General features: G+C 60.4%; 1 protein-coding gene and 1 long non-coding RNA gene across 7 annotated transcripts; both read left to right on the forward strand.

The window, feature by feature from the left end:
* The first annotated feature begins 14,216 nt into the window (after nucleotides 1-14,216).
* SIK1 (salt inducible kinase 1) lies at nucleotides 14,217-25,932 on the forward strand. Its single transcript, XM_027041502.2, has 14 exons — nucleotides 14,217-14,389; nucleotides 15,329-15,499; nucleotides 15,925-16,041; nucleotides 18,433-18,496; nucleotides 18,674-18,835; nucleotides 18,999-19,123; nucleotides 19,225-19,348; nucleotides 19,835-20,058; nucleotides 20,352-20,501; nucleotides 20,973-21,095; nucleotides 21,213-21,429; nucleotides 22,029-22,307; nucleotides 22,866-23,100; nucleotides 23,514-25,932. Exons 2-14 carry the CDS (start codon nucleotides 15,344-15,346, stop codon nucleotides 23,872-23,874), a joined length of 2,337 nt encoding a protein of 778 aa, XP_026897303.1. The 5' UTR covers nucleotides 14,217-14,389; nucleotides 15,329-15,343; the 3' UTR covers nucleotides 23,875-25,932.
* An 8,887-nt stretch (nucleotides 25,933-34,819) lies between these two features.
* LOC106985691 (uncharacterized) lies at nucleotides 34,820-49,685 on the forward strand. 6 transcript variants are annotated; one of them, XR_003414703.2, is made up of 5 exons: nucleotides 34,820-40,707; nucleotides 40,861-41,792; nucleotides 47,479-47,698; nucleotides 47,795-48,188; nucleotides 49,473-49,685. It is a non-coding gene; the product is annotated as an uncharacterized LOC106985691 (long non-coding RNA). The 6 variants fall into 6 exon arrangements; XR_003414702.2 differs by having other exon boundaries at nucleotides 34,820-39,494; nucleotides 39,738-41,792; XR_008297489.1 differs by having other exon boundaries at nucleotides 34,821-35,208; nucleotides 35,327-41,792.
* The last annotated feature ends 2,094 nt before the right edge of the window (nucleotides 49,686-51,779 follow it).

Below are 51,779 nucleotides of genomic sequence, written 5' to 3' on the forward strand. Positions count from 1 at the left end.
ACTGAATGTGGAGACAAGGAGCAGGATCGGCTCCACTCGGGCCGCAGACCGGCCTGGCGGGGTATTTGCACCGGGGGACGCGGCTGTCACAGCAGGCCTTTCTAAGAAAGCGGGAGCACGGCCTTGCGGCTGGGCTGGGCTGGGCCGGGCCTGGGGTGCGGGCTGCGTGCTCCTGCGGGGGATCCAGCCCCAGCCCCAGGGGTCTGCCCCTCCTCCCCTCAGCAGCCATGGGCCCTGGGGCGGGTGGGGGGGGGGGTTGGCGACACAGCAGAGGGGCTGAGAAGTCCCCGTTTGTCCACTGTCTTCTTCCCATGCTCCCCGAGGCCCCCGACTCCGAGCAGAGATGTTGATTTTCTTCCCCTTCACTTCAAACAAGACACAACACAGTCGTCCAGTAGGCACGAGAGCAAGTTCCCAGCCACTGTCCTACAGAAGTCCCCACCGCTCAGGCTGTCATCACAGGCCACGTGTCCCTCCCGGATGCGTGTGTGGAAGCCCAGGCCCCTGGCACCTCAGAGCAGGACTGCATTCGGAGATGGGGTCTTTCCAGCAGTGATGAGGCTAAAATATGACTGTTGGGGTGGGCCTGGCCCCGTATGACTGTGTCCTCTGAGAGGGGAGACCGCAGGAGGACACGGGGCAGACGGTGTCCACGCGCCCAGGGGAGAGGCCTCGGGAGGAGCTGGATCCCAGTCTCCGGCCCCAGGGAACTGGGAAAGCAGGTGCCGTCGCAGCCGCCGGGTCGGCTGTGCTGTGTTTCGGCCGCCGAGACACGGATGCATCCGCGTGGCACGGATTACAGAGAATTTCGCTCCTGGGAGGTGATCCCCCCCAGCACTCCAGTGGGGTGCGGCAGGCTGGCACGTCACCCCCACAACGAGGGGCTCCGGTCCCACTGCGCGCCGGGGGGCAGGAAATCGCCCTTTGACCTTCCTTCGAGGGGCGTCACTATGGGGCCAGGCCGGGGAGGCTGGTGGCCTTGGTGAGGCAGAGTCCTCCCCACTGTGCTCCCGGCTCAGCTCTGCCGCAGCTCCCCACCTACCACGGGCCTGACGCACACCCCTCCCGACGTCCACGTGATTACTTCGGGGAGCCCTGCTCTGTGCTGACAGTGCTGTGTTGCCCTGGCCTCGGCAGATTGTCCACAACAAGGAAGCATCTAGAAGCAACGGTCCCTCTGCGCCTTGTTATTTGTCCTCAGAGTGTCCAATGTGCCCGTCACTGCCTAGAGCCCCATGCTTTGGCCTTCAATGCAACACGTGCCAGTCTGGGACCATCCCAGCCCCCTTCGTCTCCACGGGCACCTAGCATGTTGCTGGATGCCTGATCTGCAGTGACTTGTGTCCAGGATAGCTGCATTTAAAAGAGAATTCAAGGGGCGTCTGGGTGACTCAGTCGGTTAAGCGTCTGACTTCAGCTTGGGTCATGATCTCACGGTTCGTGGGTTCCAGCCCCATGTCGGGCTCTGTGCTGACAGCTGGGAGCCTGGAGCCTGCTTGGGATTCTGTGTCTCCCTCTCTCTCTGTCCCTCCTGCACTCATGCTCTCTCTCTCTCTCTCTCTCTCTCAAAACTGAATGAACATTAAAAAAAAATTTTTTTTTAAAGAGTATTCAATGGTCAGGTCATGTTTAAGGGAATCCTTTTGGGAAGCATTATGCAAAGAAAATAAATCCTCAGTAACTTGCATTTCATTTAAATTTGTATTTGAGGGGAGCCTGGGTGGCTCAGTCGGCTCAGGCCATGCATGACCTCATGGTTTGTGAGTTCGAGCCCCATGTCGGGCTCTGCCCTGATAACACGGAGCCTGCTGGGGATTCTCTCCTTCCCCCTCTCCTCCTCCCCTACTCGTGTTCTCTCTCTGTCTCTCTCTCTCTCTCAAAGTAAATAAATAAACATAGATTTGGATTTGAAAATGTCGGGTTCCCTGAAGGTGGATTCCCCAGGAAGCTCCCGGACGGTCACAGCAGGGAAGGGGCAGGCATGCTGCTGGGATTTTCCCAGGGTTCCCAGCTCCCCGCCTCCCTGCGGAGGCTCAGGTGGGGACGGCCCACACTGAGTTCCCACAAGGTCGCAGCTGTGGCTAAGAGCCCTTTTCAAGGGCAGGTGGGTAACATCATCACCAGCAGCGTTCTAAGAAATTCCACACTTCTCTCCTGATTAAATCAGCCGAGGGCTGCAGCTGAAGTTATTTCCAACCGAATCTAAATAAGGTGGAGATTCTTGGGCTCCGCGCCGAGAGGGGGAAGGAGCCCACGGAGGGCCACCTCACAGGGGCCGGAAGCCTTCCCTACGGTGTGGCCGAACCGGAGGCCAAGGCTGGGGCTGAGGGACCCGCCTCCCTCTCCCTTTCTCGGAGGCGTTTCTTTACTGTGGCTGAGCCAACACACGCCTAGCGACGTCTGCTCCCCCATCCCTGGCTCCGAACCCGAACCCACTGGCCCTGGGAGGAAACGGAGTGGCCTGGGCGTCGGGCCCCTTTGCTGGGGGCAAAGTCAAGGGCTCTCGGTTTGGGGTCCCCGAAAGGCGGACCTGAGGCCAGGATTTGGGTGGGGGTGGTTCATCTGGAGACAATCCCAGGGATCCCAGGGAGCAGGGGGCACGGTGGCTGAGGGGGTATGGCCGTGCGGGCACAGGCTGCCGGCCGGTGTGCAGACCGCACCTCCACATGGTGCCTCTGCGGCCGGCTGCGGCCACGGCGCTGCGGCCCAGCCCCCTCGGCAGAACTGTCCTCCTGGAGCTCAGACAGACCGAGCACGCCCTCAGGCAGGGCGGAAGGACAAGGGTCAGAGACGGTGACCTCATTGCCCCCCGTGGGGGCATGGCGGCGGCCTGCCTGGCGTTCAGGAGGGCGCGCTGAGCACCTCCAGAACTGGGCCGCGGCCAGAGACAGGCCCATCCCTGAGCCAGACGCCCCTTCAGCAGCAGCGGCCGGAGCCTGTTGGTGTCAGGTGGCGAGGTGGGGGAGGACGCAACCTCGTTCCGGGGAGGAGGGGGGGTCTGGGAGCCTGGACACAGGGCAGCGGGGACCCACCGGGCTTCCGCGTCCCCGTCTAAGCAGACACTCCCGTTGGCCCCGTGTGGCGGCAGCTGGCTCTCCTGGGCCAGTCTGGAAGAAACTGGGGCTTTTACAGTCAGTCTGGAAGAAACTGGGGCTTCTGAATGGCACGCGCCTCAGGGGGCCCGGGACTGAGGTTGAGGCTCTTTCTCAGGGGCCTTCAGAGGGGTCTCTTTCCGGGGAGAGGCCTGGAGGAAACCCTGGCCCCTCCTTGCCGGCTCTCACCCAGCCTCCGGCGCCGGCCCCCTCCCACCTCCGCCTGGGCCCCGCTCCCTGGGCTCGGCCCTCCTGTCAAGGCTGCCCAGCCTCTCCCTCCTGGACGCTCACATCCCTCGGGTGATGGTGTTGAGGATGCCTCTGGGCCTGGGCCTGTCTGCCCTGCTCCTCCGCGAGCCTTCTGGCCCTGCGAGGCCAAGACCCTAACCGTGAGGGCGGCCGGGCCCAGCCCCAGCCCGGGGACCTCCCTGCGGCCAGGGGACCGAGCCGGCAGGCCCATCCTAACAGGCCTCAGGCCCCTCCCCCGGTCCCTGCAGTCACTTCCCTGGGCTGTTCTGTCAGCCCTGAAGACCCCTCCTTCCCGGGCAGAAGGCTGGGAAAGGGGCACCGCCCCTAGCAGAGCTGGCCCGCACCCTGAGGGGCTGGCTCTCCAGGGACGCGTCCTTCCGGGCAGCAAGGTGGGCCACAAGTGCCCCATGAGCCTGCCCCACGCCCCGCTGCTCTCCCTGCCGCAGGCCCGGCCCCAGGGCACTCCTTCCCGGCAGCCGTGCAGAAGCCCCTTATCAGGAGCCCCGGCCGCGCTCTGTTACCCTTGAATTTAAGCTCACGGCAAGGACGACGTGGCCTGGGAGCCTGGGAGCCTGATGGTGGGGGTGGGGAAGCACAGTGTGCACCGGGCCGTCCTCCCTGGCACTTTAGAACCTACCCCTTGGAAAGGTTGGAAAGGAGCAGAGGGAGGGCGTGGGGGAGGGGAGGGCAGGGGGCCGGCTGGGGGGAGGGTGCCTTGGAGCTGGACCTCCGGACCCCTGGATCCAGGGCCTGCCTGGGATTTGCCTGTGGGAGGGTCAGGCCGCCCGTTCTATCTGCCTGTAGTCCACAGCCCGGTCACGAGGTTAACGAGCTCCAAGTACGCTCCTTATCACGTCGCCGAGAGCGAGCGAGGGCCCAGAGCCCTGCACCTGCACCGTCGGTCCTCGGCGCCCTTTCTTTTACTGCGTGACCTCAGTAACTGTTACAGGTGCGGCCACGCTTTTATTAGGTGAGTGGCGGTTCCTTCCCTCTAGCCTTCGCCCGTGACGTCTGTGCCCAGATAAGCTTTCAAATGCTTAGTCGTTCACGGAAGTCCTAGCCACGCTTTTTTTCCTCTTTTTCTGTTGGATGGCATCATTTACACCCGGGGAATGTGGCCTAACCAACCCCCCTCATGTAATGTCATCACACAAGGACACTGTAGGGCAAGGGCGCCCGAGCAGTGACACAACCCAAAAGGCAGCACTGGCCTCCAGGAAGAGACTCACAAAGACGAGCTTGAGAAAAATATGTGGAACAAAGATGCAAAGGATTAACATCCTCAATATGTAAAGAGTTCTCAGAACAAATAAGGAGCATTTGCCTTACTCGGGGACTTGCTTTGATTTCCTCCCCCGAAGGCATCCGTGGCTCCTTCCTGGGGTAACACCTCAGGAACCACCCCTCTCCCACCTTCAGCCCGTGAGACTCAGTGGGCTGACCTACACTTCCCCTCCAGAGGTCAGACGTGTGGCCCAGTCCAGGCCGATGAAGGGGGACCCTGGGCTGCAAGCCAGAACCGCAGAGCAGGAGGCAGGCTCTCCCATGGTGTTGGCCATCACTGCTACAAGACGGAATGTGCTGATGGAAAACAAGAAGGGCCACACAGGGCAGCTGAGCTGGGAGATGGAGTTGGCAAGATGTAAGAGAATAGAGAAACTTCTTACGAGCTCCTGGATCTAACTCAGCCTGAAGCCTGACCTGAAAGCACGAACTTTCCTTTTTAGCTTAAAGCCATTTGGGTTGCATTTCTGTTTTTCGCAACCAAGGGAGTCTGGGCTAAAACCCACTGATAGAAAACAGGGCAGGAAAGAAGGCCTGATAGTCACGAGGAATACGAATGGCGCATAAACATAAAAGCAAGAACCTATCTTAGTAAGGATATTGAAAATCACACATTAAATTGCACGCACACTGTTATGGACACCTACACCACAGCCCTTCAAGCCACACACACCCACACACACCTGTCCACATAGCTTGTGTCCAGATGCTGTGGTCCCGAGAGGAGCGTGTTATCCAGGGTGGAGGGAAGGGCCTCGGTCCGTCTGTGCTATTTGAGACTTGCACAGGTGCAGGGTGAGCCAAAGCCCCGCCTCCAGCCTGGCCGCCTCCCGTACATGGAGGTCCTTCAGCAGGTGCGCTGGGACCCAGCCTCCGTCTGCTCAGCGGGGCCTGCCTCCCTGGTTCTGGGCCCTTCCAGCCTCAACGCAGGGTCTCCGGAGCAGGACACAGGTGACGGGGGAGAGGTAGCAGGGGACAGCAGTGGCTCCCGCTGTAGGAACACTGTGGCTCTGGGGAGACTCACTCTGGATGGGTAAGGGTAAGGAGGGAAGGGTAAGGTGGAGAAGACCAAGGCGCGGTGTCCCCCAGCTGCTCTGGGCTCCTGGGAACAGCCCTTGCGGGCGTCAGCTCAGAGTGGCAGGTGGGGTCTGAGGCACACCTCCCTGGTGGCCGGTAGGAGCCTGAGGGCACACGTTCTGGGCCTGCCTCGGCACCACAGGCGGCCTCTGGTCTGTAAGGAAGGGGGTGGAGGGCTGTTGGGTGGTCCTGTGGTGCTTTAGGGTCTTGCTGGACCCTTGGACGTGGCTTTTTTTTTAATTTTTTTTTTTTGTTGTTGTGATAAAAGATACATAAAATTTACCACCTTAACCATTTTTAAGTGCGCAGTTCAGTTGCATTAAGTAATTCCCAATGCCGGGGCGCCTGGGTGGCTCAGTTGGTTGAGCATCCGACTTCGGCTCAGGTCATGATCTCTCAGTCCGTGAGTTCGGGCCCCATGTCGGGCTCTGTGCTGACAGCTCAGAGCCCAGAGCCTGCTTCGGATTCTGTGTCTCCCCCTCTCTCTCTCCCCTCCCCTGCTCGAGCTCTGTCTCTCTCTCTCTCTCAAAAATAAATAAACATTAGAAATTTTTCAAAAAACAATCATTCACATTGCTTGGCAACCTTCAGCGCCATCCATCTCCAGAACTTTCCATCTTCCCAACCAGAAACTCTGTCCCCGCGAAACACCGACTCCCAGGCCCCCTGCCACCACTGTGCTCCTTTCTGCCTCTACGAATCTGACCGCATGGAATCGGTAGAATATTTGCCCTCTGGTGACTGGCCCGTGTCACTCAGCATGACCTCCTCGAAGAAAGAAAGCTTACTCTGTGCAGGTGTAGAAGTCTTTAGACACCTGTTCTAGCCTCACCCCTATACATGAGGGGTATGTATGTAAATGAGCCAGTACAGAAACAACTCAAGGTTGAGGCCCAGCCCTCTGGTTGCCCCGGGAAGCTGGCTTTCAGGGCACGGAGGGTCCACGCTCTTCAGAGGTGAGGTCAGCAGGCTTAGAGGTTGTCGCCTTTGACCCAAGGGCTAAGGACACCAGCCAGGAGAGTCAACCCCCTTCAGACTAGGACTGAGTGTCAGCTGGGACCAGAGAGGGGCTCCTGGAATGGAGGCCTGAGACGGAGCACATCCAGGGGACCCTGCCCCAGGCAGGTACCCTCAGACACACTGGACAGGTGGGGTGGGGTAGAGTGAGCTACGTCGGCCTGAATGACCCAGCTTCACCGTCAACATTTCAAAACACGGGCTATGGGGCGTGTGGCACAGCCTCCCGAATCACCAGGAGGAAGGGGGTCCTGAGAGCCGCTGAAGCCCATCCTGCGGCCTGTAGGAATCCAGCCAAGGACTTCTGTTTCTAGAACCTGAATGTCTGCCTGCTCACCCTTCCTCCCCTTCCCGCATCTGGTTTGGGGGCAGAGGGTGAGAGAGCGCCTGTCCTAGATGCCTTGCAATGGCTGGAGCTGGGGGTGCTGTGGAGTGTCCCCGGGGACCACTCTGGGGGGATGCTGGCTCAGGCCTGGGAGGGGCAGGGTCCCAGCACTGACTCTGGGGCCCAGGAGCTTGGGGTAGCACCCCGGAGGGGTGGAGGGACTGGCAAGGGGGAGGGGAGGCAGTCGCTGTCCGGGTTCTCTCTCTGAGTGGCTCAGCTTTAGGTGGGGGGACCCGGAGCAGGGCACTCCCAGAGGAGAGAGACGGGGAGCAGTCAAGGTCGGGGTAAATTCACGTCAGGGGCCGGAGGCCACGGAAAAGCAAGACCCGTCACTGCACACTCCTGTTTCTGGCTCACAGCCCCCATGCCCCTGCCCAGCTGCCTCACAGTCCACGTGTCTGCCCTGCTCAGCTGTGCCTCCCCCAGCCATACGCTCTGTCTCTCCCTCACCACACAGTCCCCCCCGGCCCCACTATCCCGCTACCCCACAGCCCCCACAGTCCTATGGCCCCAAGATCAGGTGTCTCTTGCTGCCAGCTTCTCTGGAATATCCCACTACTGAGCTTGCCCTATTATTTTAAATTGTCCGTCTTGGGCCTTTCCTGCACTTGGGGCTCTCCAAAGCCTCTCAGGTACCCTTCACATCAACTCGAGGGCCCTGGGACCACACACCATCAAGGGGGGACAGCGGGAGCTGGGCTGCGGGCCGGCCCCGGAGCGGACGGGCCAGCTTCCTCCCGCTGCTCAGCTGCCACTAACCAGTCCCCGGCCCCGGGATCTGGTTGGACCTTCTTCCCGGTCTGGCTGGTCCCGAGAGGCTCTGCCCACCTGCAAACTCTCTATGTTCTGAGTAGCTGTGGCCTGAGCTGTCTTGTTTTCTCCCCGACCAAATTTTTGTCCTTTCTGGTCTCTCAGGGACCACCACGGAGACGTGAGCAGGACCGCGGGGTGCCAACGCCCCAGACTTTGTCCGGCTCCGTTCCACGTCCCGTCTCTGCACGGCTCATTAGCTGTCCCGCCGTACTGGGGAGACGTCGCTGCGGGTGCGTGGTCTGGGGACTAGCTTTCGGTCATTTTTATTAGCTGATGGCTGTGACGTCTCTGCCTCCTCGTGACGTAAGTCTGTGTGTTTTCTTTTTAAACAAACAACGCAACAACAACACCGGAAACCATGGAAACCAGGTCAGAGGGGATAAAAACACCTTTGCAGGCTATGAAAAGGCCTGATGCAGAGCTGGCCTCCTCCTGGGCAATCAGAGGCCTCCGTGTCACCTTGGCAATGGGGGGACGAGGTGCTCCTGAGCTCTGCTGCGGTGGCCTGTGCCTGAGGGTCCCCAGGCGTGTCTGCAGGCCCTGAGGCTCCCGAAATTCTGCCCTTGGCCTCCAGGGACCACCCCCCACCCCCGGGCTGCGCCGTCCTGAGCTGTCTGGGCCAGGTGTCCAGCCTTGACCCTGGATGCCTCTCCAACAGCCACATCACCCCCAAGCCAGCCCCCCCGGGGAATGTCAGAGGAAAGCTTCATAGCACAGGAACCACGATGTCCGCGTGGAGGGGAGGACAACAAGGGGTTAAATCGGGGACGACACGGCCACTTCCACAGCGGAATTCCGGGCAGACGCTAAAACCACCGCTCTGATGGCTCCGTAATGCCTGGTAGGACGCTTGCCGTCCGCGGCTGGTGAAGAAGGCTGGCGAAACAGGGTCTCCGCACGGTTTTCATCAAAAGACTGGACGGAAAAAGATCACACTGCCGGTAGCATGGCCAAGGTTTTCTGTTTTCATCTTTCCGGACTTGCGCATTTTCTAAATTTCCTATCGATTGTGTGCCCAGAAGACACCGCTGAACGCGCTGGGATCCATCCCGAGGCCGCACAGAGACCCAGTGTCCGGGCCTCTGTGTCACTGCCTGTCCCTCCTCCCACGGCTCACACCCGGAATGGGGGAGTCGTCTGCCACCGCCCCAGGGTCTGGGCTGGGCAAACGACTTACACTTCCTGTGCTGCCCAGCGGACCCCTGCTGCCCTCACCCCCTCCTTCCCCCGTGGGGAAGCCACACCCAGGATGGGTCCGCTCTACGCAAACATCCCAACCTCCTCTCCCCTCATCCTGGCTGCTTTCCCTGCTGTCACTCCTCGCCTGGCAATGCCCCAACCCTGGTTGAGCCCAGATACCCACTTATGCCACAACGGTCCTCACCCGAGCACCTCCAGGGAAAAGTCACAAGGCCACCTGTGCAATAATTTGCAGACGGGCGTTTGACGATGCTGAGCATGTCCACCCACGTTTGCCCCTCCAGCCTCGGAGCTGGCCTGGATCCCCCTCTCCGGCTTCTCCTCAGCTGCCTCCGCCGGCCTCCTGCTCTGTGTCCCCACCTTCTCTCGGGAAGACAGAAGGAGCCCCCCGTGGGATGCCTGCCAAACCCCTCTGCCCATCACCTTATCGCCTTATCCTGTTGCCTGTCTTCTTAACGAGGCATCTGCCCTGGAGAGAAGGCACCTTGTCTGTCCCCTTCCCGCTGTGCTCACGTGCCCAATATGCGTGGCACATGGCAGGTGCTCCGTGACTCTGGGTGGACGCCTGAGGGGGGACCCCCCAGGCACCGCACGCCTCGCCACCTCCCCGCCCTCTCAGACCCGCCCCCCGCCCCCCGTTCGGTCGCTGCCAGCGCGTCCGTCACTGTCCATGGTGCCCGGGCACACCCCTGCACAGTTCTGACCAAGAGTAGAAACTCACATCGTTTCTGAATGAGTGAAGAGCCGTAAAGAAGACAGTATAGCGTGCTGGATGACAGTCAGATGAGAATCACTGCTTAGAAGTCCAACATCTCCCAGCAGGGGTCCGGGAGCTCTGTGCAGCCCCTGCGGAAAGCCCAGAATGAGGGGTGTGACCACACTGTGGCTCCTGGGCCCGGTGCCTGGTCTGTACGAGGTCAGGGCACCCCAGAGGCCTCTGCTCTACAACACGGAGGAGTGGGAACTTTTCTCCCCACTTGCTTGGGACCGCCAGTAAGACGGCGGGAACTGAGGCATTTACAGGTGTGGCTTCCTTCCACCTGAGGACAGCTGGTTTATTCTGGGAACGCGACCAGGACATGTGACCGCCCCCCACCAAGTTTCTGGATGTTGCTTTTCTTAAACGAACCCGCGATAGGTACATTTCAGGTCCTTGCTGCTCCCTTGCCCAGTCCTGCAGCCCCTCCCACCCCAGTCTCCTTAAGACAGCTGTCTACAGAACGCCCATCAGGAGACAGACATCCAAAGGCCTGCTGGGTCCTCGGGTGTGGCACCAACCACAGCCTTGCTTTCTATCAGGCAGCCCCATTAGCCCCATTAGCCCCAGTATCAGTGAGGACTCACTGGTGGGAGACAGAAATGGGAACCAGAGTCCTAGAATGTTGGATTCAAGAGCTGGTCTGCTAATAGGAAGTTTTTGCTGGTGTGTGTGTATGTGTGTAAGCCCAGTGTGTTGGAATTCTGCCCTGCCTGTCCCATGGCTTCCTCTCTGGGACCTCTCGGGACACATATCCCAGTCCCAGAGTCCCCAGGACCCAGGATTCCTCCTCTCCCAGCCTGTGGAGGGACTCACCTGAGCACCAACGAGGCAGTCACGGACCCAGAGGAACCGTGGCGTAGAAGGTGATTCCTTTGGAGCCGAGGTGTCCACGGAGGAGGGTGAGTGCTTTCTTCCCACCTGCTGAGCCCAAGGCCAGGGGCACTGATTCCCTGAGGCAGTGAGGGAGCGTCTATTCCTGTGTCCATGTCAAGTTCTGCAAATGTAACAGACGGCAGAAGGGACCGGGGCCAACGCTGAGGCCCGAGAATGCTGCTGGCAGCCAATCTTATTTTTTGATATGTGAAATCATTGGCCCGACCCCTTAAATAAACCACATAAAACCAAACAAGACAGCCAGGAGGACAGAGAAGGACCTTGAGTATCTAGGAGGAGAGTGTCCAGGAAGAAAGTCACCTCGCCTTCCTATGGCGACAAGGGGAAAGCCACCTTACAAGGGGCGCTGCTGTCCCCACCACCTTTAGTCTGGAGGGAACGGGTTTAGAACACCAGCCAGGAAAGTGTGAATATCGAAGGGACCCACTTGCTGCCGACGGGGTCTCCTGTCTCAAGACCTGAGGAGAGGAAGGTGAACTCCAGAAAGACTGCCATGAGATCACAGGCTTAAGAAATTCCAAATGGAAAAGAAAACTGACTTCCTGATTCTCCCGAATCTGCGAAGATCTACAAAACAGACACTATCCTTGCAGACGCTGAGAGCGTTTCTTCCGTTACGGCGAGTGGGGGAGTCCTCCCATTGTTTGCTTACCTCTCCTGGAGCACACACGGTGTATCCCCCCCTCATGACGCACACAGAGCATGCAAGACGAGAAATCTGAAAAGAAGTCAAGGATTCTGGAAGGAATTATGGCCTCTGTGTGCCAAGGATGCAAAGAATAATCGAAGATCCTTGGAAGCAGAGACGCGTCAACGGCAAGTTCCCAGGGGTGCCAGCCAGAGTCCCACTGGGAGAGGTGCCGGCCGTTCTGGGGTCAGACTTTGCCTCTGTCCTGCCTGCATTCTCTGCAGAGCAGACTTTCCACCCAAGGGTTGGGGCGGAGGGGTGGCCACGGCCCACGCGGGGCTGTTCAGAAGGCTGGAAGCTCAGGAAGGACTGGGTCGAAGGGACAAGTGCACCTGGGTCCAGGGACCTTCTCGGGGAAGGCAGCTTTGGTGCTTTTGGTTGCACGTTTTTATTCAGCGATGACACAATGTTTCCAAACAGCCAGCCAGGTGTTTGCAAACACCTATGACCTTTCAAAAGACTTGGCTAGACCTGGGACGGGAGGGGGTGGAGGGGCCCCGGTTTGCTGGGCGTCCCTTTGGATGAGCCTGAGGAACGTTCTGGGGTCACAGAATGAGGGGCCGCAGGTGAGTGCATTCAGATCCCCGGTTTCTGATCTCTGCATCTTGCTCTCCTAGGAGATTAGTGGGACCCCCAGAAGGGAAGAAAAGCAGTTGTGAACTATTCAGCTGGAAGAAAGTAAAAATACTCCTCCAAATTCTCGGCGGATATAGCTGGGACAGATAATCAAGGCACTTCTGAAAGACTAAGGAAAATTCTGGAATTGTTGGTGTCCCCGAAAGGCCTTTCAAAACAAACTGACCCACAAAGAACCGCCCAGGGAGGGGTGATTGGGAAATATTCGGTCTGGCTGGTGGCTGTGCATCAGGAGAAGCACATCCGAGTCCTACATGGTGCCCTCACCAGTCCAGCCACCTCTCCAGGCCACGCATGGAAGCCTCTGGAAGAAGGCTTCTAAGTTCTGCATCCATCTTACTTAAGCTTTGCTCCCCACCCCCTCCTATGAAATAGTGTTTTCCTTTAACACAAGGGAAAATGATTCTAGGCTAGACGTAAAATTCAAATCCCAAACCACTGCCTTCCTAATGCCTAATGTTCAAAAAATGTCATTCACCCATAGCCTCTGTCTTCCCTAGAGAACGTGTTATTTTCTGATGAGGCACAAGGGGACATGAAGTGAACAGCAATACCAACGGCAATTGTCACCCACTGCCGCTGTCATCCTGTCCGGCCTCCTCTCTAACAGGGAATAGGCTGCCGGGCACCAGTCCGGGGGGATGGGGGGACACAGGACTGTCCCAGGCAGCTCTGGGGAAACAGGCAGCAGACGAAAGTAACTAAGTCCACAGGACCTGCCCTGTCCACTGCCGCCAAGGAGGAAGTCCTGGCCTGAGCTGACCCCATCCGTTGCCCCCCACCCCTCCACGGCCCCAGGAGCAGAGTCCTCCCCTTGTCTGAATGCAGAGCATCGGGGACTTGTCGGAGAACCATCACCACCTCACTGAAGGCGTTGCTAACTGGGCTCCCCATAGCTGGTCCCAAGAGCTTGAAGACCTCAGTGGGCAGAACCCATTCCCACCGACACCTCTGGCCCCCCGAGAAACCGGCCTTCTGGGCCTTTCCACCTCTCTCCATCCCCCTGGGTGCCTTCGTCAAAGCAGAGCCCGTGGATTCCCTTACAAAGGTCCCCAAGCCTCCTCTGGTCTGTCACCAGCTGCTGACCCGCAGATCTGAGGGAGAACGGGCGGGCTGAACCACGCCACTGGGGCGCCTTGCGGGGGCGGAGGGCAAAGCCAGGACGAGAAGCCGACCCATCCCACCCGGGGCTCCCCGTGCCAGAAGATGCTGCCCAGGTTTCCTGTGTTTAAGTTTCTCACTCGCTAAACAATAGATTTGTGCAGAACAAAGGTAACCGGAGTTGGGCTGCCCCCAGGTCTTGCGTGTCTGCAGCTGCCGAGTCCCAGAGGGTCCCTGGGGGTGCTGGCGCTTCGCTGGGATGCGGGGGGGGGGGGGGCAATTCGGGGAGTGGGAGCTGGCGGGCTGTCACCTGGCATCCCGTGTGGCCCTAGTCTGCGAGTCTGCGAGCTTTCCCGAGCCCCACCTGCTACTTCTCCTAATAGAGGTGCCAAGTCCGAGGACTTTCGACAGAAATCGGGGCCCTGTACCCCGATAACGGGGACCCCGGACTACGGGTCCAAAGAGGACGCAGCAACCGCGGTGCTGCACTTCCGGGGGGGTGGGAAATGCCCCAGAACCAAGCCTTTGGGAAGAGCGCGAGAAGTGGGGGCGCCGCGCCAGGGCGGCTGCGCGCGCTAGCAGGCGGAGAACTGCACCCCGGGACTGGAGGCCGAGCCGCCCGCAGCGCCCGAGGCGCCCGGTAGGGGGCGCGCGCCGGCGGGAACGCGAGCGCGGGCGGGACGGCGGGCCTCGGCGGGCCTCGGGCGGCCGGCGCCCCTGACGTCACCGCCCCGCGGTCGCCAGGGCGACGGCCCCATCAGCGCGCGCGTCAGAGCCGCCAGTCTCTTGGCAACCGCCCGATCTCCCGCTCTCCCTTCGCCTGGCGCTCGGCCGCGCGTCGCTCTGGCGTCAAAGCGACGTCAATGGAGATGTATCAATCCGGCGGCGGCGGCGGCGGGGGCGGGGCCGGCGGGGCGGGGCGGGGCCGGCGCGGCAGGGCCGGGGGCGGGTCGGAGGCGGGGCCGGGGCGGGGCCGGGGCGGAGCCCGCGGCGGGCGGCGCGTGCCGCCCGAGCGCGCCGCGCGGCCTCAGAGCTGACATGCGGCGCGGCCCGGGCGGCGGCGGCGGCGGCGGCGGCGGCCCGAGAAGCAGGCGCTCGAGAAGCAGGCGCCCGAGCAGCGCGAGCGACCGAGCGGGCGGCGGGGGCCGCGGGGAGAGCGGCGGCCCGGCCTCGGCACTCGGAGGGCGGCGGAGGTGAGGCGGCGGCGAGGCCGGGGTGGCCGCCGCTGGGCTCGCGGCGGCCGGGCCGGGGCTCCGGAGCTCCCGGGCTCTGGTTTCCGACTGCCGCTCCGGGCTCCGGGGCCCGAAGGCGCGCGCGTGGGGGTCTCGGAGCGGGACGCCGCTCGCCCCGCCGCCGCCGGGCTCCCCTTTGTTGTGGGGCGGGCGGCGTGAGAGCGGGTCCACCGGCCCCACGGAACTGGGGCTCCGGGGGTTGGGATGGAGCGGACCGCGGGCGGCGGGGTGGGAGCGCGTCCCGGCGCCCTGCGGGGCTGGGGGTCCGGGGATCGGCACGCAGCCGGCCGCAGGCGGCGTGAGAGCGGGTTACACACCCTGCCGGACTGGGGGCCCGGGGTCGGTGTAGAGCGGATCCGGGGCGGCGGGGTGGGAGCCGGGCCCCGCGCCCCGCTGGGCTGCAGGTCGGGGGTCGGGATGGAGCGGGCGGCGGGGGAACGGGTTATACACCCCGCGGGGCTGAAGGGATCTGGGGGTCGGGATGGAGTGTCCCCAGGGCGGCGGGTGGGAGCGGGTCCAGGCGCCCTGCGGGGCTGGGGGGTCGGGGGTCGGGATGGAGCAGAGGACCGGCAGGGGGCGGTGAGGGTGGGAGCGGGCCCACGCGCCCCGCGGGGCTGGGGGGTCGGGGGGTCGGGATGGAGTCGACCGCGGATCGCAGGGTGGAGGGGGTCCACACGCCCGAAGGGCTGGGGGTCTTGGGAGCCGGAGTGTCGGGAGCGGGCGTGGGAGCGGGCGTGGGAGCGGGCAAGCGCCCGGCGAGGTGAGGTGTTTAGAAAGGAGCAGAGTGAGGGGGCGGCGTGGAGCGAGAGCCGCCGCCCCCCCCCTCCCCCCCCCCCCCCCCCCCGCCCCGGGTCGGGTCAGGCAGGTCCGGTGTTGAGTGCGCTCCCGGGTGGCCCGCAGGTGCGCCCCGGAGCCATGGTGATCATGTCGGAGTTGAGTGCGGCCCCCGCGGGCTCCGGCCAGAGCCAGCAGAAGCCCCTCCGGGTGGGCTTCTACGACGTCGAGAGGACCCTGGGCAAGGGCAATTTCGCCGTAGTGAAGCTGGCCCGGCATCGAGTCACCAAAACCCAGGTGTGTGCCAGACCTGGCCTGTGAGGACCCTCCCTGGGGGCGGCTGGGTGGTTTCCCTGTCCTCAGGGCTCATCGTGCAATGTCTCAGTGCTGACAGTTCTCAGTTCCACGAGGAGAAAATGCTTTATGTTATGATTCTGAATAATTTCGACAAATATTAGGGGACAGCAGAGAGAGTAATGACCGGATGACCCAGGAGTGTGGGGCTCTGGGATCCAGGCCGAGGCCCTGTAAAGTGAGCTAGAAGACATTTAAGATACTTCCTTAACTTTAAGTCCCATTAATGGTGACTTGTTTCCCCCCCCCCCAACTTTTTGTGACCTTTGGGGACATAAAGTGTTACAGAAATTAAGCTGCAAAAAACAAAACGTGTCAATGAAAGGCGTTTGTTTGGGGACAAAAATATCCTTTCTTTTAAACTGTAGGTTGCAATAAAAATAATCGATAAAACTCGATTAGACTCCAGTAATTTGGAGAAAATATATCGTGAGGTTCAGATCATGAAGCTTCTGAATCATCCTCACATCATAAAGCTTTATCAGGTAAGGACTCAAGTTTGCCTTTTGCTGTTACTTCTGGCAAGTGTATTTATTATCTTTTATTTTCAACAATAAGTCTGCGATTCTGAATTTTGCCCCTCTCTTTGGGTGTGTGTGGGAGGCAGGGGGTTGGCTGTGTAAGGTAAATAGATTGATTTTTGTAAGCTCTTCAGATGCGTTTTCAATTATTTGCTTTTGGATCATAATTGAGATTTGCCTCATTAAAATCTTATTTCGTATTGTCATTCGCTCCAGTTTTAAATGCGTAGAGGTCGGTTGTTAGATTCACTTTCCTAAGAAAACAAACAACCAGACGTAGGTATTGTCTCATGTCAAGCATTTAGCATAGGACAGATTTTAGTGGAAGGAGACGCTTCCCCCTTTGCAGATGATTATTCAACTTTAAAACCGGCTGCGTTTACCAGTTTCCGTGAACTCTTTGCAAAGGCATTTGTCTTCCCGTTTCAACTCTTCCGTCAAAAACGGAGAGATGAAAATACTTTTGCCATGGTGAGAACAGAGAACTTGTCACTGAATCCGCGTTAAGAACATGCCTCGCCCTATCCGTCTGTCGGTTTGTTTTGTGACTTTATTGTCGTTACCGTGTTTTAACTAATAAATCATATCTTTGGAATATTATAAGCGCTGATTTAATGAGCGCAGTAAAGCAACTCTTACCCGACCACTTCTGCAGATGAGATGCCGGCTGCTACGTTTTTTGCAAATGCTCAGTATTTCATCCAGCTGTGCCGGGTGTGAGTTCCTTCTGGGGATTCTTGTGAAGCCTCCCGAATCTGAGAGGAACACGGGACAGTGCGGGTGTGTGTGTGCCCACGGCGAGGCTCGGCGGGCAGCGTGGCAGGAGAGGGCGTTAGAAGAGAAAACTGTGCCACGGAAGTAGTGTCACCGGGCTTGTGTTCCCCTGAATGACAGTTCACTTAGAGTCACTGAGTGCAGTCATCAGCCCTCCACCATACGCTCGGGTTTGTGTTTTGTTTCTGTGTCATTTTTAGTTGTGCTGCTTTGATAAGAAGTTTCCTCCGTGGCCGCTGATGTCAGTGCCTGAGAAATGTGCCTGGCCTGTTTCCGCAGGAGTGGCCCGAGCCCTGTTTTTGACTTTGCTGGAGGGATGAGCCAGAGTGTACCTTCCTGGTCTTCCTGTCCCTCTGCTGGCCCATTGTGTGGAGCAGCCCAGTTAGCACATCGCCCCCAGCATCAGAGTGAGAGGTCCTTTCGCGGAGTGAAACCTCTCGGTGCTGTCTGGGTCGCTTTAACTGTTCGGATGTGATAGGGACAGCAATGCATGTCATTCCTCGGGGTTTTATGCTGGTGTCTAACTCTCATCCAGCTGGCCCAGGCCCCAGAACCTTGCTGAGACACTACACTCTTGCCTGGAGGTTTCCCAACACCCCAAACACGTTTACTCTTAATTCTTTCTCCGGCTCTCTTTTGAACTGAGGAGAGGGACGAACCTCGGCCTTCCTGCTCAGGCCTCTACCGCCCATGTGGAGGGCCAGGACACTTCAGGACATTGGAGATTCTTGGTTACACACACTGTGTTTGCTGTCTTGTTAGATTTACGGCTTAAACCAGTTGCCTTTGAAGTGTCTTTTTTATGGAAAAACTGTATTTCGAACCCTAAAGAAATCTGTTCCTGTGAGCACGTATTGTCTCTGTGTCTCCCTTTGAAATCTTGTAAAACGCCTGGGAAGGAGTTGGATTTCCTTCTTTTAGGACCAAAGATGTGGAATTTACCTTGTTTCTTAGCTAGCTGTATTTTCAACTCTTTTTTAAAATTGTTTGCACAGTGAAGTAAAATTCTCGACCCGTAAGTGAGCCTGCAGGGTGTGTTTGACCTCGGCTGTTGCTACTGACACATGCTGAGGGGTTTGCCGTATAAAGAGCAGTCTGTCGTGGCTTAACCTGGCAGAACCCGCTTCTCGGCGCCCAATTCATCATGTCAGTAACGCAAGGGGGAAGGGGTGTTCGTTACCTGTTATTCAGCTTGCGCTGGCCCGAATCATCTGTTGCCTGCTAGGCTTCTAGAAGAAAGCCCTAGCGGTGCATGCTGCGGGTGTCAGACCTCTGAGGCCTCACAGAGCCGGCGGGTGGGTGAGGCAGTTGCGTTAACACGATGATACAGGAAGGTTCTAGTGTGTTCGGATAGACAGGTTAGTGAGGAATTCACCTCTGATGTTTTAAATTCTTTTCCTGAATAGGAACCCCCGTATCTGTTTCTTTAACACAGAAGTGTTTATTTTCTTTCCTTTTTAAAGATAATGGATACACTCATCCTTGGGGAAGTTAAAAATTTACTGGGGTTCGAGTAGATTATTCATACCGTTGGCATGTTCTCGTCCCGTGTGGTTGAACGTTAGGTCTCTGTGTTTTTAGGTTATGGAGACAAAGGATATGCTTTACATTGTCACCGAATTTGCGAAAAATGGAGAAATGTTTGGTAAGTCACGCGTGTGTCTAACATCTGTTGAAAGCGGAGGGTTTAGCTGGTCAGGCATCCGCCCTCCGGCGTTTGGGTCTGCCCGTCTTTAAGTCGTACGGCTTTCCTCACTCGCGCTCCAGACGACGGCCAGACTTCTGGACGTTAGGGCTGGAGCTTCGGCTTGTCACTCCTCAGATTATCTGACCTCCAACGGGCACCTCAGCGAGAACGAGGCACGGAAGAAATTCTGGCAGATTCTGTCCGCCGTGGAGTACTGCCACAGCCACCACATCGTCCACCGGGACTTGAAGACCGAGAACCTGCTGCTGGACGGCAGCATGGACATCAAGCTGGCAGGCAAGGGGCCCTCCGGGGCTGGGGGGCAGGGGGTGGTCCCCGAGCCCGGGAAGCGTGGTCTCCTAAGGGCCCACGAGGCCCCCCGCTGTTGGCGCGCGCGCCTTTGTGTCCGTGGCCCTGCCGTTTCCGCCGTGACCTCACCGTCCGTTTTCCTGTCCCTCAGATTTTGGATTTGGGAATTTCTACAAGTCGGGAGAGCCCCTGTCCACGTGGTGTGGGAGCCCCCCGTACGCAGCCCCAGAAGTCTTTGAGGGGAAGGAGTACGAAGGCCCCCAGCTGGACATCTGGGTAGGAGCCAGGAGCCCGCGTGGGCGGCGCGCGTCAGACGCCAGGGCCCCGGCCGCGGGCGTGCGGGCGCTGACCCCAGGCCGTCCGTGTGGTCTTTGCAGAGCCTCGGCGTCGTGCTGTACGTGCTGGTGTGCGGGTCGCTCCCCTTCGACGGACCCAACCTGCCGGCGCTGCGGCAGCGGGTGCTGGAGGGCCGCTTCCGTATCCCGTTCTTTATGTCTCAAGGTGGGCGACCCGGGACGAGGGGTTTGCACAGGGGGCGGGGGTTTAGTTCCCGAAACGCCTGCCCGACGGTGTCTGGGTGTGCCGTCAGGTTCCGTGAGTCAGCGCCGCGTTACCGCGGGCTGTTTCCCTGCCGCCTGCGACACAAGCCCAGCCCACTGGGTGTTTCCTCAGTGCCCTACTTGTGGGGCGGGGGGGGGGGGGGGGGGCCTCGGCTCTGCGGTCCCCCCGAGAGGGCCTAGTCTCTGGGATGCCGGCCGGCCTGGTCCTCGGTCTGGGGCAGGTCGGCAGGACCCCGTCCCCTCGATTGCTGGCTCTCCTGGCGGCAGGTCCTGAGCGGCAGCCCGGGGCCACCGCCCCCGGTCTCAGCGTCCTTTAGGACGGTCACTCGTGTGTCGCGCTCAGGAGGGGAGCCTGGTCCCCAGCGGGGCGGTGGTGGGAGCACGCAGGGGGGCCGCCCGGGCTCAGCGGGCCTCCCTCACCCCCCAGACTGTGAGACGCTGATCCGCCGCATGCTGGTGGTGGACCCCAGCAAGCGCATCACCATCGCCCAGATCCGGCAGCACAGGTGGATGCAGGCCGAGCCCCCGGTGCCACGGCAGGCCTGCACGGCCTTCTCTGCGCTCAGCTACAACGCCAGCCTGGGCTGCTACGATGAGCAGGTGTTGGGGATCATGCACACCCTGGGCATCGACCGGCAGAGGACCGTGGAGGTGAGGGCCACCGCCCGGCCTCGCGCGGGCTTGGACGGGAGAGGCGCTCACTCCGAGGAAAAGCAGGCGCTCGCCAGTCGAGTTAAAACGGGAACATGGGCTAATTTGAGGGCCAGCTGTCCACTCCTCTAAAGGATATTCTCGGCCACCCAGGAATAACCCTGGGAACAGGCCTGTCAGGGAGCCTCAGCCGCTCGGGAAGCGTCGGAGGCACCGCCCGCCGCGGAGCCCTGTCGCCCCGCTCTTCCCCGTGCTGGCCCCGCTCTGACCCCGCTTCCCTCTGCCTCCTGCAGTCACTGCAGAACAGCAGCTACAACCACTTTGCTGCCATTTATTACCTCCTCCTCGAGCGGCTGAAGGAGCATCGGCACACACAGCCGTCGGCGCGGCCCGGCCTGGCCCGGCAGCAGAGGCCGCGCAGCTCGGATCTCGGCGGCTTTGAGGTGGGGGGGAGCCTCCTTCCCGAGCTCTGCCCAGACTGTGCACCCCCACGCCCGCCAGTTACGGTCCCTCACCCAGACGGGCCCGGGACTGAGACGCCCACTGAGCCTGCCGGCCCCCGGGTGCTGTCTCCTGCCCATGCGGCATGGGGGTTGGGGGGGGGGGTTCCTGTGGGAGCCACGAACCAGAGGCTACATGGAGGAGAGGGGGTGCCGGCCGCTCCGCTGCGGGTCAGGCACTACCCTGCAGCCACTTGTTCCTTAACTGTCCCCGGTCTGGCCTCCTGACACCTTCCCCTGGTCACCCTGGGCGGCATGGCCTTGGAGAGGAAGGTGCGTATGTCCTGAGCCCAGGCAGCTGGTGACTGACCTGTCAGCCCCGTGGCAAAGCCAGTGGGGCCTTCCTAGTGACGCTGTTGGCGGTTGTGCCCAAAGCTACCTCCCTGCTGACGTCTGTCCTCTGTCTGCCCGCAGGTGCCTCAGGAAGGCCTGTCTGGTGACTCTTTCCAGCCCTCCCTGCTGTGCCCACAGCCCCAGGCCTTCGGGCAGTCTGTCTTGCAGGCGGACACCGACTGTGACCCCCTCAGCTCACTCCAGGTGTGTGATCTACACTGGGCAGCCGTCGCGTGGGAGGGGCTCTCCCAGCCGTGGTGACGACCCCCACCCGCGTCCCGTGGAGCCCCAGGAGTTACAGGTCTGTGTCTGTCCCCCCAGCCCTTGCTCTTCCCCCTGGACGCCAACTGCAACGGAGTGTTCCGGAATCGCCCCATCTCCCCGAGCGGCCTGCTAGACGCGAGCATCAGTGAGGAGGTCAGGCAGGGCCAGGGCCTGGAGGAGGAGCAGGAGCCGCAGGAGCCCCTGTCCGGCGGCACAGGCCGGAGGCACACGCTGGCCGAGGTCTCCACCTGCTTCTGCCCGAGTGCCCCTCCGTGTAAGTGCCCGGTGGGGCAGGAACGCGGCCCGGGGCACCGGCCAGGGGGCGGGCGTGCGGTGGAGACTCTGACCGGCCGATGGAGAGTGCACTTTGTTGGCTGGTGGGCGTCTGATTGCCCTTGTCCGGGTTTGCCTTCTGCTCTAACCCCGAGGCCACGCAGATCCTACTTCGAGACTGCACGTAGTCCTTCGGTGGCAGGACAGCTTGGGGTTCAGCTGCCCCCGGGGGCCGGAAGGGCCGGTCCGCAGCCCAGGCCCCCGTGTGTCCTTGTCTGAGCCCCACCGGTCAGCTACGGCGGCAGCCGCACCCTCAAGGTGGCCGGCCACCATCATGGCTCCCAGACGCCTCTGACAGCCTCTGGCCATCATAGACTCCTGCCCCATGTTGAGGGTAGGCACAGGGAGGCCAGCACCGCCATCTGCCCCTGTCAGCTGGCCCCACGGGCTGTCCCAAGACCCAGGGGCTGTGCACCAGGCACGGAGAAAATGTCCGTGCCTGTTCTTTCCTCTGACTTCCGGTGAAAACTTGGGTGCTGGTGGGTTGCTTCTGGCCTTGGGGAGCGTCAGGCCCCTCAGGAGCGCGTGCTTCTTCTGCAGGTATCGTCGTCTCCTCCTCCGCCGCGAGCCCTTCGGAGGGCACCAGTTCCGACAGCTGCTTGACCTTCTCGGCTGGCGACGGCCCAGCGGGGCTCAGTGGACGCCTGGCCGCCCAGGGGCTGGTGGGCACCTGTTCCCCTCTCAGACTGGCCTCACCGCTCCTGGGGGCCCAGTCTGCCACCCCAGTGCTGCAGGCTCAGGGGGCCCCAGGAGGGGTCACTCTGCTCCCCATCAGCTTCCAGGAAGGCCGGAGGGCGTCGGACACCTCGCTCACTCAAGGTGACTAACCTTTCCTGCTCCTCTTCCACCCGTCCCAGAAGGTGCTGTGTGTGCCCCTGGGAGGGTGTCACCCTGTCCCGGTGCAGATGGCGTGCCCCGAGTCTCTGGCCGGGGAGCTCTAGATGTCCCCGTCTTCTGGGACGAACTCACAGGGTCTCCTAGTGGCCGGTCCTAAAAGCCCAGGAGACACCTGGATGCCAGGCCACAGCGCCTCACCTGGAGGAGGGGACAGGTCAGGGAGGGACCCTCCACAGAGGCAGCCCCCACCTGCCTGCCTGGGCTCCCTCCCTCAGCCCACCGCCCTGCTCGTGCCTCCGTCCACAGAGGACCCCTGCCCAGACTCGTTCGGGGTTGGAGCTGCTGCCCCAAATCAAACTCTGAAGAAAAGAGGACTTAGCCCCGGGAGGGGTCATCCGATCGGATGACCAGAGAGTGCCCTTAACCCCCACGGGAAAGCAATCCGTTCATGCCTTCACGTTTGCATGGGGTCCCTCCCTGCTCACGCCTGCCCGGGGTCTGCGGGCCACCCACGGACCGGCTTGATTTTGCACCCCCCAGGGCTGAAAGCCTTCCGGCAGCAGCTGAGGAAGAGCACGAGGGCCAAAGGCCTCCTGGGCCTGAACAAGATCAAGGGGCTGGCTCGCCAGGTGTGCCCGCCCTCCTCCTCCAGCCGGGCCACGAGGGGCGGCCTGAGCGCCTTCCAGCTGCCCACGCCGAGCCCGGGCCCGCACGGCGGCGGGGCCGGCAGCCGGGAGGGCCGGAGCCTGCTGGAAGAGGTCCTACACCAGCAGAGGTACGCCCCCCGCCTCGCTCCCGTGACCGCCCCCTGGGGAGGGCTCGAGGACGTCTGGGTTTCTGGAGTAACCTTATCTCAGGAGCTCCTCGCCCTCTCTGTGGAATCAGACGCGTGCACCTGCTGGCCCCTAGTGTGGGGGGATCCGCCGGTGGGGCCTCGTTCCGGCGGATGGGGGTGGAGGGGGGGGGAGCAGTCGGCCTTCCTCACTTTGAGGCCCGCCCGTGAGTGGAGGGCGGGGGGGGGGGGGGGCAGCGAATAAGAACGTCGCGTCTGGGTGGCATCTCTGAGCTGCCGCAGAAGCAAGACCGAGAATGGAAATGTCAGGAATTGCTCAGGGATTAGTCACGCACAGCCTCGCGTGTGGGGAGCAGCCCCAGCCGGCGGCTGACCCGCCCCCTCCCTCCCTCCAGGTTGCTCCAGCTCCAGCACCACCCGGCGGGCCCGCCCGGCTGCCAGCAGGCCCCCCAGCCGCCCCCGGCCCCACTGGTCCTCGCCCCGTGCGACGGCACGCTCCTTGTGTCGGGACTCCAGAAGGAGCTGGGGCTGGCGCCCGGCCCGCTGCTGCCGCCCCACTTCCTGCAGGCGGGGGGCTCCCCGGTGGCAGCGGCGGCCCAGCTGCTGGACACCCACCTGCACATCGGCAGCGCCACAGCCCCGCCGCCCGCCGCCACGCTGCCCCCGAGCTTTGTGGCCGCGGGGCTGCCTCAGGCGGACTGTGAGATAGAGGACCTAACCTCGGGCCGGCTGGGCACCTTCGTGCTGGTGCAGTGAGGACCCCCCCGCCTGCGGCTCGGGCCGGCCGGCCCTTCGAAGCAATAATTTCAGAGTATGTGAAGACGTTTCCGGACTCGAAGCCAATAAGTTTCTAGAAGCGAAACAAGCAATACGTTTGGTGTTTTGGCTTTTTACTTTCTTCTCGGTTTTACTTTTTCCCTTGCACTGAGCAAATGCAACTCTGAGCAGGGCCTGGAAACTTTCTGAAGAAAAATAATAATTGAGGGGCGTGCCAGGGTGGGCGGACAGGAAGGGGAAGGAGGGTGGCGGGGCGAGAGGCGACAGGGCTTGGCTGGACTGGCCAGCGCCACTGCGGTCGGGGCGGCGGGAGGGGGCCACGGGGGCCACGCGGGGCTTGCCTCGGGAGAGACCGTGGCGTGGGCCACGTGTCCATCCGCGTGCGTGTGTGTTTGGTAGCCTTTTTTGTTTGTTTTGGTGAACGATTCTCCACTCCCTGAAACATTGACGCTTCAAAACGAGGACTGTGAACTTTCTACTTTATGTATCAGTTTTTTTAAAAAGGCTCTGTTGGCCGGCCCAGGAGAAAATAATCTACAAATTCCTGGAATTCTCTACCCTGAAATCAGAACCCCAAGGACGGTGTTTTCTTATTTTAGATGAGAACTTTTATCAACTGCTCGAGGTCGGTTTCCAGGATCCTTCAGAGGAGCCGTAGGAAGAGACTAGAAGCCGTGGGTGACTGAGGTTGGGGCTCCGGCCCGGATCACGTGGCTTCAGTCCCCCACGTGCCTCGGAGGGCCCCGGAGAGGTTTCTTCCTGCTGCCCATCTTATTTCCGCTGCTAATTTAAGTTTTTATGCATTTCATTATCAGGGTCCAAAATGAACAACTGACCAGGGCGGGGGGGGGGGTGTGCAATACGGCCAGGTGTGGCCGTCGGGCAGGGGCAGGCGGAAAGCGGGGTCGCGGGTGCGCGGCCCCGCCCGCCTGCCACCACCGGGCCGTGGCCCGTGGTAGCCCTGCCTCATCCGGGCCGCACACGTCAGGCTTTCGTTCGAGAATACCGCAGTGAGAGGTCAGATCAGTGTTGTTCAAGCTTTGTTCCTTTTTTAAAGCAGATACTGTCCATGTATATAAACAGACAGACACTTATTTTTTATATTTTTTACTACACTTCTGTGTTCCTGGTGTCACTTTTGCTCTCTGGTAACGTTAGCAAGCACCGGCACCAGGTCGGCACGGAGGGGGGAGACGAGGCGCGTCCTCACCTGGCGGGTGAACTCGGGTCAGAAGCCACCCGACCCCCTCTGCACCAGTCAGTCCCCGTCCCTCGACCCGACCCAGGTGCCTTCAGCTCACTTTGGCTCTTGCAACCTACAGTATTAACAGGGGAGAGGAGGGCGCCGGGAGAAGCCAAGGACACCCCCCGCCCCAGGCTCCTAGAGGGCAGGGGGCCGGCCGCGTGCACGGGGGGCCGCGGCCCGCGTGTCCGCGCCTGCCAGACTTCCTGCTACCGGCCACCGGCCCTGCCACGGCCGCTGCTGCTACCTCCCCGTGGCTGTCGCCGGAGAGTCGGGGAAGGCACTGTCCTCGCGCCTGGCCACAGAGAAATCACCAAAGCCTCCTGCTGACTTGTGACGAGGGCCCCGGGGGCGTCCGGGCCTCCGGATCCACAGAGGCGGCGCAGCCGACTCCCCCCGAGACCGGGGTCCCCTCGTTAGACTCCTTGCTATCGTGACGCCACAGATCAAAGGCCTCGGAGCCGTGACAAGCACTTTACTTTCACGGAGGTTTTCTTTCCGGCTGTGAGTCGTGTCTCTGCGTCTTGTGTTTAGGTGTGTGCGACGTGCGTCCTGTACTTTCTCCACAGCGCCGGTGCGCAGACTGGCGGCCGTAGCCTGTGCAAAGGCGCCACGGCGCCCGATTAAGGTGTACAAAGTTTGGTTTGTTTGGTTTGGTTTTGTTTTGTTTTGTTTTTTTACCGCAACGGAATTAATTATTTCTTATGTTAACATGAGAAATGTATGCCAAATGATTAGCGGGTGTATGTTTTTTTAATTTAATATTTAAATAAAATATTTGGGGGACGAACCTTGCCTTTTCCCCATGCTCGTCTCTGTGGGAGTGCCGTCCTTCCCAGCCGCTTCCTCCTGCCGCCCTCCGGTCTCAGATCTGAGAGAGGGGGCGGTGGTACCAGCTCCCCCGCCAGCCTGGCCGCCCGGAGCTGCCCTCCCCCGGAAGTAGCGACCCACCGGGCGCTGGGCGCTCAGGGCAGGGCGCGGGAAGGGGCAGCCTGGGGCTGAGCGCGCCCCGGCCCTGCTGGTCCCCCCTTCCCCGGGTGGCATCTCCAGCCCGGCCTGTTTCCAGTGGGTTCCTCCCCTCCCAGGGTGCCATACGCTCCTTCCTCCTCCCTCCCGCCCCGGTAACGCTCAGCGAATCCACTTGTGAACCGAGCATTTGGAAGACCCTCACGGCCAGACTCTCCCAGTCTCTTCAAACCAGCTTTACGAACTTCTAGCAATAAGAGAGACGTGGCTGCTCACAGGGCACAGGGGTCCCTTCATTTTGACTCCCTGGCAAATACCTTTGGGTTAAAGAAAGTTTGTCAGTCTCTTTACACGCGTTAGGATGGTCGTCACCAAAAACAAAAAACTGTGAGGTTGCCATCAGCACCCGCGTGGGCTGCTCGAGGGAGAGGGTGGCACGGTCTGGCAGAGCCCCACCGAGTGAGAGCCACCGTGTCCTTCCGCTGGTGGGCGTGGGCCCCGACCTCTGGCAGAGACCCCACTGGCGCCTCTGTTCATTACCGCGACTCAGCGACCGAGGGACGGAAGCAGCCACACACCCGTTGACAAGGCGATGGACGTGACGTCCGGTGGCACGTGAAGAGTAGCCATAAAAAGGACAGGAACCGACTCCTGCTGTGACACGATGAGTCTGAGGACATTACACCAGGGACACTTACGTGGGGACCTCAAGCAGCAGAACCGTAGACACAGAAGGGGGATGGGTGGGAGCCAGGGGCTGGGGGAGGGGGAGGGAGAATCCGTGCTCTCTGGGGACAGACTTCAGTGTGGGGAAGATAGAACGTTCTGGAGATGGATGGAAGTGACGGTTGTATGGCAACGTGAATGGACTGAAGGCCACAGAACTGGGCACTTGAAAATGGTTAACGTGGTAACTTTGACGTTAACCGCGTTTCACCATAATGAGAAGGAAATAGATTCTCTTGGGGAGAGGCCCGACGTGGATAAGAAGCTTCCCCGTGGTGGAACAGCAGGACACGGGACAGAGGACAGCAGGCTGGGACCCGCAGGGGTCTCCGGAAGAGTCAGGGTCTGTCAGCCGGCGTGGGGATGACCCCTCGGCCCGGCCACTCAAGCCCGGGGTGGCACTCGCGCTGTGGGCAGGAGGCCGGGCTGGCAGCAGCAGTGGGGTGGTTATGCTGCTTGCGTGGGAACGGCTACAACGCCCAGAACCGAGCCGCGGCTCTGGGTGTTGGGGGGCCCTGACGTGTGTGGGGGCTCGGCCTTGCCGTGTGCGCCCCGAGTGGGCCCTGCGACTCCTGGCAGTGGGGGTCCCCGAGGGGGACACCAGCTTCGGAAGAGACTAACGGGTGTTCAACCGACACGCGTGGCCCACGGCTCCCCGGCTGGGCTCCTTACGGGCCGGCCGCATCCCGTCCCACGCCTAGGACACCTCGAGCAGCCGGACCGCTGCCCGCTGAGATCCCAAGTTCACACTGGGTTGTTTCTGTGGGGCACTCCCGTCGTCGTCGTCATTAAGTGGCACTTCTGGAACTCCCAGGTTGCAAGTCGGAGCCCCCCGCCTGGGGAGCCCCGCGGATGTCTCGTGGGGCTACCATCCATCCGGGCCGGGTGATCCGCTCGGGAGTCATTCCGGCCCTCAGAGAGAGGGCCAGGGCGGCCATGGGCCTGGCCCAGGCCGGCCAGCCATGGGCCTGGCCCAGGCCCGCCAGCCTGTTGGGGACCCTCGCCCGGCCCCACCGTCTGCATCTTGCTCTGGGCCACGAGGGCCTTGCCCACTCGGGCGCTGCTCGGTGTGGTGTGCGCGTGCCATTCCGTTGGGGTGTGGCCAGGCTCACCTGTGCTTTGGCACACCTGAGTGCCGGGCACGCCGGGGGTTCAGAGTTTCCGCCTCCTGGTCGCTCTGGCGGGCGTCCGGGTACTGCCCGGGGCCGTGACCGCGGCAGACCCAGGGGCAGCTGAGCCCAGCGCGCAGAGGAGCACGGGGGCCCCAGAAGGTGGCCTCTGCTGTCGGATGCGCCTGGATGTGATCCGCGCAGCAGTCTTCCAGGCCTGTGGCGGCGGACAGGGCCGAGCCATGCCTGGCTTTCTCCTGGTCAAGACGGCGTGCGTGACCACACGGTGTACTTCTCGGGGTTGAGCGAACACCGCCTACTGCGAGAACCGCTTTGCACAGCGCCCGGCACACGGCGGGCGCTCCGTGAGCACAGTGGTGCCTGCGACGTCGCCACAGCCAGGAGCAGCGGGGCGCCCGGGAGGGAGGAGGCGTCGGTGGACCCAGCTCGCTCGAGGCACTGCCGTTCCTCTCAAGGGTGTCGGAAACGTGGACCCGGGTGTCTTCCTGCCTTCACCAAGGGTGTCCATTCCGGCCACGAGGGCTCAAGGAAAGTGGGGGCTCATAGGTCCCACTGGACCACGGATCAAAGACTGTGGGGAGCACGGGGTGGGAGCCTCCCACAGAACGGCGCGTCCCCAGAACAAGCCAGCTCTGCTGAGCTGCAGGGGACACACAGCGGGACTCACCCATCCGGACTGAGCATGTGGCTCGAGGAGCTCTGCCAGCCACTGCCGCCAAACCCAGCCCGCCCGTCACCGCAGCCTCCCAGAAAGCCCCTGGGTCCTTTGCAGGGGCCCTTCCCGTTCCCTGGGCCTCAGGCGGCCGTGGCCTGGTCTCCGTCACCGTGGACTAGTTCTGCACTTTCTAGAATTTCCTGCAGACAGTCCGTGCCGCGTGCGCCTCCGATCGTCGCGTGGCGGCTCGTGCAGGGGTCGCCCGCTGGGGCCTCAGCCTCTCTCGCTGCGGAGCCGAGCTCGCTGTGCCAGCGTCTGTGGTCCCTCCGCAGTCGGCGGACAGTCGGGCCGTTTCCGGTGCGAGCTGCCGCAGGTGCCACCGCTGGGAATCTTCGCGTCCGAGCATTTGTGCGCACGTCCTTCTTTTCTCTCGGGTAGTGGGGATACAGGCACAGCGGCCGTGTCCCGTGGCACGGTGGCTGTCAACGTCGTTAAAGCTGCCGAGCTGTGACGCGAGTCCCCCCTGCAGCGGGAGAGCACGCTGGCTGCCCCTCGTCCTCACCAGCACTCACAGGGCCCAGTTAGCTACCCTGATAGGCCTGCAGGGGTCCCTTATTGTGGTTTTATTTTGCATTTTCCTGATGGCTAGTGATGGCCAACATCTTTTCACATGCTTATGGGCCGTTCTAGGTTTCAAGTTTACTTAAGTCTTTGCCAGTTAAAAAAAAAAAAAAAAGTATATTTATTTATTGGGGGCGGGGGGGGGCGCAGGCAGAGAGAGAGGGAAAGAGAGAATCCCAAGCAGGCTCTGCGTTGTCAGCACAGAGCCCGATACGGGGCTCGATCCCATGAACCTTGAGACCATGACCTGAGCCAAAACCAAGAGTCAGACGCTTAACTGACTGAGCCACCCGGGCGCCCGTGTCTTTGCCAATTTTTAATTGGTTGTTTGAATTCTTAGTATTGAGTTGTAGGAATTCCTTATATGTTTTGATATGAGTTTCTTCGTCGTGTGTGTGTATATACACATACATGTATACGTATCTGCACACATGTATACATACAGATCTACCCATGTGCATGTGCACATACACACATGTTTGTGCACACACACAGAATATTTCTCCCACTTGTGGCCTGTGTTTCGTTGGAAGAGAGGAGTTCAAAGTTTTAAATTTTATGACGTCCAACACACCTTCTCTTTTCTGGTGCTTCCTCTGTCCTAAGCGATCTCCACCCCCACTCCTGGTGTGGAGGGACTCTCCTGTGCTCCCTTCTGGAGGCTTCTCACACTTTTAGCTTTTGGTCCACATCTGCAACCCACTTTGGGATGAATGTTGCCTGTGCTTTGGGACAACGGTCGAGGCTTATTTTTCCTCTGTGGATGGCCAGTTGTCCCAGCACCATTTATTGCCAAGATGCTCCCTTGCCCCTGCTGGATTAATTTGAAACATTTGTCAGACATCAAGTGATTTCTGAAGTCTTGATGAGTCGGGTAGTGTAAGTCTTGTCATTTTGTTCTTGTTTCTCTAAGAGTTTTGCTTTTCTGGGTCCTTTGCATTTCCGTATAAATTTTCGAGTCAGCCTATCATTCTCTACAAGTTGTATGGAGTCTGTATATTTGTGTACAGTCGGAATTCTCTCTCTGCTAAGTGTTGGGTGGAATTCGTCAGTGAGAGCGCTTGGGGCGGGAGCCACATTGGGGGGTGGGGGGGGCTGTAAATCACACATGCGATCTCATTACTGCGTTTAGAGGGACACACATTCCCCGTTCCACTTTCGAGCGAGCTTCGGAAGTTTGTGTTTTCCAAGGCGTTTGCACATTTCTTCTGGGCTGTCGGATTTAGTTCTCCAAGGTCCGTCGTATTCTCTCGGGCCCCTCTTATCGTCTGCGGGATCTGCGGCCGTGTCCTCTGTGTCACGGAGGCTTGTTCTGCGGACGGGCGCGAGGTTCGCTGGGTGACCCTCCGGTGCGCTGCTGTTTATGCTCTGTAAACATAACCACCAGGCAAGTCAAGCTGGGTGAGACCGATGTTTGTGCTCTCCACATCCTCCTGATTTTGTCTTCCTTTTGTATTTGTTTTTGCGGGACGGGTGTGGAGACGACCAGTTACACCTGCGAGTTCATTTCTTCCGCCCTGTCCGCCTTAGCCATGCGCACTCTGAAGCTCTCCCTTACCCGCTGCCTACTTTTTAGGACTGTTGTGCCTCCTGGACGAGCTGACCGTGCTTCCGTTGCGGGCGATTCCTGGCCGTGGATCCCCCTTGTTCCGAGGTCGGTTCTGGTGTTTTCGCCGCTGTCTGGCTTCCGTACAGTCAGCGCCGTGTGGGCGCGATGCTTTATCTACACGTGCGGCCTGTCTTTCTATTTCCGGTGCGTTTCCTGTAGATGGTCCAACCTGGGGTCTCGGATGGGAGCCCAGTCCGCCATCTCTGCTCTTTACACGGTGTGTTCGCCCCTTTAACCGCGCACACAACTCACGTGTCGGGTCCCAGTCGGCCGTCTTGCTCCGCATTTCCGGGCTGTCTCTCCTTTGTGGCTTGTCATGTCTTCTGCGGGGCTGGGTTTTGATTGCTCCCTTTTGTCTCCGCAAGGAGAAAGGGTGCGGCACACCTCCACCCTGCCCACCTCCCGCGGGTCACACTGTGGACACACGGCCACGCCTCGCGTCTGGGAGGCTGTGGGCTCCCACGAAGCTGCCCAGTTTCGTTGTGTTTTGCAGAACTGTGTTCGTATAGCATTTATTTCTATGATAACGACGACAAGAGTGTGAAAAGCACAACTTCTCTACCCGGCGGGTACGGAGATAAAGTGTTCGCGAGGACAGGAGAGTCCGCTTTTCCATAAGCTCCACGCCTGGCACGAAAGCTCCACGCCTGTCTGTCCGTAGGACTTCCCTTGTTCTGACGGGACTGTGGAGCCAGTACCTCCCTGCTGTGCGGCTGTGCCCGTGGCCTCTCCTTCCACCTGCCCCTCGGCCAACAGCAGCACGTGCCCCAGGCTCTCAGAGGACACAGAGGACACCGGGCCAACGTGAGCTGCTGTGATTCGTCCCTGGGAAGCTTCTTCCTCACATCTGCAGCCTGGCTGCCGAGGTCTCAGCTCCCGCTGGGCAGGGAGGGTGGGGCCAGGGCCCCGAGGCCTTGAGGCTGGGGTTTCAGCCCCAGGTCAGCGGAGCCTGGCTTCCGGCCCTGGTCCCTTGGTGCCCCGGCTGTCTGTCTCCTCTCACTGGGCAATCAGAAGACCCCAAAGAGCGAGTGGGGGAAAGAAAAGGCTTCTGCGGTGGGTCCAACCCCCCAAGCGGGCATTGGGCAGCCTTCCAAGCTCGGGCCATCGCTGGCCTCGAGGTGCAGGGCCACACAAGGGCACAACAGGGCCAGTCAGTTTCTCCGGTCAGCCCCGGCCGGGGCCCCTCCTGACAGCAGGGTGGGACTCCCCGGGTGGAAGATGATAGATAGATGGAGGGGATAGGAGTCCAGCTGGAGGGGCTAGAGTCCCACTGGCCAGCACCTGGGAGCCCTCCAGACCTCGAGCTCCTAGGGACCCTGCGCACCTCCCTTGGGCCCCAAGTTGCAGGCAGGTTGTGCTGCAGCATTCTGGGCCCGTGCATTTAAGACACTTACTGGGCAAGTTCCCTCTCCGTATGGGTCTCCGTATGGGGTCCAGTTAATTTTCCTGAACAGGCACAGCGGCCAAGTCGTCTGCCTGTCTGAGTTGGGCGGTGATTATCGCCTCCCGCAGGTGTGCCGTGGCCTCAGCCACCGGGGAGCCCCGAGTGCTCGCAGCGCCCTGGACCTGCTGGGTGGTTCAGGGGAGAGCCAGGGGTCAGGGAGGTACTGCCCGCCACAGCCACCCCACCCAGAGGCCATGGGGCCAAGAGAACATGGCTGGTCACGCGGGCTGGTGGCCAGAGTGTGTTGGGGGCAGTAAAGCTTGGGCGGGGCAGCGGAAATGCCTCTGGATGGGGTGCACAGCCAGGTCCTGCGGTGGGGGAAGGGGTGCACCCAACATGCACCCTACTGACGCCAGCCCCATCAAGAGAAGGCCCCTGGGGTCTGGTGATGTCGAGGCTGGTCATCGCCCTGGGCTGCCCGTGGTCAGTGGTGAGGGGTCAGAGCAGGACAGGGGAGGGGTGCTGGGGCACAGTTGTCATCTGAGGCTCTCTGGTGTTGTGGGGTCACTGCTCCCCTCGCCTGGGTTGGGGGCAGCTGGTAGGGGAGCAGCCGGTGCGTAGGGGCCGGCTGTTGTTTCTCAGGCTGCGACCCCTTCAGAGCCGGGCCCCCCTTCTCCCTCCCATTCCTGAGGCTTCTCCTGCAGCTCAGAGGGCCAGAGCCTCATCCTTGTGCACAGGGCAGGCTAGAAGCACAGAGGCTTTGTCCCCACAGGGTCACAGGTCCCTCCTCCCGGGCCAGCAGTGGTGATGGGCACATCAGCTTACCTGACAGCCAGACCCCAGAGCCACACGGTGATGGTGATGTGATGGGACTCTCCGGGCCCTCCCCAAGAGAGACTCCCCATTTTCTTTGCTCTCACAGCCCTGTGGACCCCCTCCCCATCACCAAGAGACCCTGCCTGGAGGCAGGACCCAATGGCTAAGGCCCCAGGCCAGAGGCAAGTCCCTATTTGTGATGCTTTCCATTCTTCCCTCCCTTTTAAGAAGAGGGTATTGTGGGTTGCATTGTGTCCCCCAGAATATGTTGATGTCCCAACCCCCCAACCTGTGGATGTGACCTTATTTGGAAATGGGGTCTTTGCAGGTGTAATCAAGTTGAGCTGGGCCATAAGCTCCTATCCTACCTGATAGGACCGGTGTCATAGAGGAGGGGAGTTTGGGCACATATGGAGGGACAGGTGGACACAGGTGTGGCCACAAGCCAAGGAACACGGGGGCCAGCAGATGCTACCAGAGCTGGCCGAGGCAGGAGGGACCCTTCCCAGAGCCTCTGGAGCTGGTTCAGCTCTGCTGACACCTTGGTCTTGGACCTCCAGCCTCCAGACCTGTGAGAGAATAAACTTCTGTGGAGTTAAATCCCCCTGGTCTGTGGCCTGTGATCCAGTGGCCCCGGGAAATTGACACGGAGGACGAAACAGGCAAGTGCCCACCTCCAAAGGGCAGAGGCCCCGGCGTTAAGTCCCAGGGACTCCTGGGCAGGCAGCCCCTCTGTGCCCTCGGTTCCCGCCCTCTCCATGCTCCGTGACCGTGCCGTCTACAAGTATTGATGCACCTTCCCGATGGAACGACTCCCTCCTCCTCCCCTGTGCAAGGAACAGAGGCATCTTTAGAGAGGCACCGCAGCCCCCCATTCCCTGCGGACCCCTCCTCCTCCCTCCAGCCTGACAGTCGGGCCTGATAGTCCCGTGCTTTCCCATGGGAGGGTCAAGGTGTGCCCGAGCTTGGGGTTGGAAGGCTGAATCCCAGCAGGGGACGTGGGGCGCCCCTCCCTGCCGGGCCAGCCAACACTGTTCATCCTTGTGGAGCTGTTGAGTAAACAGAGGCCCGGGCTTTATCTGTGGAATGGCTCTGGGGGTCTCCCCCTGGGCTTTGCAGGACCTCAGCCACTGGCCACCTTGCCCCCAGGCCCCGGGGCGGAGGGGCTGAGGGAGCGGCCAGCTAGGCAGGCTCAGGCTCGGCGGGGTGGGTGCAGGTGTTCCGGGCCGGCACGTGGAGGGGTCACTGGAGGCCAGAGCTTGGAGAGCTGGCCACGCAGGGCCAGCCCGGGAGGAGTGGAGACCGCAGCCACAGAAGGGGCCTGGCAAGGAGGTGGGGGGTGGGCAGCCTGCACTGGGGCCAGCGCAGTCCCCAGTGGCTACAGAGAGCCCCGTGTGGGGCCAGCAAGCAGGGGCTGGGCGGGAGCTCAGCCAGCAGACCGGCCACTCACCCAGGGCCACCTCCCGGCCTCAGTGGGGGCCTGAGGTGGGGGTGTCTGCCCTGTTCTGCAGTGGGACCCCACGGCTGTGCTGGGGTGACCTGGGGGCAGTGAGGGGTGGGGAGTCTCCCAGTGCAGGGGTGGTAGGAAGGCCACAGAGGGGGGAGGCTGCCCCACGCCTCCCGCCTGCCCTGCTCCAGGGCTGTGGGACCCTTGCAGCCAGACTCAGTGGGCGCTTCCTGGCTCTGAGTCCCTTCCTCTGTGAGGGAAGGTGACAGCTCGCCCGACTTGTGGGTAAAAGCTCCCTGCTGGCCCTGGGTGCCAGGCCCCCTCGGAGCCGAGCACACCAGGCCTGGGGATGCAGCTGCCCTTGCTGAGGGCTCACGCTGGGCCAAGGGCAGGTGGTCTCCCTTCCTGGGGAAAAAGGGAAATGAAAACAGGAGAGGGAAGTGGTTTCCCTGAGCGGCAGAAGGTCACAAGTGCCCAGCGCGGGGACGGTGGCGGCGGAGGCAGTGGGCCCTGTGCTGCTGTTGCCTTGGGACCCTGGGGAGGAGCAGCGGGCCCCCAGCCCACAGGCAGCCAGATCCCTGGACACACACGGAGACCCCCCCTCTGCCGAGGAGAGCCGTCAGGGCGCCTAGGGGCAACACCCCCTCATCACATCACACCCCGGCGTCCAGGCGGCCCTGGCCCCAGGAAGACTGTTCATCTGTGGTTCACCCGCGGTGGGAGTTGGGGCAGAGGTGACAGGGGTGCCCAGAGAAGTAACATGAGGAGGGGGGCGCTGTCGGCTCCTGGGAGCACACTCGTTATTGTCACTCCAAAAGGAAAGCCTTCTTCCAGGACTTCCCTGAGCCCAGGGTGGCCGGAGACAGCTCTCAGCAGGTGCCCACAGGTCGGGACAGCAGGAGATTCCCCGGGAAAGGCCTAGGGAGCTGCAGGGAAACTGAGGTTGGCAAAGCCCCCACCAGCCAGGGTCAGCAGCCCCAGTGACTGGGGTGGGGGGGGGCAAGACCCCCGTGCTCTCTCCCCCAGATGCCATCTGGTGATATGCTGGCTGTCACACTTGGTGACTCACCCTCACACCCACTCTGTGGCAGGCATCATGTCTCCGGTGCCCGGATGAGGAAGCTGAACCCCAGGACTCAGCCTGCAGGAAGCACAAGAGAGGGCACCGGTGCTGTGCCTGCACCCCAAGCCCTCCCCGGGGCCCCGGCACCCCCCTCCTGCTGCTTCACCCCAAGTGGGATGCACATTCTCGAGAGGGGCCAGGGGACAGGAGGGGCTGGCCCGGAGGCTGGGCAGAATTTAAGCTGGAGGAGGCTGCTCGGTGATGTGTTTGCACATGCACGCACGTGGGCCGGGGTGCAGAAACCCATCGCCCCGCTTGTTCGGACTGGGTCACCACCACAGGCTTAAAAGGCAAAGGTTTTGTCCCCAAGCTGCCGAGGAAGAAGCCTGAGAGAGTCGGTGACTCAGGACGTCCAGCTCATCAGCTGGTGTTGGCCTGTGTGACTCCTGGTCAGGTGCCCGCGAGCCTGGGGACAGCGCTGTTGACCAACAGGGCCAAGTGGGTGAGCTCACGGCAGGAGAAGGGTGTCTCCTGTCGGTGGATGGGACCACAGGGGGAGAGGTGACCACGGGGAGGTGACTTCCCCCTTGCAGTGCAGGATGAGGGAGGGAGCTGGCCTTCATCGGAGGAAGAGGAGGGCACTTACCCTGTGCCCCGTGTTCGGGGAGGACGAGGGACAGCAGGTCTTTGTCCCCTCTGGGGTTGCAGGATGGCCTGGGCTGACCGGATTCCGTAGCTCACGGTCCCTAGTGCCTTGGGCGCTCTGTTGCTAGGACAGGCTCTCGCCCTCAGCAGGGCCTTCCGCCCCCTGGGGCCCCGTTTGTGCCTGATCATCAGGCCGCTGTGTTCCAGGGATCCTGGAGCTCGCGAGAGCCAAGCCGATGGTGTCAGCACAGGCCGGGCATGCAGGCTGGGTGTGCACCAAGTGTGCACCGGGTGTGTGGGCTAGGTGTGCAGGCCGGGCGTGCTGGGCTGTGCTAGCCCTGCCGTGAGGGAGTGCCGGCGTGTGCAGGGCTCAGCCTGCGCGTGTGTGCGTGTGCATGTGCACATGCGCGTGCGTTCCCGAGCCCGAGACCTCCGTTGCCACGGGGAAAAATGTGCCGTGGTCGCCACCGTGCAAGTTGTCCCGAAGGAGGCCAGAGGCCGAGGGTCTGTGCGGAGCGAGACCCGAGGATGCCGGGGGTGGGGGTGGGGGTGGGGGTGGGGGGTGTGAAGCCTGAAGTCATTTCTGCTCCAGAAACCAGACGCACGCGGGTTTTCCTTCCTGGGCCGGCGGAATCCTGCTCATCCAGGCAGGAGGAAGTGAGAGTTTACTGTAAACAGGGCTCCCCGTAGCCTTCGTTTATGGTCAAATATCACAAAGACCTGCTGGAGACCAGGGCCTGTGGGGAGAGGTGCCCGCTGGCAGGCGCACCTGCCCCTGACGTGGAGGGCGGCTCTGCCCCGGCTCCGGGCTCCGGGCTCCTCTAAGGCCGAGGGGCTGGGCCCCCAGCTCCTTGCGCGAGCTCCTGGGCCCGCGGGGCCCGCCTCGAGCGGACAGCTCTGTGGCCGTGGGGCTCCGTGCAGAGTCGCGGCCTGCCCGGCGCGAGCCTGGCTGACTCTGCACAGACGTTACGCTGTGTTTTTGTGTAAACAGGAGTCCTTTCAGGTGGCATTTCATCCTTGACTTTGAGACTCAGGTGACTTTCTCTCTGGGGGATAGAGTCCCGCAGGCTGGACTCCAAGTTCCCGAGGACCGGCCAGGATCCTCCTGGGCACCGTGCCCGGGGAAGCTCCGCCTGGCGGGAGGCCTCCTCCCCACGAGGACGCGCCCACCCTCCCCCCGGCCCCTGCTCGGCTCCATCGCGGGGCTCCATTCTGGCTCCGGCTTCCGGGCCCATCGGGGAACAGCTCCGGTGAGACCGGACACCGGAGTCGGACTCAGACAACGGGGATCGCACCCCCGGCCTTCTCTCCTGAGGACCTGACCCTGGTGGGGACGGACGGAGGGCGGGAGGGAGGCACCTCCACCCCGGGCAGACGCTCTCAGGGTGACTCATCCGGGTGCGGAGCCACGACAGGCTTCACTGCTCACCCTGGCTGCGCTTGGTTTGGGAAGGTGTGGAGACCAGTGACTTCTCGTGACCCGGGGTTGAGGCACCCGTGAGCTTGCCCAGGCAGGGCCCACGCTGGGCATCAAATCCACACTACGCGGAGGCCGGAGTGGCTTTCAGGAGTCCCGCCAGGCCCCTGCCTGGCTCTGTGCTGCCAGGAGCCCTCTGCAGCCTACCCCGGGCTCCGGGGCTCGGCCCTCCCCCATCCCAGGGTGCCAACCGGCCCCTGGAAACAGGTGGGGCCTGGGGTTCCCAGGCTGGAGGCTGGGGGTGCTGCTCAGGGTTTTGATGGACCCACGGATCGGACAGAGGAGGTGGAGAGACAGAGAGACGGGAGGAGAGGGGAAGAGAGATCCACCTCGTGGCTAAGTGGGGAGACTGGGACAGGAAGGTGGGGTCAGCACGTGGGAGGGGTGCAGGGATTCTAGGCAGAGATGCCGTGGTCGGTCAATTCCATCACGCTGCTGGCAGACAATGCAGGCCAAGGATTGATTTGCCAATTACGTTTGGTCCCCATGAGTGTGAACCTGCATGTTTGACCACCTGGTGCTCCGGGGTGGCGAGAGGCAGGACAGTCCACACAATGCCCACCTCACTGCTTTGCCGCACGTGGCCTCCACCCCGCCACTCGCTGCTCATCGCCCTCAGCCCTTCCTGCATCGGCCCGCCCCCGCCCCCAGCCTCTCTGAGAGCCTTTGCCTGGGTAGCTGCACACATCCTCCGAGACCCAGCCTGCCCTTCCTCTAGTTTCCACGGTACCTCTGCACCCCACTGCCTGAGCGCCTAGGTATAGACCTGGCATTCCCGCATGAGTGTTGGTCTCTTTATATTGCTAGAACTCCCTTGGCTCAGAATCTCCATTCAAATGAACTTAAGTAAATAGGAAATGTATTGGCTTACATTAACTACATCTCCCAGGAGCAGCTTCAGGCTTGGCTGGATCCAGGAGCCCCAGTCATGGCCTCGAGTCTTGGCCTCTCTCTCCCTGTCTTGGTTCTGCTTGTCTTTTATTGACTTCATTCTGGGTGTCAACTCTCTCCCCGTGGGGTGGAGGTGGCCTCTGACAATCCCACAGTTGCCTCCTACCAAGTGAGCCCCGATTTTCTGGTCACTCTGGGAACAAGTCCCAGAGGGGGTTCTCATGTTGTGATTTGGGTCACGTGAGCATCGCAGAACCAACCGCTGTGGCTGGCAGACGAGGTACATGTCTGTCCTTATACTGAGTAAGGGCAGCCCCGCAGGAAGGAGAGGTTTGCTGCCTGGCCAAGGGGAGAGGGAGGCTGGGCAGTCTCCCCAGCGGGCCGGGTGAGTTCCTCACGAGAAGGTTGTGCATTTTAAATGTCTCTGCACCCGTGGCCCCCTGCACAATGCCTGGCACATGGACGGGTACAGTCTTTCTTGACTAGCAACTGCCCCTCTCCCACGTAGGGGCTTCTTGGCTTTAGAGAGTAGGGCACACGGGCTCTGGGGAAATTATAAAGTGACAAAGGTCATCTTTGGGAAACCTCTCGGCTGCCCAGGTGTGGCTCTTCCTCCTCTGATGGCCTCAAGATGAAGGATTAAGCTGCAGCAGAACGGACAGGGGGCAGAGGTGGGCAGGCTTTCCTGGCCCCTGAGGCCCTTCCCACAATTATCACAGTGTTCAGCTCCAAATCAAAACCCACGGCCTACAGTGGGGTGGAAAATGCCACATAGATGCTGGAGGCTGTCTGCTGTGGTCATCCCAGACACCCAATGCCAGCCTTGGCAGAGAATCAGAGCCTCGAGGCCATGATGTGGGGTCCTGGATCTAGCCATGCCTGAAGCTGCCCCGTTGTCAACAGAACCTCCCTGCTTTCAGAGGCGGGTAAGGAGTTGGTGGATTCGGTTCTGGACGAGCCGTGTGTCTCCTCAGCGTCCCCCAACACTCCCCGCCGCCATCGCTGGGGCTGGCTGCTTCCAAGGCTCTCCCTCTGCTGAGCCCACCCCCAGGGCGGGGATGCATCGGGTCCTGACGTCCTCTGATCCCGGGGAGCCTGGAACCTCCGTGCGTGACATTCACGCAGGTCTGCAGCTCTCTCTGCCCTCAGCCTCTCCTTTCCTTCCCCAGGCTAAAAACGCAGACAAGTGCACCCCCACCCACCGTAACGGGTTCTCTGGAGTCTCGAGGGTGAGGAACGCCACCGCAGAAAAGGCGGCGAGGCCACAGCGCACGTGTTCTCTCTCTGCGGGACGGGTCTCAGAGCCTCAGCTCGGGGTGAACACAGAGCGGTTTTGTTGGGGCCAACAGCCCCTCCCGATCATGCTTTGCGGCCTCCTCCCCTGCGCGGGCCCCGCCACACCCGGTCACTTTGGGTGGTCGGGGTGTCGTCCTCTGTCTAAAGCAGCTTCTCATCCCGCCCATGGCCCGCCTGGCCGGAGCCGGACTGTGTCACACGGGGCTCCGGCTGCCCCCGGCCAAGGTGCCACCAGGTCTGATGCCCTCAGCCTCGTGGCCTGCCCTCGCGAGTCATCACGCATAAAGCCCGGCAGGGAGGTTTCCGTCCCCGGAGGGCCTCTCAGGATCGGAGTGGGGTGCAGGGGGAGTGGGGGTGTCAGGGGCTGCTTAGCTCCACTGCCATTTGCAATCTCAGTCACCGACTCCGGGGCTCTGGTAAGCACCTCCCTCTCAATCCCGTTCTCACCGTGCCCTCGCTAGCTCCCCAGATGCCACCCCGCGGTCCCCGGCTCCTGGTGTCCGTGCCCTTGTGGAGTCTGGGCTGCTCTGTGCCAAGGTGAGTGGCAGCCGGGACGAGGTCACAGGCGACATTGTGGTTTCCACCTTACCCCCTTTCGGATCACTGACCCTGGTGGACCCCGGCCGCCATGCTGTAAGGATGTCCGCGTGGCTCTTCAGAGATGCCAAGTGGCCGGGCACTGAGGGCCCTGCCAACGGCCGTGTGAACTCACCTTCTCGAAAACAGACCCTCCGGCCCCGGTGACACCCGCACGTGATGCCACCCTGTCTGACATCTTAGCTGCAGCCTCGTGATAAACCCTGAGTCAGACCCCCCAAATCCCTGAGCCACAGAAACCACGAGGTAATAAACGCTTGTTGTTTAAAACAGCTAGTTTTGGGGTAGTTGTTACAGAGCCCCGGGTAACTCCTCTCCCCTGCGTGCGCCCACACCTACTGGTTCTTGCTGTGGGAAACAAAAGCAAAGAAACAAATCAAATTTCCTTACAACGTACAGCCCATTGACAAGTCCTTGGGACAGGCAGGGTGACCTTCCCCCGGGAGCTCAGCGGCCTGGATGAGGACACTTTGCTCGGGGCAAAAGTCGATCTTAGCCTGACACTGTCCACTCTCCAGGGTCCTGTGAGTCTCCTTTAACAAATAAAGATTCCTTTGGAAACTTCCTTTGTCTCAACACCCCCCACCCCAAGATATATGCTGGCAATCATCCTCCAAGCATGTGGCCCCCTGATCTCCATCTGAAGGGTCTCATGACGGGGTTTTGACTAAACAGTAATAAATGACCTTTTCCCAACAACAGCAAGCCCCTCCGGGTCCTGGAAGCCTTGTTTCCAAAACTCCCGGGAGGCCTGTGCTGTCCTGAACCCCTCCCACCCTGAACCCCTCCTCGCAACCCCAGTGCAGCTCTTTCTGTGCACGGGTCCGTCCCCCTGCTTTAATAAAATCACCTCTTTCTTTGCACGGAAGACGTCTCGGGAATTCCTCCTTGGCTGTTCGCTCCGAACCCCACGTTTCCACGTCAGCTCTGTTCTCCTGGAGAGCCCTGCCCGTCCCGGCACACACTCAGGCCACCCACCCCCCCAGCCCCCAATCCCCGCCTTGCTTCTTCAGGTCTGTCTACGCTCCTGCCCACAGTTCCTTGGTTACACGCTTCTCAAGTGAGCCGGTTTGCACGCAACAGCCATTTCTTGTCAGGCCCACGCTTGGCAAAGCCACCCCACCCCCACCCCCAGTCAAGACCCAACCAACTGCCACTGGAAGGGACTTTCCGGGCCTTTCCCAGCTGGAGAAATCTGGAAGCAACTTTGACCTTTTCCTCAGATCCACCCACAGCAGCAGCGACGGCTGAGGACCCATAATAAAGAAAATGCAATCGGATGCACTGGAACGACGTTCTGCTTTCTCATTGCTAACCGTCAACCTCCGCAGGTAATTGTGCAAAGGGGGCAGCGTGTGAGAGGACACTACTCGGTTCCACCGTCACCCGCATGGCCTCCGGGGCCCCGGGAGCCGCCTTCCACCAGGGAGAGAGGGCGGAGGACTCCGTCCCTGTGTCCCTGTCCCCGTGCCACCTGCGGAGGCCGACTTGCCCAGGCTCTTCGGGAAAGTCCCGGGAGGAGGGACTTCCTCACCGCATCCCTGGAATGTTGTTTTCCCTCCGGAGGAAGCCTGGGCGCAGGAGTCTCGTCCTGCCAGGGATTCCCCTCCGGTGCCCCCACCCCTGAGACGCCGCTGCCCACAGGTCGTGGGCTGGTGGCCGGGCGGCCGCGGGAGGGGCGGGTCCAGAGCCACGAGGGGCAGCACCAGCCCCGGGGACCCTGCCTGTGTTTAGGCGTTTGATGTTTCGTTCATCAGGAATTTTGAATTAATTCTGGCTTCGGAGAGGGTTGGGCTAAAATAGTGCTCATCTTGATCAGTGAGTTTTTTTAGCGACTCCCACTTGGATTTCGCACCAAGACAAGCATCTCCCTCGCTGTGCCCTGAGGTCTGGTTTCTGCCCTCGAGGGACGGGACACACATCACACACTGGGTGTGCGTGGTCATCTGCATGGGGCATCCCCCGCGGAGCCTGAACCCCACGCAGCCACGGGCCAGCACCTGGCAGACGCCAACAGAAGCCCGATAAACACCAGTACACGGAAGGGGCCTGACCCTCCCGGGCCAGGACCCCGCACGGATGGCGGCAGGGCCCCCGGCACAGCAGGAGGGCAGTCCTGAGGGACACAGAGCGGCCACTGCCCGTCTGCCGGCCCCACGCTGGCCTCCGCCCCGGGGTAGTGACCGGGCAGTGCTGTGGATGCCCGGCGGCTTCTGAGGGACCAAAGGCTTGGTGTGGGTCCTCACAGAAGGGGTCTGGGGGTCCCGGCGGCTGCAGCAGTGGCCACAGTGGCCCTCATCCCAGATGGGTGAGGCCGCCCGCCGCCCAGCCCTGGGCCCAGACTCCCCGGGATCACACCAACCCTGCCTGGTTTAGACGCTCCCTCCCCAGTTCTCAGCGCAACTCCGCCCCATTCTCCCGCTGATGTTTCTCTGAACCCCTCTTGGAACATCAACCTGAACACCGCGTTTCAGACGCACCGTGAACAGACGCAGGCCTGTGAACAGCACGATCCCAGACATGCAGAGTGCAGGGCCCCTCCCCTGTCTCCTCTGCCAGGTCCCCCAGCCCTAGGGCCCCTGTCACTCCATCTGATACATGGAAGGGTCAGTGAATGCTCCTTGACCTGGTGCTGTGCTGGGGGCTTCATGCCGTGGGCCACCCCCACCCCCCGGGCCCCTGTTGTGTGGTTGGGGCTCAGCGTGTTAAGTGACCTGTGTGGGGTTGCCCAGCGCCTGCCCCCTGGGGTACCCTGGAGCGTGGGGCTCCCCACTTTGCTGAGATCGAGTCCCCTGGAAAGGGAAGCAGGGGTGGGCCGCACGTGGGGTCGGCACGTCCCTGCACGTGCCGTGCCTTCTGAAGCTTCTCCGTCGGCCTGGTCCAGGGCCCTGCAGCCGAGCAGGTCCAGGGACGGTCCAGGCAGCCAACAGAAGGGAAGGGGACAGGTGAGGTGGGCCGAAATAGCAAGTGTCCCAGCTTCCCCGCAGGACCCCTCCGAGCTGTCCCCTGTCTGTCTGTCCTGCACCCGCCCGACTAGGCTCAGGGCCGACCAGAGAGCACCCGCCTTGCCTGGCAGCAGGCAGCCCGGTGGGGCCCGAGGGCCAGCGGCCAGGGTGCTGGCAGGAGCCCCATCCTGACAACAGAAGCCCGCTCCTGCCTGCCCGGTTTCTGCAGTGAGCACACCCTATCAGAGAAGGAGCTGGAAGCCCAGAAAGCCGCTGGCAGGGCTGAGAGAAGGAAGGGCGTCAGGAAGAGAGGTCTGTGTGCAGGTAGAGCCTGTGCACATGTGTGTTACACACACACGTGACACACACACCATGGACACGCCCCCACATGCCCCTCACACACCAACACACACAGAACTAGGCTTTCCTCTTGCACAACAAGCACACACTCCTGCATCTCCAATCAGCCAGAGCTGTGTTTCTGGCTCTCACTCTGTGCCGCATCCAATCTACTCCGTTTGCCACAAGGCCTACCCACCTCGGCACAGGTGAGCCTCACCTTGCCTCACTGCCTGACCAGGGCTGTCCTGGGAGGTGTGGGCCAGTGACCAGACCTGCTTGCTTTCCTGATGGGGTCAAGTGCTGTTGGGCAGAGAGAGCCACCGGGGCACCATTCCAGCCAGGGGAAGTACCCCCGTACTTGGCTGAGGAAACCAAAGCCCAGAGAGACCACGGCTCGCCCAAGGTCACACAGCACAGCTAGGCTCCTTCCTGCATGTAGCCTGGGGGTGGAGGGACTCAGCTTGTGAATCAGCTTGGTGCCCACATCCAGTCTTCCCCCTGGTCCTGGCCCCCAGCCCTCTGCTGATAGTGGGTACCAGGAAGTATTTACAGAGGGGCTATTGGATGGTGTCCTGACACCCTCCCTCCTTATTCCCATTTATGCCCACGGACGAAGGACCCCGTGGACCACCTACCTCACTCTCCCAGAAAACAGCTTTGGCATGTACTTTGTTAACGAGACCGCAGTCTGCTGACCCATTCTCTGCCTTCAGCCACACTTCCTCGCCTGCTGGTCATTCTCTGTGTCTCTCTCTCACTCCTTTCTAAGCCTCCCTCTTCCCTGGGACTCTGAACCACATCACTCATTCTGTCTTTGGTCTGCAAAATGCCCACATCTGTAACCATCCCTGCAAACATCCTGAGCTCTTCCACTCCCTCACCTTCTTGATGAGCCAACACCTTGTTTATGTAGAAACTTCAGGTGATGCTCTTGTCCTGAAGTCAACTTGTCTGATATTAATATAGTCTCATCCACTTTCTTTTTTTTTATTTTTTTAATGTTTGTTTATTTTGAAGGAGACAGAATGTGAGCAGGGGAGGGGCAGAGAGAGAGGGAGACACAGAATCCCAAGCAGGCTCCAGGCTCCGAGCTGTCGGCACAGGGCCTGACACAGGGCTTGAACTCATGGACCGTGAGATTACGACCTGAGAGAATTTGGACACTTAACTGACTGAGCCACCCAGGCTCCCCTCACCCACTTTCTATGGTTAGAGTGTGACACTGTGCCTTTCCCTACCCAATACTTTCAATCTCTTTGTGTTCTGATATTTAAACTGTGTCTCTTGGCAATAGCATACAGTTCAGTCTTGATGTTCTTATGCAATCTGATAAGCTCTGTCTTTTCACTGGAGTGTTTAGTCCATTTACATTTAATGTAATTAGTGATATGGCTGGGTTCAGACCTTCAGTCTTGCTATTGCCACCTTCTCTTTCCTCCTTTGTTCTTCCTTCCCAGACTTTCCTGGTGCTCTTTCTTTGCCTTTCTACAGACTTAGGCTCACATCTGGGATCACTTTCCTCTGGTATTATTTCTGTTCTGTAGGTCTGCTGCTGATAAATTCTTTATTTGTCTGAAAATGTCCTCGTTTTCGTATTCATTTTAGAAGGATGTTTGCACTGGGTATGGAATTCTAGGTTGAAAGTTCTTTCCATCAGCATTTTGAAGGTGTATTAAGTTGCCTCTGGCTTTCATTGTTCTTTTTTTTTTTTAATTTTTTTAATGTTTATCTGTTATTGAGAGACACAGAGAGACAGAGAAGAGACAGAGACGGAGGGGCAGAGAGAGGGGGAAACACAGAATCTGAAGCAGGCTCCAGGCTCCGAGCTGTCAGCACAGAGCCCACCATGGGGCTCAAACTCATGAAAGTCACGAACCGCGAGATCATGACCTGAGCCAAAGTCAGACGCTTAACCAACAGAGCCACCCAGGCGCCCCTCATTGTTCTTAATTGGAAGATGCTCATCATTCTCATTGCTGTTCCCTGGGTGGCAAAGTATCATTTTCTCTGGAAGCTTCCAAGATTTTGTCCGTATCTTTAGTTCTTAGCAGGTTCACTCTAATGTACCTGGGTGTGGCTTCCTTTGCCTTTATCCTCTTTGGGATTTACGAGGCATCTAAAATCTGTAGAATGATGTCTTTTATCAATTCTACAAAATCCTCAGCCACCATCTCATCAAATATCTCTTCTGCCCCCTTCTCGATCTCTTCTCTTTCTGGGATGCCAGTTACATGAAAGCGTGTATGATAGACTATTTGCGGTGATCTCATATGCCCCTAAATTCTGTCCCTTTTGCCCCTATTTCTTTTCTCCCCATGCCTCACCCTGGATAATTTCTATTGGCTTGTGTTTGCCCAAACTGTATTGTCAGCCCCCACAAACTAAACGCATATACGGTGTGATGCCCCATGTGCACAGCCAGCCCCTCGCACTCAAGCTCATCCTGGAATGCATCTCACTCTTCCCTGTGCTGCTGTTTTGCCCACATGACAAATCCTGGGGTGCAAACACCGAGCTTCCAGACGTATGATGCCTTCTTTCAGAGATTCCATGTCTCTATTGAAACTCTCCTTCCTTTAACTCATTCTATATGTTTCTCCAAATTCTTTAGCATCTTTGTCATAGTTATTCTCAAGTCCTCATTCAATGACTCTAACATCTGGGTCATTTGTGAGTCGGCCTCTCATGCCAAATTTTCCCTCCTGATTCAGGGTCACATTTTCCTACTTCTCATGTCTCATAACCTTTTACTGTCTTCTGGGCATGATGGTTAAAGAAAGGCAGCCGGGGGGTGAGTATCACTTCCCCCCACCCAGAGGCAGGCACTCTTTCCTCTGTTAGGCAGCTAAATGGAGGGCTGATCACTTTGGCCCACTCAGGAGGTAGGGGCTTTCTTTATCCTAGAAACAATAAGGCAACTTCAACAACAGAAGAGGAAACCCCCAAATCTCTCCAGCTGGCCTCCCTTCTGCTGCTTGGCTCCCACGTTCTCTGCCTTCTGCCCACTCAGATCCTTCTCCATTTCCAAACCTGGGGTCTCGGTCCTCAGCCCCGGCTGTGCCTGTCGGGGCCCGGGGTTCCCCAGCTCTGACCGGCCTCCTTGGGGTCGGTCCACTCAGGGCCCCTCGCCTGAGTGTCCCAAACCGGCGGGGGTTGTGTCCGCCCACACCCCACAGCCCCGGGAGCAGTTTGCACAAATCTCCCACTCTCTGTCCCCTCCTGTCACGGTGACTCATCTAGCCAATGGGGGTGAGCCGGGCGACTTGTGGGCTTCGGGAGGGTCCCTCGTGATGGGCATATCCCACGAGTGACAGATACATTTGGGGCCTAAGCCTTGGGGGGCTTGGGGCTACTTGTTACCTTAGCATGACTTTACCTGTTGTGACTGCCGAGGGCCCTGCTACCCATTTCCCAGCCTGCTGTTCTAGAAGCAGAGGCAGAACCTGGGGTGCCTGGGTGGTTCAGTTGGTTAAGCATCTGACTCCTGATTTCGGCTCAGGTCATGATCTCACGGTTCGTGAGTTGGAGCCCTGTGTCCGGCTGTACACTGAGTGCGGAGCCTGCTTGGGATTCTCTCTGTCTCCCTTTCTCTCTGTCCCTCCCCTGCTCACTCTCTCTCTCTCTCTCTCTCTCTAAAAATAAACACAATTAAAAAAATAAACTTAAAAACTCAAAATAATAGAAGCAGAGGCACATCCGGACCCCTCCCTCGTCCCTACCCCACCCCCAGGACGGACCAAGTCACACGCATGGGACTGTGTGCCCTCCGCCGCCCCACCGATACCCGGCCAGGCCTTCGTCATCCTCCCCTGGGTCTCTGGGCGCTCTCTCAGCTGGGGCGCCCAGGACGGCACTCCCTGACTTCTGAGCACATCCGCAGAGCAGCTTTGCCGGCGTCCTGAAGGGCGGTCAGAGCGTATGGACGGGGACGGCTGCCCACCACACTTGCGGTAAAGCCCCTCTCGGCCCTGCCCGAAGGGCTTCTCTCTGCCCGCCGGCCACGGCCTCTCCGCTCCTGACAAACCCTTCCCCCCACCCAACCACAGGGCCTTTGCCAGTGCTGGCTCCCCTTCCTTCACCCTTGGCCTCCGCCACACCTCCAACCTTCTAGCTCCCGTCCCGAGATCTCAGGTGTCAGTCGCCGGGAAGATGTGACTAATCCCCCCACCCAACACCCGGCCTGTCTTCGCCCTGGAGCGGCCACTCATCCCAGCTGCCAACGACGTGTTCCTGTGCGTGTGAGCGGCCGCGGGGGTCAGCATCTGCTCTGGGACGACGGGCTCTCCGAGGCGGGCTGTCCGCTCTGCCCACCGCCTCGCCACCAGTGCCCGTGCAGGAGACTCACACAGGAGTGTTTGTTGATTGACTACACAAGAGGATGCCCTAAACGGCACGTGTTCATTCTGCCGAGTGGCTGAGAGAACCGAGCCTACGTGACCTGTACGCGCTGTGTGGGGCAGCGGGGACAGAGGGTGGGGCCGTCACCCGCTCGGGACCCGCCTTTGCAGCAGGCGGTGTCCACAGAGCGAGGCCCCAGCGTGGATGTCGGGGGTGGGGGGCGGCTCTCGCTGACAGGGCTGGGGCGGGAAGGGAGGGAACCACTGGTCCTCTCACGCGGGCACCATGCCTGCCCTCATGACCTGCCTCGCTGCGTCTCAACCAGAGTGCCAGCCAGTCCTGCCTTCCTACCCACCACAGGGAGCCTGCCTCGGCCCTCCCTTCCCGGCTCAGACGCTGTCCCTGGGCCTGGGGGGACAGGCCCGTGAAGCCCCCGCCCGAGTTTTCTCTCCGCACAGTGCGTGCTCCCATCCCCCCCACCCCGACTCACCCTAGGGACCAGTAACGTTTTGCTGCTGGGGAGGGGCGGGGGACACAGCTCTCGGGGGCAGGGAGCAGCTTCTCATGCTCTGTGTGAGTGACTGTCACCCTTGTTCAAGGGATGTCAGCAGGGGACAAGAGTGGCCCTTCCCGAGGACATCCTGGGGTGACCAGTGTTGTCACGACCACACTTGGGCTGGGGCTCCAGACACACCCACGACGCGTGACCCGCAGACCCGGGTTTCCTTGAAGAGCCAGGAGCAAAGTCCCCTAGACCCCTGTCCTTTGCAGGCAGCCTCGGATTGGCCTGTCCCCACCCCCTGGGAACTCTCCCTAGCTGCACATTTCTGGGTGACCCTCCTCTGGCATGCGGGGCTCAGACCCCCCAGGGGGCAGGGGCCTCTGGCAGGGGGAGCATGGGTTCTGGGCCCCTCCCCACCCCAGGCATGTCCCCTCTGGGGACTTGCAAGAGCCACAGGCATTGGGAGGCATAGAGTCAGGGCCACGTCTAGCTCGGGTGGAGTGGATGTCTATTCTGATGGTTCACGGCCACCTCTGGGCGGCATACCTGGGTCGTGGGCATCTGGAAACTCCTGCCCTCTGCCACCCTGGCCTCAGGGCCAGAGGTCAGGTCGGGTCAGGACGCCAGCACGCCCGGTGAGTCCTGGTCCTGGAATCGTGAGAGCTTGGGAATGCGGCCAGGGGAAGTCTGTGGAACGTTCTCCAAACCTGACAGCTCGTATAAATACTAAGCAGAACACCTCGGCAGAGGGTTCCCTAAATTTGATTATCCTGAAAATATGCTCAACATCATCAGTAAAGAAACTTTCCTATAAATAATTAGAAGCAAATTTTGATCAACAGTGCAACAGAAAAGCCTGAATTATCTTTTTATTCTCTTTATAGGAAATGTTATGACATCACGGCCACATGAAGAGACAATCAGGGTATCCAGTTGAAATGTAGAAAAAAGGGAATTATCGGGGCACCTGGGGGGCTCAGGCGGTTAAGCATCCTACTTCGGCTCAGGTCAAGACCTCACGGTTCATGAGTTCAAGCCCCACATCCGGCTGTGTGCTGACAGCTCAGAACCTGGAACCTGCTTCAGATTCTGTGTCTCCCTCTTGTCTGCCCCTCCCCGCTCGCATTCTGTCTCTCTCTCTCTCAAAAATAAACTTTAAAAAGAGAAAAAAGGCAAAAGGGAATTACACAGGTATGTCAAGTGATCGATAAATTTCCTTGACTTTATCATGCATACGGAATTTAAAATATGATCCTTTCGCTATGGTTTCTTTTCTGGTTCCAAATAGTCTCGTTTGCACCTACACTTTGTGGTTATAATTTTGTATTCTTTTTCTTGGAGTGATGCCCCAAAGTGTAAGCTTTAGGCCCACAAAACCTGGGTCTGCGGCTGCCCAGGCCCTGAGTGATAGAGCAGTCAGGGAAGCTTCCAGAAGGATGGGAGGTAGCATGAGAAAAGAGTGTATTGGGGAGTCTCCAGGAGGCCCAGCCAGGTGGGGGCTCGGGGGCGGGGGGAGGGGACCTCGTGCTTGTTCCTCTCCCCAAACAGAATGAAGACAAATCACACACTACAGGGACATTGCAAAAATTTAAAGATTAAAATAAATATACAGGATTTTAATAGTGAACATGCATTTGAGTTTTTAGGGAAAGATGCATTTTGAAGGGCTCTCGGGCATACGCTTTAAAAAACAAAACAAAACGGACTTTATTCTTTAGAGCTGCATTAGGTCCCCAGCAGACTGAGCACAGGACAGATGTCCCATTTCCCGGGCCCCACACCCCGCAGCGCCTCCCCCCCCCAACGCCGGCCAAGCAGCGTATCCGCCGTGATGGAGACGGATGGGCCCACACTGACGTCATCACCGCGCACAGGCCAGGAAGGTTCTTGCCGGTGTGAGTCCTGCGGGTTCAGGCGAAAGGCTGGCGACCTGTGTCCGCTGTCACAGTGTCACGCAGACCGGTTTCACTGCCCTCCAGGCCCTCTGCACTCTGCCCGCTCACCGGGCTCCCCCACCCACCAGCCCGCCAGCCCGCCACTGACCCCTCTGCTCCCTGCAGAGCTCAGAGTGTGCTTTTAAATGAAGCTTTTGATTGGAAAGTGATGAAAGAAGCCAAGAACAGGGAAAACGAAACCCAGCAGTCTCTGGAATGAATCCTGGGAGAGGGGGTGGGGTCTCTCTGCACACTGTGCAGCCCCGGGCCACCCCTGCCTGACCCAGACACCCCGAGGCAGGGGTCTGGCACCTGTCACAGCCCCCACAGTGCCCAGGGCAGCGTCTTACTCGCTGGTCATGTAACCAGGCTTCGCTGAACAAGGACAGCATCCGATTCCGGAGTCACTGAACTGGGTCCCGGCCCCCCGCCGGCCATGGGAGAACGGCCCTCCTCCCCCACGGGGTCCAGAACAGCCTCGGTGGCCCCCACTCTTTACCAGCTGCACCTTGGCCGGTGGCCATGAAGCTCCTCCAGTGCAGCAGCCCCCCGGACAGGTCAGACCCAGGCCCCCCCGGCCCCTGCTGTCCTGCTTGGACATTGTCCACGCTGTCCCCTTCTCCCTGCCCCCCCTGCCCCTCGGCTGTTACCGGGCCTTCAGCTGGCGGCCCTCATGAATCATTCACAGACCGAGAGGACTCTGCCAGCTTCCCGCAGCCCCCAGGTGAACTTTCAGGGGGTTTGCGCCCGGTGCCCTTGAGCAATCTCTCTCCGGGTGTGCCGAGAAGTGGGTCGGGGTCTGTCGGAGCCGGGCGGGGTCGTGCAGCCAGCAGCCGGGAGCAGGGCCCTGGGGTGTGTCCAGCGGCCGGGAGGCCTGTCGGTGTCCCCACACTCAGGTGTCGCGGACGGCCCCACCTTCCTGACCTGACCCACGGAGGCAGGCGTCCATGTTTGACAACAGCCCTGAGCTCACAGTGTTTGCACAGCTCCAGGAGGATGTAAAGCACGACGAAGGAGAACATGTGACAGAGGCGGCCAGTGACCCCAAACCCTCCATCAAGTAACGAGTGAAACGCCTTGCCCTTTATGGAGAAAAGACCCACTAGGCAGCTGCCCCTCCCCCGCGTGCTGGCTCCTTCCTCCCGGGACCTTCATCCTCCAAAGCCGGCAAAAGGGCAAAGCGTGCTCCTTTCTCCCAGGGGTTCTGGAAAACTCCAGGGCGGGCCTGGGGCTCTGCTCAGCCAGGGCAGGTCACGT

Source organism: Acinonyx jubatus, chromosome C2 (genome assembly GCF_027475565.1).
Source record: "Acinonyx jubatus isolate Ajub_Pintada_27869175 chromosome C2, VMU_Ajub_asm_v1.0, whole genome shotgun sequence".
NCBI classification, from domain to species: Eukaryota; Metazoa; Chordata; class Mammalia; order Carnivora; family Felidae; genus Acinonyx; species Acinonyx jubatus.

Bases quoted from the DNA above. Each gene is read 5' to 3' on its own strand.
- SIK1 (XM_027041502.2), top strand. From the start codon at position 15,344: ATGGTGATCATGTCGGAGTTGAGTGCGGCCCCCGCGGGCTCCGGCCAG. The intron at 19,349-19,834 runs GTGGGCGACCCG...CTCACCCCCCAG, and splicing joins CCCGTTCTTTATGTCTCAAG to ACTGTGAGACGCTGATCCGC. The intron at 21,430-22,028 runs GTAAGTGCCCGG...CTTCTTCTGCAG, and splicing joins CTGCCCGAGTGCCCCTCCGT to GTATCGTCGTCTCCTCCTCC.